General features: G+C 45.9%; 3 protein-coding genes across 3 annotated transcripts in view; 1 reads left to right on the top strand and 2 right to left on the bottom strand.

Annotated features, from left to right (window-relative positions):
• The window catches only part of LOC135827577 (uncharacterized), a 22,984-nt gene extending 4,303 nt beyond the window's left edge, over window positions 1-18,681 (bottom strand). The window contains exons 1-5 of the mRNA XM_065340047.1: window positions 18,459-18,681; window positions 14,135-14,256; window positions 10,155-10,418; window positions 8,443-8,632; window positions 864-1,100 (exon numbers count right to left, since the gene is read on the bottom strand). Of these exons, the coding sequence (XP_065196119.1) occupies window positions 864-1,100; window positions 8,443-8,632; window positions 10,155-10,418; window positions 14,135-14,225 (782 nt within the window). The 5' untranslated portion in view covers window positions 14,226-14,256; window positions 18,459-18,681. The remainder of the gene's footprint in view (window positions 1-863; window positions 1,101-8,442; window positions 8,633-10,154; window positions 10,419-14,134; window positions 14,257-18,458) is intronic.
• A 3,397-nt stretch (window positions 18,682-22,078) lies between these two features.
• LOC135827397 (uncharacterized) lies at window positions 22,079-46,496 on the bottom strand. Its single transcript, XM_065339890.1, has 7 exons — window positions 46,263-46,496; window positions 40,995-41,102; window positions 39,269-39,530; window positions 32,816-33,124; window positions 30,097-30,312; window positions 27,775-27,894; window positions 22,079-24,597 (listed from the first exon to the last, which is right to left on the bottom strand). The coding sequence occupies exons 2-7, from the start codon at window positions 41,095-41,097 to the stop codon at window positions 23,154-23,156; spliced, it is 2,454 nt and encodes an 817-aa protein (XP_065195962.1). The 5' UTR covers window positions 41,098-41,102; window positions 46,263-46,496; the 3' UTR covers window positions 22,079-23,153.
• Window positions 46,497-57,074: 10,578 nt separating this feature from the next.
• On the top strand, window positions 57,075-71,686 carry LOC135827000 (uncharacterized). The gene is made up of 6 exons (XM_065339522.1): window positions 57,075-57,177; window positions 58,254-58,871; window positions 60,803-60,989; window positions 63,506-63,655; window positions 65,301-65,528; window positions 68,859-71,686. The coding sequence occupies exons 1-6, from the start codon at window positions 57,087-57,089 to the stop codon at window positions 70,633-70,635; spliced, it is 3,051 nt and encodes a 1,016-aa protein (XP_065195594.1). The 5' UTR covers window positions 57,075-57,086; the 3' UTR covers window positions 70,636-71,686.
• Window positions 71,687-72,089: the final 403 nt, after the last annotated feature.

Here is a 72,089-nt window from a genome sequence, read left to right as displayed (position 1 = left end):
AGATATTCCTTTCGAGTACCGGAATTATTTCCGATAAAATCCCACCCCAAATCTGATTTTTTTTGTGATCGGGTCAGTTCTGTCATCTGACGGCTCATGCATTTTAACAGCTATCAGCATAGCTGTAAAGACAGCTACCGGCAGATAAGCATACAAACAAAAACAGTCAGTGTGACAAGAAACAGATTATAGACGGAAATAATGTGTACGCACTGATGGTACGACACAAGAGGAACGACTGTGTAGGGATTTTCACGTCGTTTTCGTGTGACAATCATCAGAAATCTTCGTCACACTGAGATTAGGATGAGTACAACGTAAATATTGTATGGTTCTAAAGGTGAACAATATTTCTGTAGTTTGAAACTCGGATGTTGAGCCATACATTAATGTAGAAAGGAAAAGCCGGACATATGGATACGAGTTGAGAGTAACTCTCCATCACTGTAACTGGATACTACAATTATACAGTCAGAAAGTACAATAACTAGGCACAAAACTGACAAGAGTACTGAGACATTTCAGAAACAATCGAAATTCTTTGTTCCATTGGGACTGTAGCTTTTGCTCGTTTTCGTTGCGCTTGCCTCCCCCTCTTTGGTTTTTCCATAACCTTGAACTTTCCAAGTTGGAAGGCTGTCGGTTAGCGCTACGGAGATGTGTTGAAGCTAGGTGACAGGACGTCGAATGTCTCAGTACTCTTGTCAGTTTTGTGCCTAGTTATGGCACTTTCTGACCGTATATAGTATCCAGTTACAGTGATGGAGAGTTACTCTTAACTCGTATCCATAGGTCCTTTACCTTTCTACAAATATTTCAGTAGAACAAACAAAAAACATGTTAACAATTCCAAGGTGCAGTACCTTTTGTCTTGGACGGGAACGAACGAATACTGTTCCACATCAGGGCTATCAAGCGAGGTGGGCTTCTTTTTGATATATCTTTTCTTATCTGGGATAATATTGGTGGGCTCCAAACTCGGAGCTGACTCTTTAAACATTTTGTTTGGTGATGGCGTGGCGATTTCGATTCTGGATAAGCCCATCTTGGGTGATCCATTGGTTGATACGTTATCCAGCATTGACACTCTAGTCTTTGTTCTGCAAAAAAACAATTGCGAGAATGGCAACAGCAACACGCACAGGCTGATAAGGATACCTGGGATTTATAGAAAAAATGGTCAAAGGAACTACGAGTAACGCTACGATGTCCGCTAACATCACCAGTTGCCAGACAATCAGCTCATGCAATAAAATTGCACGGCAATCACCGCGGGTACTGACCGCTGTGAAACTGCTGCTTGTTACTGTTGCCTATTGTCAATCCAAATTGTCATAGCCCAAGTGCTTTTTTTTTTTTTTTTTTTTTTTTTTTTTTTTTTTAGAACGGAGAGCGGCAGCAGCCTGCAGGTCTTATTCGATAGTGAGGAAAATGTTATCAACTCCAAAGCACGAAAAAGGCCAAAAACTAAACCAAGAACATATGCAATAACATGTTATTTATAAAGACAGGACAAGTGAATAATTAGTCAGTCCATTGTTCATGATGATCTCCGACGGTTACGTCGGCAAGCGAGCCTCCGCCACTGCCAAAGCAGCGTGGGCTCCGCAGGAGGGTGCAAATTTCAAACCAAAATTTAAACGCCTACAACCGCGAATGCACATGATACAGGATTTCAGAAGGCTGAAGGAAATCCTGCATCTAACAAATGCCATAACATGAGAGTAATGCTCACCCCTCTTCTCCGCCAACAGATGAGCAATTTGTTTGTACAGTGCTGTTGATGCTGGACCCATTCCACCACTGGCTGACATGACCGCCGGAACAAAGGAGGCTTGCTCAACCTGCCTCACCCGCTCCTCATAGTGCCTTCTCTTTTCTTTTTCATGTCGCTGATACACAAAAGTATGTGGTGCAGATCGATTTGAGCGTGAGTGAGGATTAAAAACCCGTATATCAATAAGTGTACGCTCAAAACGACTGCCCCACAAACCATTGGCAGCGACATCCAACCGGGCACGGTCTTCCACATTTGCGGTCCGGTAGCAAAGACGCTCCCCCGTCAGCGGTTGCAGCAAGGGCTCGATGGACACACTGGTGCACACCTCGTCCAGCAGCCGGGCCGTGACGTCCCGAATACCATTGTGTCTAATGGAGGGAAACCCTCCATAGGGGCACGACAGGGAATGCGCGACAGTTGCCTCTTGGCCGCAAGAGCAGTGTGACGGTACCCTGGCCGGTGTCCATCCGTAACGGAGGCAGAGTCCGTCCCAAAACTCTCCCTTTGTTAAAATAATTAAAATGATATTTCTTAAGTGGACGGCACGTCAGCCAGCTCGACGACCCTTTCTCCTTCGCGACGTCTATGACATGTCGTAGCGACTCCGACGCACTGCCCGATATCGCGTCGAATTCCAGTTTCTGATGACGTCGCGAAGATGCCTTGGCGTCTCTCTTGGCCGATCTGATTAACACTACCGAGTCACCGATGGAGTCATCCCCTGACAAGATTCTCCGAGACAAAGGGTTGGTCATCCGAACCGACGAGTCTTATTGTTGGCATAGGGACACAGGGTTAATCAAACCGAGCCCTGCCAGACGACACGGCAAAGCCATAAGCCGTCGGAGGGTGTCGCCTGGGGGTGCACGGCAAGTTAAGGCGGAAATCAGTTCAGACTTCACAATGTCCTCCAGCGGTTGGAACATGGGTTCGGGTACCTTCATGGTACGACAGTGGAACGCCCATCTACCCCTGAGGCCCGTCACATACGCAGAATACGCAGCCTGCGGCTGGGTTTGTGCAAATACTGCTAGCTTCTTCAGTTCCCCCATCCATTCGTCCACCTTTGTTTTGATATAGCTTTGAAGAAAGCTGTCCCTTCCGATTGCTGCGCCAAGATATCGTGATCCCGCGTCCGTTATCATTACACCAGTGTCTCGAAACAATTCAGTCGCCTCCTGGTAACACCTTTCCTTGACGACAAGGACCGATTTCTTTGGGTTTACGTAATATCCATATGCCGGTCCTCTCTTGTCCATTATGTCCCACCATAGACGGAGTCTGCGAAGACGAGCAGCAGCGGATGAATCGTCCGCGAACCATGACTGAACCGCACCCGCATCATCCGCCAAACGTATCAAGGGCATTATTCCCAACGCGTACATGTACATTGCAAGGGGATCACCCTGTGTTGTCCCTTCTTGCGACAGGATACTTTCACCGTCCACGTAGAGATGAGCTGGATCACGGTAGGTATTAATTAGATTGGTAGCAAGTGATGGACACAAGTGCCGAACATTTCTTAAGCAAGTCTGTCGATTTAGTCTGTTGAACGCATTACTTGCATCCGCCATCAGAATTCCTTCGGTGTCATCCAGCTCAAAGGCCTGCTGCATCGCATGTATTCCCGCCTCTATACCGCAATCCTGGCCAGCGCATAGCTGTATACACCCAACCGCCTCCTGAACGGCTTGGCCTACGACGGAGAGGATGGCCTTGCTTATAATGCGTCGAGCGACCTCACCTATTCCAATCGGCCGGACACCGGGTTGCTTGTCCAATGCTATCAATCTGCACGCAGTGAAAGCCGACAAAGATGCTGGGTGCACATTCGTGGAGGCTAAACGCCTTGCACACGATGCTAGTGCATCGCAAAGGCCCTGGGAGGCGTCAGAGAAACTAGCGCAAAAATGCCTCCAGTTCTCGGCGTCAACACCACTCGGCCCCGCAGCACCCTGCGTACCGAGCGCTGCACTCTTAATCGACTGACGTCCAAGGCTGCTGAAATAGATCGAATGAGGTGGAGCAGGTGGATCACCACCAATAACGGCGTCCTCGCTCATCGGCTCTGAGGGTGGATGTTTGTCTTTCAGGATATCCCGGACAGTGCGTCCATCAATCTCGTTGTCCAACTGATGCACGCCTCCATCATCACCGCTTGTCAAGCCACGGAGCGCCTTGCCCACTTTGCCCGCGGTGACATAATCTGCAAAACGCCTAGCAGGGTCAACCGACGGACCCACTGAATCACGTTTATGTTTGTTCTTGGACGATAGAAGAGAGGTCTGTATGGTGTCCGCTTCCCGTTGCAGCTCTGCAAAATATCCCTTCGACCACTGGTCAATGCGGCGCTCAAGTATTTTACCATATTTATTATTGTCACAGTTCGGCTTCTGCAGCATTAGCATCTGGTAGACGCATCATAGCCCAAGTGCTGGGCTGTTTAATAGGCCATTCACTCAACGCGCAAACATTGGCACGCATGTGACCAAAATAACATTCCTGAAAATGCCGGGAAATTTAGAAATTTGAATTTTATTTGGTTCAAGCACTGCATTTGCAGTACGCACTTTCAACGACCGTTACCTTTGCTGGCGTGCAAAGCATGATCGTAGGCACAAAGGCCCTGGCCAAGTTCAATAATCAGTTTTTTTGTATTTTGTATAGCTCCAAAGACAACTAATTGCACAGTAAGCATTTCATATATTTCGACATGTATGTGTAAAATGTTGCACGATTATCGCGAGGCACACAGGGAAGGGAAAGAGAGGATTCGTTCAGAACTGTTTTCTTGTTACAATCATCAGTGAATCTACGTAACAATGTAATGGGAACTACTTGAACTAATCTTATATGAACAAATAAAAGTGAAAGAAGGTGAAAAGGAGCGAAACAAAAAGGTGATAATACTACATCTATTCAGTGAGGGGGGCAAGCTCAGCAGGTAAGAACAATGGATATGTGAATCATCAGCATCAGCAAAACAAAGAAAGAACCTGAACAGACGGAAGGAAGTGTGAAAGGAGGGGTTGGGGGGGGGACAATCATACTCACCACATTCGTACCATACACTACGTTAACAGTTTGAGGGTGATAACACTTTCCTTCTGTACACACAACACTGGCGGGGGGGGGGGGGGGGGACAATCATACTCACAACACGTGATGTAAATCACTTTCCAACTGTTTAACCCACAATCTCACCTTCTCATCAATTTATCTCTTATTGGCGATGGTGCCATCGTGAGAATAAAGAATTCAAACACTCGCACCATACACTACGTAAACAATTTGAGGTGATAACACTTTCCTTCTGTACACACAACACTGGCTTGTACAAGTGAATGAAGATTGCCTCTAAAACTTTAAGCTGCATGATATGAGTATGACTCGCACGACACAACACAGTGAAAGAAGAATCCGAGTACGAATGACAACAATCAGGATGACCCAACTAATGCCTGTAAACTGCCGATTTCTTCACATCCAACTCCAGGTCACAATCACACCCGACCTCACCAGCCTCATCGCCACTCGCTTCATCCTCGGTATCAACTTCTCCAACTGACTCATCTGAACGCTCCTCCTCTTCTCCCCCATCCACCGACCTCTGTGTAAGCACCTGGTCACCTCCTCCCTGCTTCACCGATTCATCATCATGCTCCGCATCCTCCTCTTCGTCCGTTGACCTTCGTGCTCGCTTCCGGTTACCTACTCCAACCGGCCCCGTAGCCCGCGCGCCACCACCACTGAAGAAAACCGTGTAGTCCACAGCTGTACGAAGCAGTCGTAAACACATGGAGCTGGTAGACACTGGTCCCGAGGTTTTCTGTGATGAGCCGGCCGTTGGTATCAGACCATTGTATGTTAACTGTGTATCTGCCACATCCACCATGGATGTTTCCACGCCAGGTGCTCTAACAGTTTCGACTGCACCCATGTCTACATCAGCTCCTCAGCACAGTGGGTGTGACAGGCCGAGGAACGTTCCTTTGCCAGTGGTGCCTCCTACACTCGTGTTGCGATCAGAACCGTCAACTATTAGAGCACCTGGCGTGGAACCATCCATGGTGCAATCAGTTGTCTTTGTAGCTAAATTAAAACTGCTGTCTCCAAAACGTTTGTATGTTGTATTTGTATTTATGGACTCTCCACATGCCTTAGCCTAAATCGAGGGAGTCCAGTTGCACGCGTGTGTCCAAGGTTATTGTATGCGAGTAAATATCCTTGGAACCGATACAATAAACATGAGTTTGCACGTTGTACGAACATCCTTCGCAGCTGAGACTTTCCGCTCGTGCTTAACTTGGTTTCGCTCTCCTTCCCCTCCTTCTGTTATTCCTATAACTTAGAACCTTCCAAGTTGGAAGGCTGTTGGAGTACGCATCCAAGATGTGCTAGAGCTAATTGGCTGTTAATTATAGAAAGTGAGTACCGTTGGTCAGTGTCGTGTACTGTTATTGCCATGTTATTGGTGACAGTTTCCCTAGCTTCTTCGCTTTGAGGTAAAGGGGAACTGTAACATGGAAAAATATGGGCACAAGTTATGCGATCGAGCCCACAAACTAAACCAGATATTTTCACTCAGACATTCAAAACATTTTTTTCCGTAGCCCACCATCTGAGTTTGAATTTCCTCGAGTTCAGATGGAGAATTTATTGCAAACTGCAGCCGGTAGCCATTTTTCAAATCCAACATTTTACACAGAATTTGCATACTTCCTCTCCTCTTCTTTACTATGTCCCTAGAGCATATGCAAATAGGAGATCTCACCGAAAGGTGTTAGCCTTTGCATAATCCTGAACAAGAGAGCTTGAAAGCTCAGAGCCCTCGCTATGCTTTTATGTCGACGTCAGCTTGCAGGTTATTCGAACGGATGCACATATTTTCTCAATTCAATCACTGGCTACATCATTGTATTGCAAAACAGTTTCCATCAACTCGAATATCATGCATGATGATGACCTAGGCAAAGAAGCATAGCGAGGGCTCTCTCGCATCATGCTATGACACTACCTTATTTCATTTTTCTATCAATTTGTTTCAATTCATGCCCTGAGTACGAACCCGCACTATCGCCCTGCGCTGCATGCATTCCCTCGATACAACTCACAGACACACACATTCTACCAAATTGTTTCACTGTGTTATCCTGCAGGTGAAAGCCCTATTTCGTACTGAGCGCCCTAAGTAAAAATGTAATTGTGAGTTTGAATGCATGCTTTCAGAGCGTGATGAAGGCAAGTTACGTAATGAAGGCAGCGCGCCGCGCACAGGGCCATAACCACAGTTGCATACTTTTGTTTATGCACTCTTGCTGAAAGTAATAGCACAAACGTAGATACTGCAGCAAATATGGTTTCAGGTGGAACAGGAACACAGCAGGCAGCAGCCACACGCACACACCATCAAGTTCATCCACACATTTATCACATTCATTTCCTTTCTCATATCCAATAATCACAAACGGGAAATGTGTAAACTTCGCTTTTTGTAATCACTGGCTGCTGTATTCCTATTCTGACTCAAAACATGTTAGCTATATACATTTTAGTGTTTGTTGTACTTACTACATTTTGTGTGACCGCGTTCCACTGATGAAAGTCACGAGAAAACGTTATGGAACTTTAATTTTTGCTCCTTTTTGTATGTTATTGTTGACAATATTTGGGCCTCAACCAGCGAAAACAGCCCTTAGGGTGAAATTTTTCAAAATTCCTTTTTGGTTAGAAATTTGTTGAAACCCATCTACTGAAGGACCTCAGCCAAGACAAAGTTCAATATTCCGATTCAAAGCGGGTGTATACACCAATATACAAGGTGTACTCCAAATTGGTGCACTGTATGTATACGATGCATGTGTACAATAAATATTCAGCATTCTAAGGTGGGTAGGCAGCTTGAATACCTTTGAAATAGTGCAGTAAGCAGCTAGAATGACAAAGAATAGCTGAAGAGTGCGGAGACATGATCGACTTATTATTTTGCAGCTGCATCCTGCGTGGAGTCATTCCGCAATGTCTTCCATTTCTTCCTCCGCAGCTGACGACACGACGTCGCTGCTGTCACTAGCCCCAGACTCAGAATTTATTTCAGGTGATGACTCCTCATCTTACGACTCTGACGAGTCATCGACCACCTTGAGCCGCAACGCAGCAGGCGATGACGGCTGCGATTCGGCCTTGCTGTTGACATCGATGTCAGAACCAAAGAACGTCTCTTCCTCACTCTGAACTTCAGCGGCTACTTCAGCATCCACTCCCCACCAGGCTCGAGCTAGCTGTACACCATGACTGCCGCGTGTGCTCTGTGAATAGCTCTGGCGTCTGCAGGCATCGCAACAAGATCAAGGAACACTCGAGTCGCCACTCGACACCACTTCAACCGTAGTAACTAAATTCAAATAAATTCAAGCAAGGAGTTCAAGAAGAACTCGTCGCGCTGTTCGCAGCGCGATCAAAATATCGTTGAACGTCACAAATTGACCTTTTTCTTGAAAAAATTACGAAACCTCTAAGGGTCGTTTTCGCTGATTGCGGCTCATTTCATAAATGCGTTGTCAGCAACACTGGCTCACCCCCAATTACTACTGCATTTCACAAATTCACGTCAGGAAAAGATTTTTAAACATATATCGCATGGTCTGATGACACCTCCTCACCTTGATAGAGAGTCCTTCTGGAGCGCGGCGTGTTGTGCAGTGCCGTTGTTATCGCACTGGGATTTATGCTCAAACTCAATGTTAGGGAAAGGCTTGCGGCGCAGGAGTATGAAGACAATGATTGCTAGTGCTACAAAGAGTCCACCGGCACCAACCGCAATCCACATAGGAGTGCGACCCATCAATGAACCTGAAACAATCAATGGGAAAAAAGAAGTATAATGAATCCAAATGGATGTTGAACTTGCCCAAGAGCATTGCCACCAATCCTGGTTTCGCACTCCATTGGTTGTGAAGAAGAAAAATAGTGGGGTAGACAGACAGAAAGAGATAAGAGAGAGAGAGGAGGGGGGGGGGGGGGGCAGTTGTCCAGGACATCCCAATGTTACTGTATAAGAACATTTTTCGCGTGTGCGTCGAGTTGAAACATTGGACCGCCGTTTGTAGCAATGAAAATGCGTTTCTCTCTCATGATGCAACACTCAACAACGTATCTCACATGTTGCCTTGACCAAACCTCAGCCGCCGATTTCATTGGCCAGCGAGAACAGAGCAGAAGAAGTTGAAGGTATATCAGACACCGACATTTATTTGATTTCCAACCAATGATTAGGAAGGAAGGGATTCCTCCTCCACCACATGCGCTCATTCAAACCAGCAACATCACGCCACGCTGTGGATACTGACAGATACAATGCCTCATACGCAGCTCTGTTGAGTTCAATAAAGTCTCATCAGTGAAGGTTAAGAATACTAATCGAATGGGTAGATATATTTAGCAGCAGAATTTATAGAGCACAATTGTGAACACAAAAAACGCAATTCCGCGTTTTGAGGAAACAGGTGTGCTAAGTGCTAACACAAGGAGAAGAGGTGAAAGGTGACGGTACGCCACGCCATTACTGTACTGCAAACTAACAGCATGCATGAAGTACATGTGAAGTGGTAGATGTGCTAATCCTATTGTGCAAGAATACGGCTGCTTCAAACTCTGGAGCTGGTGCTTTCAAGGGATGCTGACAGTTCAGCCTAACTGAGTCGAAGGCTGAATATTCCCTTACCTAATCTGCTATGACCCACGAGTTCCCCTCCCTCACTACTCAACATGCTGATACCTGCTGCTTACCCAAAATGACTAAAATCGTGGCAAATGCAAGCTGGAATCATAACACTCTTCTCCTTATCGCGTCACAACAGATAGCTGGGAGGCCTACATACCATCAGGACCTTACACAGATGGAAAAGATGGACCACGACTAAGCTGATTGTTCCACTGTTTTGGTAGTAAGTTAGATTCCTTGTGAAGAAAACTAGTATGACCAAACGTACACCATGTCCTTGTGTTTTCTATCCTTCTGTGCGATGGGCCGTCTATCCCTCCATGTGATGGGCCGCCAATCCCTCTGTATGATAGGCCTTCTATCCCTCTGTGTGATGTGCCATCTATCGCTCTGTGTGATGTGCCTCTCACTTTTCTTTTATTGAAAAACACTAAAAAAACTAGAACCATAAGTTTACAGGTTGTCCGTTTTTTCCCAACATTAATGATTATAAGCAGGGTAATGATGAGCTTGTAAACTTATTGTCCTCTCAAATTAATTTTCTTAAAGCCTTGATTCTTCATCTTAGTCCCAGAACCGTTTGTTTGGAACCTTCAGATCGGATACAAACAACATTCCCCTTACAAAACCCGACTGGAGAACTGTACATACCTGTCTCCATCTCCTCGTATTGGCTGGTGGCACTGGCAGGAGTTGGAAATGTCGAGGTGGGTGTCCTACGTCCATTGGTGCTGTGGTTCTTCTCATCTTGCGCAGTGAATACTACTGGCAAGCGTCGCCTCTGGTACACAATTGGCGGTTGAGCTATGCTCATTTCCCCCACGATTACACTGTAAGTTGTGCTGGGCAATTCGGCAGCAGATGAATTTGACAACGCTGTCTCGTTGCTCGTTACTGCAGGTGGTGCTGGTGATGCTATTCAAGCGGGAGCAAGATGCACGCCCGCAAAAAAACACACACATACACACACAGAGCACACAGCCACAATTTACTTTGGTTACCAGCATTCACAACGCACAATGCTACTCTCGTGCAGGTTAGAAGATGAAACGGGATCAACCGCAGTAGGAGCTGTTGGGCACATGTAGAAAGTGTGCCAAACTTAAATGCTTTTACTATAGAAGTAGAAATATGCGTCTGGAGTTTAATTTCATCTTTTCGTCCAAGGGTCTTTTGGACTATATTAGGAGAGCATGTCTGAGAAAACCAGAACATATGTGCAAGTCGATCTCTCAGATTTCGCTCAAATTTTGCAAGTAGGTTAGCTTTGGGGTGTAGATCGACATTCCAAAGCCCGCGCAAAATCTTTTGAAGGGAACCATGAAATTGGCATACCTCTCAATATTGGCCCAATATTGACACGATTTATGGGTCTACAAATGAGCCACGGTACAGCGTACAAGAACAAGCTACAAACAAAACTCCAACATTGCCACACCTTAGAAGAGTTCTTGAGGCAGCAGATTTCATCATTCCTCTTGCAGTAAAATCCAAAAAACTACACGCAAAATTCAGTCACTTTTGTATCAACTGTTGCACCGAAAAATGTCGGTGGCGCAAGGAGAAGCTTGTTGTTTGGAGGGACAAGTGATCACCGTTGCTTTTCCTAGTCAGAATCTACATCACACTTTGTTCTGCAGCGTTGGGAGAGGTGTTGGAGTAGAAATTGCTGACTAGACGTCGCGGAGGGGGCGAGCTTTCCTGCGCAGGTATGAGTTTGGACGTATTTCAGAATGGTCGAGTGGAAAAATTCTAAATTGTTTATTTCAAGAAAGCCCAAAAAGGATGATGGGGACATGTCCTCAGTGCTAGAAGAGGCGTTCTACTATCTGCCGGTGTATAGTGTTTGCTAATTGAGGACATAGCTCGCTGTTTTATCAGCACTTGTAATTTGGCTATTTTCAAGACGATCATTTGTGGCGTCAAGGGATGATTGCCCTCGTCTTTTTTTTATAGTGTTTATTTGAATTCGGATAGCTCAACAGTACAGAACTACAACTACAAAAAGTACCAAATAGAAGGCACCGAGAACGGGAAACCAAAAAAAAAAAAAACCAAAAACAGCAACATCAATTAATTTACTGATTATGCACATTGCTTGAAAGCAAATCACAACAATGATTAAGAGTTAAGCTGTCTTTTAGCCAAATAGCCAATTTGACGCGGAAATCTGCGATAGTAGTGCAGGACTTCAGGTCGTCTGGTAAATAATTCCAAACAAGAGCCGATTTACTTGAAAAGGACAGAAAGCCAGACATAAATCTATAGTGATTCATACTCATGTTATGAGTTGTTGAGCCGCGAGTAGTTCGGGTAGACGTACAAGGAACAAAAATACTGATCGATATTGGAAAGAGGAAACATTGAGGTGGTGAAGAAGTGGCGTGATATTAGCTTGGGGTGATGCGCCACAAGCAACTCGTACAGCGCGCCGATGGAGTGAGGCTACCTTGTTTCTATTTTTAGCGGATATAAACAAAAGGTATACAGGGAGAGCATATTCTAGATCAGGCTGGATAACACCGACAATGAAAGTACGGCGGGCAAACATGTTCATCTGGCAGAAAGATCGGCGCAGTACACCAATCTTCCGTGAGGCTTTCGGGACGACATTGTAAATGTGTTGGTCAAAGGACAGCTTATTGTCAACAACGACTCCTAGGCATCTCGTGCTTTCCACTTCCCCTAGCGTAACATTTGACAAGGTGATTTGCAGTTGTTGCCTTTGTTGTTGTTGCTGACTCCCTGTGGCACGCTTGGGATGGATTTGCATGACAACGGTTTTGTCGGTATTTATCTGCATGCCAAGGGCCAAGGTGGCTGTTTAGTGTATCCAGTGCCGATGACAACTTAGCTTCGGAACGCGCCTTCGACGGATCACTAGAGTAGACTGTCTTCTGGGATGCTGGCGTGGCTAAGTGGTGCTGCCCCAACAACTTTCCTAAGGTGAGGTAATGTTGGCTTGATGGAGTTTTGTTCGTAGCTTGTTCTTGCACGCTGTGCCGTGGCTCGTTTGTAGACCCATGAATCATGCCAATATTGGGCCAATATTGAGCGGTATGCCAATTTCATGGTCCCGTTGTTACTCCACCACTATGCTCTCTATCTCTTCCAGCTAGCACTCCAGCACACTCGCACATGCACTGAGCCACAACTATCAACCAGGAATCAAGAGAGTTGGAATATTGAAATAGTGGTAAAGTTGGGAGAAAAGAAAACTGTTCTTTTTCCACGAGATCCAAGATCCATCAAGAAAAGGACATGCACAAAATGGCGACCATGTCGTCCATTGACGCGTAATCATGGTAATCACAAACTAGTGCAGCGACCAAAGAAAAGACACAAGTGAAGAAGAAGAAGAAACAGCGCTGCAGCAAGAAGATCGGATCGCTGCAGTCGCTTAAATGCACTAGCCTACTGACTGTAGTTCCACGTGAGCATGCAGTCACGTTGTCATAAACAGAGTGCGTACACACTCACGTCATACCTATACGTCATACATGACAAAAAAAGAAAAGAAAGGAAAGTCACGCGCGAGTCAAACAAATCAAAGAGCGCGAGACTACGTACTGCAAATACTACGAAGAATTAGTTTGAGAACAAATGCACAAGAATAGATATCTCTTCGAAACTAGAATGGAGTCCGTGATGAGAATTCCAACGAGCCTGGACGCAGCTACAAAGTAAGAATACAATCAAATAACTAATATCGTCAGAACTATTGTAACAATACAAGCAGTCGATTTACCACAGTGTTATCTCTATATTTACACCTTCAAAAGATTTTGCGCGGGCTTTGGAATGTCGATCTACACCCCAAAGCAAACCTACCTGCAAAATTTGAGCGAAATCTGAGAGACTTACTTGCACATATGTTCTTGTTTTCTCAGACATGCTCTCCCTTTCACTACCCATTATTATCGCAATTGCATAGCCAGCAATCGCATGAGTAGATGAGTAGATGAGTACATGTATGAGTACATGCAGAAAATAGTCAATTTCAGCGTTTCTGCTCCAAACAGCAACTAGCTTCGACTAGAAACAAAGATTACACCAAAGGATCAAACAACAACCATTTTCTGCAGTTTTTTTGCAGATGGCTTCCTTGTGCTTGGCCCAGCACGCCAAAAATCTCACCTCGGAGGAGTACAAAAATTACAACTCTCAGATGTCCTCGATTGCTGGCCATGAGTCAATTCACAGTCTACAAAAATACTTCGTTGTGCGCCAAATATGCACCAAGGAGTGAAAGCGATAGTTGCAGTCGATAGTCAAGGTCTTTCTGAAGACGTAGAGCCCTCATTTGTAATAATCCGAAAATATTTGAGCGTGAGATGAAATATTTAGTGATTGCCTATTGCATCGATCCACGTGGATTGGTATTTGAATGGCTGGTAGTCAGAGGGTTAAATGCTGGACGAATGTCGATTTTCCAGCTATTCAATGCACTCTTATGGTCCATGGACTAAATTTAAAATCGGACGAACCCACTTTCTCTATACATGTAGTTGGATGAAATTGTTGACCGACCAACATTTTCTGACTGTAGAGTGCATGAAGCGCAGGTCAGTAGCACCAATGTCTGAAGTCATCTTAAGCACAATCAGGCAATCTGTATCTCATTGAAGTACCTGCTTGTGTTGGAGGAGTACCTCTCGCTGCCACAGCTAGAATGTGAAGAGCTTGCAAAAGCACTCCCACTGTCACCCTGATAGTCCTCATATTGCATGCGCCTGCGAGGTCTTTTGAAGCTCTGCACAGAAACAAAAAACCGCCAAGGCCATTAAGCAGTTGAGAACAGCGCCTTAAGGCATGATCTGATGACATTTGAGGAGGGAGGGGGGGGGGGGGGGCTCAACACACGCAAATAACAATTTTCGCAATTTTTCTTTACATGCCAGGAAACTATACGTAGCCAAGTAGCATTCGCTCTCGGCAAGCAGCGTGCTGGACGACGTATATCTTGTGATGGCCGGAATTGCACGCTTCACTGCAGCCAATTTGCCATCTCCTACTAAACCGCTTTCCCCACCACCACCACGTCAGCTGCTCCACCTTAATGAAACCCAAAGCAAACATTAATTTTGATAGAGATGTATTGAGTTTCTGCGTACGAACGCAGTGGCAATGATGATATTGATCTTTAATAGTTAATAAAGACACCATTGATTTGATTGGCGAGTGTGTGGGAATGAACGATGCGATGCAGGATATAATTATGAAAATGCAGGTGATTTGATTTGTCAAATGGGTTGAAAAACAGGTGCCATGAAAGGCCATGTGATACTAACCCGGGTAGGGTGAAGCCATCTATTTGATACTTGATTCTAACAAATGGGTTAGCACCCGGTGCATAGCAACCGACTCGGCCACACCATGTTTCCATGGTTACCTATAGCCACTACTATACCTATCGTATTTTCCCGATTACTGTATAAGTCGCACTCGGTTATAAGTCGCACCCCCATTTTCAGGTTTGAGCAATATTGAGTTGATACATTGACTTCAGTATCGAGTCATGCTCGATTGTAAGTCACACCCCCTTTTTTAATCGGGTACTCAGCAAGTATTAAATGTACAAAAGAGAAGAAAACACATGAGAACTGGTATTGTCAGCGTCCTGTAACAGTCGGGATTCTTTGTTGCCGTGGGTCTTAGCTTGTGCACATTTTCGCTGCACTCGCCTTCCCCCTTCGGTCTTAGCATGTGCACATTTTCGCTGCACTCGCCTTCCCCCCTTCGGTCCTACGTAACCATGAACCTTCCATGTTGGAAGACTGTTGGTGTGCGCACTAGACATGTGTTAGAGCTAGATCTCAGGTCACTAAATGTCTCAGTGCGCCTGTCGGTTTTGTGACCTGTTATTGCATGTTCTGACACTTTGTCATCTTGTTACAGTCATGGATAGTTGCTGCATAACTCGTTCTCATGTGTTTTCTTCTCTTTTTCTTCCCCTTTTATCCTTGAATTTTTGTGTAAAACGGTGCGACTTACATTCGGGGAAATATGATACTATAAATATACTGCTAGTAGAGAGGTTGCGCACAACGAAAATTCGTAACGCCGTAACGAATATTTTTAATGAAAAAAAAGCGAACGAATAATCGTAATAATAGCTATGAAAAGTATGAATGCCGCAGACATCACCACGCAACATGACAATTTGTTCAAGGTTTTAGATTGAATTGATTTTCAAGCTCCAATCATCGGTGGAAATAGTGGAAACTTGTTTTTCCCTTGAACACTTTAGGTCCGTATTTCCACTGATGATCGGAGCTTGAAAATCGATTCTGGAAACACACAATCTAAAACCTTGAACAAATTGTCATGTTGCGTGGTGATGTCTGCGGCATTCATACTTTTCATAGCTATCATTAAACTTTTATCTCCACGTAGATTATTTGAATAATCGTAAATCGTGGTTTTGCGCACAACGTGCAAACTTTTTCGTAGTACGTCGAAGCGGCGAGCGATCGGGAGGGGAGAGTCAAGACAGGGAGTGGTAAAATATCAGTATTTTAGTACTCCACGTTACGAAAAGTATTTTCGTATATCTGCTCTGTTTCGGTCGTGTTTGGACGGATCTTCGTAGCAGCTTTCGTTACTTGAACCCGGACGGTCGAAATCTTACGAATTTTCGGTGTGCGCAACCTCTCTAGTATGCCGCCTTGGAATCTTCACCTGCATAATCATAGTACTTGGATGATCGTTCAATCCACAGAATCAATAACGAGGCAAAATCAAAATCAAGTTTGAGGGAGTTCAACAGAACTGAAAATGTATATAGCTCAGCTATATCATTGCGGATCTTTACAAATTATGGTTCTCTGGAAAAGATATCCATGCCAGACAGACAACTGCGACGAGAAAATGCAGCCAAAAATTAATGGTCTATTTCTTCTTTTTGATTGGAAGCCACGAAACTTCAGACATGTGAATATATACATATACAATGCAATCTTATCTTCTTTGTTTTTTGAAACTCGGATGTTAGTTGTGTGCCTAGTTATTCTTTCTGACTGTATATAGTATCCAGTTACAGTGATGGAGAGTTACTCTTAACTCGTATCCTTATTGTCCTTTTCCTTTCTTTGTTTTTTGTTTTTTTAATATTTATTTGAATTCTGAAAATTGTAGTAGGGATCTCAGTGCATGCAGTGCGCAGGGTGTTTGCGCATACGTTGCGTCATCGAGTTTTGAGTGCAGCTCGCGGCCACAGCAGAAAAATGGCGACGGTCGATATTCGACACTAGGGGACGCGGTGGACACTAGCGGAATCGTCATCTTCATCGTTGTCCGAACATACTTTGTAATTCCCGCCGAAGGACAGCGTGGCCAAGGCGATATTGCCCCGGTCGATTTTCCTATAATTTTCCATGTGGCAAGAACCCACTTCAGAGAGGATTCAATCAAAAATTCAGACGTTTTCTCCGGTTAGATTGTCCTAACTTCGATTTTCAGTGCATCAGCCATCGCGAACATCGCCGCCATTATCACTCGGAGAGAAGACATCGCGCTCAGTAGAAGAGGTGTTCACGCTGCGTCCAAGAGTGAAAGATTGTGCTCTTTGACCCTCCATAGTTCCTCCGAGAGAGTGTCTGGGAGATAGGTAGCTTGGAGATGGCCGTAGAACGTGCTTTCCTGGACGCAATATTCAGCCATTTCTACTGTCTTCTTCAACTTGATTTATTTCGAAAAAAATGTTCTTTTCCACGATTTCTGCACTGGACGCGTTTGGGATCGAAAATCTCACCTGCGCAGACTGGCTGCGCAGTTCACGCGCTGAGATCCCTAATTGTAGTCAAGTTGCTGTCTGATGATCGGTTAAAACCGTGAAACTCAGAGTTACAGAAGAAACGCTTTTCGTCCCTCTCAAGTGTGTGTACTAGGCTCTGCACCTTGGTGTATTGAGCACTCTCACGAGCAACCACAACTCCCTCCGAGTTTAAAATGCACATGCGTCTGTATAAAGAAGGCAGCACAGAAACGCCAGTGGTGGTGAAGCCTGGGAAGTTCGTCCAACCGTGGGTCTCCGAGTCAACACCGGGCAGACACACCGAGAGGGAGGGGTGTTGTGTGTGTGTGCCGGGGGGGGGGGGGGGGTGATAGCTGAGGAGACAAGGGATGGAGCCAGCACGATCATAGTAACCAATGCATATGCAAACGTAATACCCTACTGGTGCGATTATTGCCCCCGGGGCATTATCTTTTTCAATGTCCATCACAGATGGGGCACTATTAAAGGGAGGGTACATTTGCATCATCCATCATAAAACAAAGCAAAACAGAGAGTTGCTCCCAGCACATCGGCACGTCGCCCCTACATCCCCTATGCTTTGTTCCTTTCCTTGTTTCCCTTTCTACTCTACTTGCTGTCCAGTATTGGTCTGTGTTAATAGTACATGGTGCGATAGGTGAATAGCCAAAGACTTGAACACATAGGCGGTGTTTACATGAAGCATTTCAACCCGGGTTGAGTTCGCCCCGGGTCAGATTTCAACCCGCCATGTACATAAAATGAATGGCGCGTTTACATGACGCATTGCGCTTGACCCAGGTTGAAATCAACCCGGGCCAAAAAAATCGTACAAATGCGCTTCTGTGCGTACCTCGCACCAGGTTTGAATGGCACTGCAGATGCAAATTTCGCGCGAACGGATTCACGTGACCATACAGGACTGTAGAAGCGGACTTTTGGCGGCATATCAGTATTTGACCCGGGTCAACTGTCTTCATGTAAACGCTCACCTCTTTTGTTTATCGTACAGACTTTCAACCCGGGCTGAACTCGACCCGGGTTGAAATTTCTCATGTAAACACAGCCGTAGAGTGGTCGTTTGTAACTCTGCTGTGTGTAGCAGTGGATTGTCGTTTTTGTTTGTACACACATACTCATTCTGGGCTCCCTACGTCGCCCGCAGCCGACATGCTAGTCGTTCATAACAGTGTGCTTACCTGAGATGCCCCTAGGCAGGTGTGGTTACATGCGATCCAAGAAAGGTTAAAGACAGCACCTCAACATGCTATCCGCAAGAGCAGCAGCAAGCCAGCTATCAGCTACCCTCCCATTCGAAAACTAGACTCTCTCTTTCTCTCGGTCTCTCTCTCTCTCTCTCTCTCTCTCTCTCTCTCTCTCTCTCTCTCTCTTGCTCTCCTCAAAGGACCTCTTATAGGCACGTGTACATATCCTGAAGGCAGTTCGCGAAATTTCAACTTTCTGCCTTTGCCTTTGGCCTACTGAATGAAGCTTCAACATCAACGGATCATACCTCTCTTGAAAATGTACCACCATGCATGTACGATGCATTAAAATGTCCCTATTATGGGTAATACGAATGTGTACCGCCGGGCACGTAACGTCGTTATTATTGAGTACCCGAAGCTACGAGGATCGGACTCGGCATACACCATGCATGAATAAATTATATGCACGTATTACGTACCACGCATAATCCTGCAGCTAGCTTGCAGCCAATCTGTTTTGACCAAATATGGAGCGAGAAGCCCACGAAGCACGCAAGCTGTCATCACGCATGTTTATCGTGGTCTTTTTACTATACACTACATACAGTGCAAGTGTGCAGTGTATATGTACTGTAGCTACCCTTTACCTGAGGCTTTGGTGACCGCTCTGCGTGAAACTTCGTGCAGCATATGTGCAGACCGGCTATGCGGCAGCACTTTCTGCGCGGTCTGACCGCTTTCGGCATTTTCCTGGTGTGTACGGCACACATCCAGGCAGCCCTAGACCCTGTATGTCGCCACGATACTGTTTTTGGCGGCAGAGATCAAACTCGGGAGTCGAAAGCAGCGCTGGGATCCCGTTTCAAGTATAGAGTTAGTTCAGTACACGGTCCATAATCCATCCGAGGGACGCAGGGACCGTATAATCCGTCCCGCTGCTCTTGCAGCTAGCACAAATCGCGTTCAGAGGATGAACTTCGGTCTTGGCGACCAATCTGAGTCGTCTCTCTGGTTCATTTATCTTGACGGTCAGTCTTCACCATCACAGGTCGATGATCGCAAGAAACAGCAAAGAAAGTGAAACGTGTGGGTAAAATTTTGGCAAAAGTGGATGCTCCTAAAAGGCTACTTCGAAGTAACTTTCCAACGGGCGCTGCGTATCCACTGATTAATGCTAGGACGGGCTGTCACGCCGCTCTGCTCCGGCTTTGAATCAAATTATTTCTTATTTAAACAAACGGCGAGGAGACAATAATTAGCCGCAATCAATAAGACAAGCTGAATCGATATTTGTGTCCACTTTATTCATGCAATGTATAATGGTGGAGAAAATGTGCAATAAAACGATGAAAATGTGAAGAAATAGTGTAGAGAAAAATAAGGATTCAAACAAGTTTTCGTACAACACTCAGCTTGTCTTATTGATTGCGGTTATTTCTAATTTTCGTTTTATATGGGAGACCATTGACCATTACTTTTGTGTGGGCTGCAATCGGAATGTCCTGCTTTGGAATGGTGGCAGAGTTGAACAGACTGCTAGGAATAGTCATCATAGCCTTATTCAGCAAGCCAGTGGGCAGTGGTTGTTGTTCATCCACCTGGGACGCTCACAAAAATGCACAATCCCCTGATCTCTACACAATGCTCCCCTTATTAGTTTAATCAAGAGTACATAAATAAGTTTATGTACTCTTGGTATGATTATTACGTTGAGTTTGGAAAGGCCGTTAAATCTGTGCTCCGAACCAGTGATCCATAATCATGTAGTGCTATCACCCCCCCCCCCCCTCTCTCTCATAAGCATGATTATGGAACATACGTGGCTCTCCTTGGGCAACTATGTAATGAAACCATTGATCGTGTAGCTGTGTTTCCGTAGGAATCACCCACCAGGACCACCAATGATTATGAGTTTAGCTTGCCTAGCGAACCTTGAAAGTTGCTAGAGCTACGTATTCGGTACCATCACCAAAACCGCCCCGATTCTATTTGGCTGTGAATTACTCTGAAGTCCTCCCAAGTAGGGCCCGGCGTTATACGCCCGAAACTTTGCCGAAAATGGGAAATAATCGTAAACCTTGCCGAAAATGCTCCCAAACCTTGCCGAAAATGCTCGGAAAATGCTCAATTATTTTCTTTCGGTAATCCTCAGCACACTTTTTGGCACAACTTATGTGCATGTGTAGACAATAGGGAGGTTTCGCTCTACGTAATTACGTATGAAAATCCGTATGTCGTACGCGCCGGGGAGCGAGGGCAACTTTCATACGTAAATCTCTCTACGGATTTCCGTAGGAAAGCACTTTCCTACGTTGGGTCCTCCGTAGGACTTTTTGAAATATTTTTCGCATTTTCCGCATTTGTCCATGGCAACATTCAAGCCGCGCGAAACACAAGGTACACACACCGTACACCACGTGCAAAATAAAATGGAAAATGCGGTTTCGGTTCATGGTGCATGCGGTGGGCGCATGCAGCCAACGCGTCTCAAAAGCAACAACGCATGTTTAGCAGTCGTGGAGAAATCACGTAGAGCGAAACCGAACAGCTCTGATTTTTACGTATGAAAATTCCGTGCAGTTCCTACGTTATTTTCATACGTAATTCCGTAGAGCGAAACCTCCCTAATGTTGGTTGTTGCCTGGCCAAAGCAAACCTCCTGCAGTGTTTTTTTGTGTCTCAACACAGTTGGCTCGTTATGTTAAGTTTCCGGTACAAGATGTTTTAAGACAGATGAATTTAACGAATTTAACGAATTTAAAGAAGTGTTAGCAGAGTTTGAACGTGTAAACTCTGCTAACACTTCTTTAAATTCGTCTCTCCTAAAGCCTCTTGTACGGGACATTTAACATAGGAGAGCCATAGCACAATGTTCACTATTGAAATGCAAAATATAAATCGTCCGTGCAATCTAGCATTCATCATCGGATCATCAGCATCCAAACATCACCAGCATATTAACACTATCACATAAGTATGGCTTGGAATGGGAAACGTCACCAGCATAATTATTATTTTCTTGCCGTATTTGGTTATTTGGTGCATCAACTCCCCCCCCCCCCCGGCGGCCCCACCCACAAGCCAACTTTTGGGATGTTATGTGCATGTACATGTAAATAACGTTGCAAGTCAGAGAGGTGATGACATCACCTCTCTGACTTGAGATGTGATTTACGTGATGTCGCTGGATGGCTGTTGACAGCACTCCTTGTCAGCTGCTTTCCAGGGCCAGTCGTACTTTCTATTGGTTGTGCAGTGTCTGGACTCGTCAATACTTCGTCTGTTATTCGTTAAACCTAACCTTTCGCCCACCTTTCGCCATACCTCTCTTCCCAGTCCCTATGTAGCACAGCCATACAATATACCCCAACAAACTACTGGAAGTTCTTATTCAATTGGAAAGATGGTTGCTCCCCACACAGGAGCTAGCGCTTTTCCGGCGAGTTGACTCGACACTTGACGCTAGCTCCGATGTGGGGATGAAAACCCTTTCCCGTTAAATCTTCGCCGAAGTCGCCAACACTATCTAGTTTTATTCAAGATCATCGTTTGTCACGAGCAAAATATTGCGCTCAGATTGAATCGTGCGTAAACACAACCGATGTTGGGTGTAACAGAAAGGACAAGCTATCAGTATTAATTTTACAAACAGTTCCAGAATGAGTCTAGCAAGGAAGCGTAGAAAGGTGATACGTGACTGCTTGGCACAGACTATAATACGGACCAAAGATGTGTTCTCCAAATGAAAATGGAAGTTGAGAGTAGGTTGATATGTGCACATGGATAAGCAAATGCCAGTGGGTATGTGCATAGTAGGTGAGGATGTGCGGTTTGTGTGTTTGCACATGTGGATATGTACACGTGCGTGTGTTTCTTCGTGCATCTTTGTATGGCTGTGTTTGTGTGTGTGTGTGTGTGGGTGTATGTGTGTGTGTGTGTGTGTGTGTGTGTGTGTGTGTGTGTGTGTGTGTGTGTGTGTGTGTGTGTGTGTGTGTGCGTGCGTGTGTGTGTGTGTGTGTGTGTGTGCGTGGGTGTGTGCGACCTCATGTACATACCAAGGCGGCGTTCCCTGCGCAGACTATAGCTATAAATCGCAGTGTATTGGTAAACTCAGCAACATAAATTTGAATAATCTAAATCCCAAAATATATTATTTGGGATAAATACATAACTAAAAAGGGCATGTGATTATATTATGACAAAACTCAGCCCTTTACTGATTCCTAAGCAACATGACTTTTTAAATCCAAACTTGTTCACCGGTGTACGATGCGATTTATCATCCGCTGCCGCTGGTTCTGCTGCTTGTAATCCTACTGCTGCTGTTGTCGCTGGTAATACCACTGCTGCTGGTGCTGGTGCTTGTGCATCTGTTTGTGCTCTTGCTGAAGTTGGTGCTGCTGCCATTGTTGCTTCCACTAGTCCCGTGTGGGTGATCTTCTTTAGACCGTCTCTCCATCGCTGAGAATGTTAGACGTCCCTTGGGCAAACAAACTTCCGATCTACAAGCCTCGTTTAGATAAGCCAATGTTTGTCGGCCCATGCTCCGCTGCCGGGGGCAAAGCCACTCTGAAACAGCACAAATACAGTGACATCTGGGAACAACGAGAGTCATGTGTTCACCGAATCTGTGCTTGTGATGGTGATTAAGTCCTTCACTCTTGGTTGAATTTTGGATTCAGATGACTAAACCATGTCCGCAGTAGGACAGGGAATGCATTCATTCCCACCATCCTTGTTCCCTGCAAAGACAACACCCCGCTGAGCGGCCATGTTAGAGAGATCAACATAAGCTGTTCCTCGTGAGACGGCGCCTGCCCCCGTATCTCTCCACGCCTCGAGTGTTACTCCAGGTTTGATTTCCGCCCAAACATCTCCAACTGCTGAGTACGAGTACTGGTGATGCTCGCTGGCATCAGCTACCAGGTTCTTGTTGGAATCGCAGAGAGTCACATAGCTTACTTGTGTACTACAGACGGCATGCTCAGCTGGGCAGGTAGCTTTATCCGGAGCCGTGTCTCCGCTTCTTAAGTCTAGCACATACCGGTCTTCATTAGCTTGTGCTATGTGTGTAGAGAAGGAGTCGTCAGACAAAGCAGACACGAAATGTCCTGGAACTGTTGTTGCAGTGTGGATCGAGGCTGATCCCGTCATGACAACGCTGCGATCTTTAGTCAGTTTGCTCAGATCCCACGCGCTTCCAACATTGCTGTGAGCGGAGTTGCTGTAAGACGGCGGAGAAGTGGAACTCCGGGTGCGTGACAGCCACCTTGGTAAAGCCTTTTGCACCATGCTGCTCAATGAGAAACTGCGGGCTACAGCTGAGACGCCACCGATCAAGGCACCCTCAGTTGATGTGATATGACCCTGCCCACTAGCAGCGCTCATGGCACTAGGAAGGCATGCGTCGATGTCACGAGCTGACCCTTTCGTGCCTACGCTTCCCGAAGTCATGCCAGTCAACATCACATGCGGTTGTTGGTCTGGGTCATCCTTGACAGTGTCCGAAACCTTTTCCTTAGACTCTGTGCTATTCCCGCGGCAGACAAGATTGGAACATTTATCAAATGTCTTGGCAGGGAAGTTGTAGGTATTCTCAGAATCAAGAACACTCTCAGATTTGGACTTTCTCACGATATCTTGCCAATTGCGGCCTTCGGCTTCAGTGAAATTCTGCTTGTGATCATCATAATTAGGAGAATCATCGGTGGCGACGGAGCAGTTTCCATTGCCTTCCAAGGTTCGCTCGCTCACAGTGGATAGCTTCTTACGATGCGGCACGGTTGCATAGCCATGCGAGGGTTCAAGATGCATTGCTGAGTAAAGTCTGGACCGCTCGGCCCTCCTTGTATTCCGGTACCTAACATAACCAGGGTCCTTATTGGTGACGGCTGGATTTGAAGAATGGTTGTAGCCGAGGTCTTCTTCAGCACCAGGCTGGGCGGGGTTCAGACCATGACTGCCTGAACTGACTTTCCCAGCATGCCAATCGTCAGATAAACCATTGGCGAAACCATTCCTCCATTCATCATGTTTAGCCAATTGACTGCTAGAACATGAGAACATTGCTAGGTGGGACTGACACGGACCTGCACCGGAGGTTCCCATGCTTGATGAATGCCGCCTAACTCTAAACAAATAACAGAGAACAACACGAACTTATGTTAAACAAACCAAGAAAAGCATCCAAAGTAGTGGAGTTGCTGGACTACAGTGCACCCTTTATGTTTGCCATATCAGACCCCACAACCCAGATGCACCCATGAAAAGGCAAACAAAGCTGGTGCCATCATGGAACGGGTGCGAAGTTTGCGACCTCTGACCCAGTGCAGATTATAATGCATGTACTAGCTACTTGTAATGTCAGCTACCAGATACAGGGCTAAGACAAGATGGTTGTCAGACACCAGCGGTATCGCATGCATTATACAAATGTACACAAAGATAGTGCTAAATATGTTGCGACATCGGCGGTGATTGGCGAGGAACGTGTACGCTCCGAACGTCGGAGCTCGCGTTTCCTGCCCACTGATTTGAAACTTGACCCACTCACGACTGGGTCTGGAGCACATGAGAATATCGTCCAACCTTCTACTCGGCAAACCTGCGCGAAAGCACCACTCCCTGCTCAATACACAGTGTTTTGGGGAATTCCCCCCCCCCCACCCATCAGTTGAGCTTGAGCAGGTTAATTACATTTCTGCTCCAGGAGTACTGCATTATGCAGTGCTCTCCGAGCCAAAACCTTCACTAGAGATACGAACTTACACTGTTGATTTCTTTCAGGTTTGCCGAGCGGAAGATTCGGTGGGCTTTCGTGTGCTCCAGATGCAGTCGTGAGTCAGTCAAGTGTCAAGCTAGTCGGCAGTAAGCGTGAGCTCCGACGTTCGATGCAGACACGTTCTTCGCGAAGATAAAGTTATGATAATTTTGTCGATGGTCGAACTACAATACTTTTGAAATCGATAATTATCTCAAACCTAGGCTGCGCATCATGCAATGTATATACCTTCACAGAAACACTCAGAAGTTGCAATGGACTCGCCCACTTGAAAATAATTAAAACTATCCACATTTCGACACTCTCCACACTCCATTCTCTCTCTATGGTGGGGTGAATGTGGGACAAGAGTAGGAGTGAAAGTTGGCACTGACATCCCGAGTTCGAGTACTCTGATATTCTTCATTTGAATAATTATATGAGGCATCGGCAGCAAGAACCGGGGTCCTGGCGATTTTTCAAAATGCCAATATTTGCGAAAAACCGAACCGATGCCGTTTTTTAGTCACCGTGATCAAAGCGGAAAGACTTCTTGCGATATCGCTTTGAAAATGCTCTCCTCTTGGTGGCTTCGCTATAATTTGTTGTCATCGCCGTTGTAGTTTATCCACCAAGCACTTGGGATGTCCAGGTAGGCGTTTTCAGCCACCATGGAGGCGTTTGCGCTCTGGGTAGCGTCTGCAGATCATGCGCTCAAAAGAGAGCGGAACAAATAATTTCTTGGCGGAACGATCCCGTCACAAATTCTTGATGGAGAACGAGCGACTAGAATATTTGGCAGCTGGACCTCCAGAGATACTCCGCTGCCTGTGATAGTCCCCCCCCCCCCCCCCAAGAAGAATCAGGTGAAAGTGAAGAGGTTTCGCTCAGATGACAAGCCATCAGCGGAGGCAGCGCAGACGATGAGTTTGAGAGCTCCGTGACACGAAGTGGCGACGCGGACAGCAGCGCTGAGAGTGACGACCGAGATTCAATACTCCGTGGCGACTATTCGCAGCTAGATAAGTTACTTAACTTGGTGAGATACGGAGACAGCCCCGAATGAACTAAACCTTACTTGATACAAGATATTTTGTGAATAAAATTGTTGCAAGTATACATGCACGATTGCGGTGCGCATGAAATTTGTCACAGTATAATGCATGTATCTACGAGCTGCTGTGCGTAGGAGAGCAAGACATGCTTGGTGGATGTATCTGGCTTGGCCCAGCATCCATATTCTAGTCTTGCACTAAGTTGCAGATTCTTCCCAGCAATGTAAATCGTCAGTTGCTTGGCTTCTTTCTGTCTGACAAGTCTGCATACAACACCAGACCTGCACATGACAGGGATTGAGTTTTCAAGTAACATTGCAGCAAGTGCAGGCAACAATGTTACTATAAATTAGTACAATATCAACTAGAGTACTCTGTGCTTCCCTGAAGACCTATAAATATGCTAAATTATTCTCAGTCACTCCATTAGAGCTAGCTGTAACTGCGTCCCATTTTGCCTTTTTTGCTTACCATTTTTGTTGACCGTGACCCATCATTTCGGGCGTTCTTTTTACCATCTTGGAAGGTGACCAGAGCTCCAAATTTGGCCCATAGATCACTCATTTACTGGACAGTTCAAAGCCAACAAAAACTCATTTTCGCCAAATATCACCTAACCCTGGTTTTTGCTGCCCATGCCTCATATTATAGTATTTGAGTATTCTTTATCTCCTAAAAATCGCACACCAAGTGCCTTAAAGATTTACGGTACAATCCCTCATTGATTTGTTTCCGTCTTCTCTTTGTGCCTTGTTCATGATTGTATTTTCCTCTTCCTCCTTTTCTTATATCACCACCATCATCTTTTTGAGAGAACTGTGGCAATACTCCCATTGAAAAGGCAGATTTTGCCTGTGCTTCTGGTGAAGTGAAATATAGCAAAACAAACGAACAAACAAAACCCCGATTGAGTCGATTGGCAATCCTTTAAGTATTTTAAATTATTGGTTGGTAGGTCATTTGGACTCTCTCTACTCATGTACAAACGTTCACCACACAGCCTGCACACCAATATCTTCTATTGCTGCTCTGAAAGCACAGATGTCTGTGGTAAATGCAGGTACCATGCTTGAAGGAGTACTCTGATGTATTTTGAGTATGAGTATCCTTGAAAATCGAGCGAGTACTCGAATAATCGGTATAATTGCTTCACCCTTAGCCAACAGTGCAGTGCGAGAGGATGCACATTGAAATCAGATTTCAGTGGAAAAGTTTATTCAGGACCACTCTTTGCCTATTGCCAGTCAACATGTGGCTTGGCAAACTGCAAAATTTCTTCATTAAGTATCGTGTTTCCGGAGATCATTGGGTGCACTTTAACCACGAATTGTTCACTCCCAGAAAGTTGGTATGGCATACACTGCGATCAGCAAATTAACGGTGATAATTGGATTGGATATCTGTATTTCGTTGCCAACAATTGCGGTGAGCTCGTCTCCTGTGAAAACGGGCCATTTTCGTAAAACATCTTTTCGATAGTCGGGCAACCCACCTTGCACGGCGATTGGGGCTTCGCGTGCGGTGCTGAGGTTTATCCCAGGTGTTGTGAAGATCATGATGGGAGGCGTATGTTTTTTCGTAAGGAGAATGTCCGGAGTCCCTGCGTTCATGTCTGATCAACAACAAAGAAGACAGAACATCGGCCAATGACAGTAAAATTAAGCAAATATTTGATGAAGAAAGATAATGAACGCCGGGAGTCAATCGCCAGAACCAACCGTGAGAATCGAGAGGAATACACACTAAACACTAACTGGTCAATCACGGTCGGGTACTTGGTCCGCGTCAGCGATATTGTCGCTTATCTTTCAGCTTTGTGTATATTATGTCGCCAAAGCCAACTCGGCAGCCCATTTCATCAAAATTTTGGTTAGTAAGTTAATTTACTAGTACCTGAAAGGTCTAGCTACAGTTCGAGTGGATTTCAAGAGCGACGGGTGGGTGATTCTGATTGATACAGCGCGGCATCAAAATAGATTATCTTATTATGCTGTGCAGGCAAGAGCAGCGCAATCCACAAGAAAGTACATGTAATCGGCTACTCGGACTCAGCTCCATTTTGCTGAACGGCCAAGATCAATCACCTCAGGGATTGCTCGTCAAGCTGAGAATCACTGAGATCGCAGCTCCCTTACCTCCAGCTCAACGCTCGGAGTATCCAGTGCGTCGTGGAGATTTGCAAGTACTGTATGCGTCGTCGTCGTCGTCGTTCAAAATAAAATCTTGCAAAGAACGGTGTCTGATTTGAACCACACAGGCTGTCGTACTGCTCACGCGAAGTCCTATAGAGAAGGCGACCGTCACAATCGATTTCTATTTAGAAAATGGCCAGGCAGCGGAGAGGAAGAGAGATGAGCTTGCAAAAGCAAGAGAGTCAATCCCCAGCAAAAATAGTTGTCACCAGCGCCGAGAGCGGCGATGAGGAGGACCGAAAAAAGTATGAACCCTTCCTTGGACAATAAATTCCTCATAGGTAGTTGTCATTCTCTACCGTACCGTCCATCGTACCAAATTTTATCACTTCAAGTGCACGCGTTGATGTCCAAAGTCTAAGTTCAAATTGTCGAAAGATAAGCGACAATATTGCTGACGCGGACGAAGTACATGTAACTAAGACACTTCACTTTAGCATTTCGATTCCATCGTTTTTCATAGTTATATTTGCACGTAAAGCAAGGACCAGCATCTCCCCAATACTTGGTCCGCGTCAGCAATATTGTCGCTTATCTTTCGACAATTTGAACTTAGACTTTGGTCATGAACGCGTGCAATTGAAGTGATAAAACTGGGTACGATGGACGGTACGGTATAGGAGTACAACTAGCTGCGAGGAATTTATTGTCCAAGGAAGGGTTCCTACTTTTTTCGGTCCTCCTCGTCGCTGCTCTAGGCGCTGGCGACAAGTATTTTTGCTCAGGATCGACTCTTGCTTTTGCAAGCTCATCTCTCTTCCTCTCCGCTGCCTGGCTATTTTCTAAAGAGAAGTCGATCGTGACGGTCGCCTTCTCTATAGGACTTCGCGTGGGCAGCACGACAGCCTGTGTGGTTCAAATCAGACGCCGTTCTTTGCAAAATTTTATTTTCAACGACGACGACGCGTACAGAACGAGTTGTACTTGCAAATCTCCACGACGCGCTGAATACTCCGAGCGTTGATCTGGAGGTAAGGGAGCTGCGATCTCAGCTTGATGAGCGATCTCGGCCGTTCAGCAAAATGGAGCTGATTCCGAGTAGCCGATTACTTTCTTGTGGCTTGCGCTGCTCTTGCCTGCACAGCATAACAAGATAATCTATTTTGATGCCGGGCTCTATCAATCAGAATCACCTACCTGTCGCTCTCGAAATCCACTCGAACTCTAGCTAGACCTTTCAGGTACTAGCAAACTAACTTGCTAACCAAAATTGGTATGAAATGGGCTGCCAAGTAAGCATTGGCGACATATAAACAAAGCTGAAAGATAAGCGACAATATCGCTGACGCGGACCAAGTACAACTTTTGGGTCCTCCATGGAGACAAGTGTGCACTGATTGTAACTTGACGCATTGCAGGAGAGAATTTTTTCATGCCTAATACCTGTATGTCAAATTAATCTACGTGGAAAGCAATACGGCTCAGCTGCAATCACAGGACAAGTTCCAATTTCGACGACAAAATGGAATAAATTCGGAACGACGCTTCACAGAGCTTCATTATAGCAACTTGTATTGTGGCAACACTGGCCAACACTCCACTGTGTGAAGAAGCAGTGCATCTGGGTGTTGGCCAGTGTTGCCACAATACAAGTTGCTAAAATCCAAGAAATCAATGCATACCTTCCGGGAAGTGATACACTGGAACTAAGGTTGCGTTTACGGCAGTTCACTGCGGCGTACTGGTCATTCGTGGTTTTGCTGGGCTGAGCATTCCGGCTCCCTAAGGAGCCGTATCGCTCTACACGGTTGCCAACGGACGAGTAGACACAATCCAGGTCGAGGCTCTGCAAAGACCACATTGACTGCACTGTCTGAGAATCACTCGACGTCCGGCCTCTGCAACATTGAACAGCAAAAGAGTCAAACAGTATAGTCTGGCATCGCACAGCCGCACACATCCGTTTTCCACAAATTATCCAGAGAGGCGAGGGAACCGGATAATCAAACACATAATGCTGTATGTATCCATGACACATGTTGTAAATCGGTAACTGACAGTTTTCTTCCGGATTGTGAGGGATCCGGCTGAAAGACGGCCGGATACGCGAGGTCCGACTGTAACGTAAAAAAAATTGTAACATGGAATAATGTGGGCACAAGCTGACTTTCATGCCTTGGAATGTCTCATTACTCTTTGTGGTAGAATGCGCATGTCTGACTGTTCATAATCTGATTTGGTTGGTGGACTCGATCGCATGACTTGTGCCCACATTTTTCCATGTTACAGTCGTTTTTCCTTGGCTCACCATCTGAGTTAGAAATGTAAAAAATAAAGAAAAGGTAAGTTCTGTTGACCGCTAAATATCAGCAGCAAGGAGCTGAGCTTGAGACCTGGTGTACATGAGGCATTTAGAGCTGTTCTTTACACGCCTCCCATTTTACATTTTTTTTTTTTACTAGAGCCACGTAAACCCGTCATATGCGAGCCATGAATAAGGGGAGTGGTGGCGTGGTCTCGGTGACTTTACAAATGTCACACTTGACATTGTACACATAGCACTTCCAGGTTTCTCATAACTAAAAAAAAAAATAATCCAGGACCTCGAGTCCTGGTGGTGACAGTCAATTTTTTCTTCAGACTTTTCCCGTTTGTCTCTTTCCCTCGAACCAGTTAATATTTTATGACTTGGGGCTCCCCGCGTGCTAGTTTGCACGTGAAGTGTGTGGGTTACAGTGAGGGCTGCGTCCCACCCGCCTGTGTGAATTCACAGGAAGTGTGAGGTACGGAGTCTGAAGAAAATGTTGAACGGCCTCTGCTGGGATGACGACTACACCATAGCTCAGTGGGTAGAGCATCGCTGGCTACAAGCGAGGGTCCCTGGTTCGAGTCCTGGTGGTGACAGTCAATTTTTCTTCAGACTTTTCCCGTTTGTCTCTTTCCCTCAAACCAGTTAATAGGATATCTAATATTGTTCTTAATCTTTTCTCCCTTTCCATCGTCATCATAACAATGGGCATGATTGCCCGTTTGACTTGCGATGTAAAATAAAAGCAATACAAAAATACTATAAATGCCTACTCAATCCCGGTATCAAGATTACATAACCACCCGCAGCGCCTGATCCAGATCTGCATAGGGTCTTGGTCAATCGTAATCGGATCTTTGCGTCATAATACCGAACACATCTGAGGGGAACACGGGGAGTCGGTGGGACTCTCCGATCAAAAATAATGGCGCTCTGCCTCGAGGCGGGGCCTTGCGCTGGTGTGGAGTGTGCGGATGACATGAGAAGACCCAACTACGCTCGACCAAAAACCCGGAGCAGAGCGGGATCAGGCGTTGCACACTCTGGGGAGTTATGTTCTCTTGGTACTCTGGGGAGTTATGTTCTCTTGGTACTCTGGGGAGGTATGTTCATGCTTTTAACTGCTGACATTATGCATAGCACATTACACCTCCATTGTTTGCACGACTCATGGCACCGAGCACCTCCATGAGCAGAGTAACTGGATCCCAACACCACAGCAGTCAAATATCCAACACCACGGCACCTCGAACAGCCCACAGAGCTGGATATACCAGCAAATTTCCTCGACCGTCTCAGCATAAACACTATCACTCGCCTAACTGACCTGAAGACTGATGCTCTTGGTCGTTCGGTTGCCTAAACAGTAAAATCCCGCCAGAGCACCGCATCTCTCACATGCGCTCCTCCCTGACTTCTTTGCAGGGAAGCACGAATCCTGGAATGACTCTGTGTGATACCATACGGTACTGCATAGCCTTGTTGGAAATGCATGCAACACGTCACACCCTCTTGACTAGTGATCGCACAAATCCTGGGTTTTGATTGGTCTCCATGACTCCCTGCTCTTGATCTTTGGTCGATGTACGAGACGCACACACAGTTTTTTGCATGATCAGTGCTTTTTATATTTAGTACAGAAAGCGGCAAGCAGGATTCACCCATCCGCCCCTGCCCACCTGGACCAACTCGATGGGTCGCGTAGTTAGGGGGGGGGGCACTAGCGGGATTTTACTGTACATACAGCGCACAATAACACATCAACCGTGGGACGTACGATGCTCCATCCTCAAGCGGGGAAAGTAGAAAATGAATTATTTCACACCACGAGAAAAGTATTAACATTTAAAGGTGAGCACCAAGAACTCAGATGGTGAGCGAAGGAAAAAAAATGTAATATGGAAATTGTGGGCTGGATTGTGCTAGATTGTGCCCGTCTGACTGTTCAAAATCTGGTTTAATTGGTGGACGCGATCGCATAGCGTGTGCCCACAATTTCCATATTACAATTTAAAAGTGACCAAGGCAAACTTAATGACTTTTGCAAGATTTCCGTATCTAATCTTGTGAATGAAAACAGCCAAATCACTTACTTTCCAGTTTTGTCATTTGTGTTGACTTGGTTCAAAGACCTGTATGCTTCATTCTGCGTTAGAGTGTTGTCACAGTTGTCTCTGGACTGTACCCATGGAACAACACACTCTTCGGCATCGCAGTAAGTGATAAAGTCATTATCCACGGCGAAAACACTATTCTGCATCGCAGTGCAGAACTTGCTGTTGTCATTGTCCTCAACGTAAACGTTCTGGGGCCTTGCAGCGCAGAACGACGAGATGTTGCTATGAATCATGTCGCTGTGCACGGTTAACATGGATGGCAGACTTGACGTTTTGCTCACCAATCTAGTGGAGCAACACCAGAAACAATAACAGCAACCACAACCACAACCGTAGCAGCAGTATTAGAAGCGGCAGCAGAAAATTTAGCTCTTGAATACTGGGGTCCGCTATACGGGATGATAGTTAATTCAACTCCAACTCAATGCTACATTTACCATTGTGGTAAGTTGTATTCATTTCTACAAAATTAAATTTATACAGGAATTTGTTACAAACAAGGCCAGTCTAGGAAGCTCGAGGTAGAGCGCTCAATGCCCGAATGTACAGAGCAGTATACACACGCAACAGAGGCGAAAGGCTGTGTTAGCTGTAACTTCAAGTTTCACGCATCTCAGAGATCATTTACCACTACCTGAATCCTATAATTATAATCAGACAAAATTAATATTCATTTAGGGAGCATCTCATAAGTTTGAATTTTATTCGTAAACGTAACGTATATCGAAGCATGTGTAGGGTGTAGCGCCCTTTTCGAGTACTTCAGAATTAGAAAAATGGCAGTTCACACTTTTCTGAATGTGTAAATACTTCGCAGTAAATATGCTAGATTGCTTCGGCAAATGGGCGTGCTTGGATCGACCTGTGTTTGTAGATGAGCCAACCCATGGGTGCTGGCTACTCAGAGGTGTCGAAAATCACACCAACCTGATGAAGCTGTTTATGGGGTATTCACATGACAGGCACTTGCACATTTTACAGGGAGTGACATACGAGAAAAGTGACTGTGTGGATTCACACAGCTGCACTCGACGGCAGGCTCGTTTGTATTTTTGAATGCTTCGCCGACCAGTAGCCATGGGTATTTCAAATTTTCAAATAAGCATACAAAATAAGTATCATGTTCTAAAGAGCTGCGTAAAAAAATCAAGTCTTGTTTCACGCTTTTTGGTGTAAATGTACTCGTGCACGCCACGATTATCGTGAAAGTGGGCCCCCAGCTCGCTTGCACTTTTCAGCCACTTGCAGCAACTTCTCTCGTTCACAGGTAAAATATCATAGCAACTTCTCGGTGCACGTGGATTTGCCTGTCGTGTGAATACCCCATTACCCGCTACTTGGCCACCTTTTGACTCTTAGGAGTAACATACCACGACCGGCGTACCAACCAATCTATCCTGGAAGAAATCAATGACATCATCGGAGCAAGGATGCGGCTAGCGAACAAAGTCAAGAAATTTAAGTTGATGTGGTTTGGCCATGTTATGAGACATGGCGTTTTCTCCAAGCCCTTCCTGCAAGGATCAACTCCTGGATCTCGACCGAGAGGAAGGCCCGCGACATCATGGATGTCTAACATTAAAAGTTGGACGGGTCTTCCCTTGCACACTCTCTCTCTCATGCAGCACACGATAGAGTTGGATTCAGAGACATCATTCACAATTCTCTCGCTGATTAATGCCTCTACGATCACCTTGTGATTATGAGTTATACATACATACATACATGTATATAATATAACCTAACCAGTTGATTATATGGGAAATATAAACCTGTATACAAACCGAGGCGAAGCCGAGGTTTGTATATTGGTTTATATTTCCCATATAATCAACTGAGTAGGTTATATTATGCTTATACTGAGCTGATATACAAACTCCCCTCTCCCCCACAAGGGTAGAGATTGGAATTCCAACCCACAACCATGGCTCGACGAGTCTTCCTTTCACCAACCTGTGCGGATCAAGCACAAGACTACCACTGACTCTGTGCAGTGCATGCAGTGCCAGTGCAGTACCATCACACACTCTTTGTGACTTCAGTTTAGTACTGAAGTACTAGTTACATCGGAAGTAACAGCTATGCGCCAAGTAAGTTAGTTTGAACCTCACAGTGCTAGTGACCGTTACCGCGCGCAGATCTCACCGCGGGCTCTGTAAAAGAACCGTTTGCTCATTAGACTTTAGAGACATAGAGTTCGTCTCCTTTCCAAAGTAAGAGTAAAATGAATCAGCACGAGCCTGTTGAATCGTCTCCCAAACGTTTCTTCTGAGGACGACCACGAATCACGATGCCATTATTCAAGCAGCAGTTTCTAAGAACACTGGCAGTGCCACGGATTATGGCTGCGCATGTTCCGTCCGCTCTGCGAGGGACGCGGAAAGGAGAACATCGATTGGAAAACCATCAGTAGTGAAGTTCCGTCGCCCCTGCTATCTGCATTCTATGTCCATGCAAAAACGCAGGAGGAGCGGCACGCGGGGCTCTTCAGCCGCACATGTCGAGTGCTGCGCTTGACAGACGGAGTGCTGAAACAGCGAAAGAAGGACAGCCTCGAACGCCAGGTGCAGCACAAGGCACATGTTACAAAGGACGACGTTGTACTCTTCATCGTTGACGGGAAAGAGATCCTGAAGTTGGGACCGTCGTGCATGTCGAAAAACCATCAAGGCGGACTGCAGGTCACTAGTGTAATCCTAAAAAAAAAGGAGTTTATATACCAGTTTATACACCAGTTTATATACCAGTTTATATACCAGTTTATATTCTCGTCATCGAAGTACCTGTTATATGCAAAATACAAGTCTGGAGTGTTGTGTGGGGAGAGATGGGAGTTTGTATACAAGCTCAGTATAAACATACATACATACATACATACAAACATGGTGTAGAAACTTTGTTTAGGTATGTGCACTTGTCCTTGATTGCCTGTGGAGTGTGGACTGACTCCTCATGCCATTCACCTGCATACTAACACAATACTCATGTGCATGTAAATAGGCATGGTCAAGTACATATTATACAGTGAGTAGTAAAAGGTTTACTCTGTACATGGGTATGGTATTTTTGTTATGCTACTCCTTGCCAATGCCATGTGATCTGTTATGTGGTCCAGATTATTCGCAAGAAAATGCGTACAAGATACTGTTCTCAAGCGTCAAGATTCAAATCCAAAAAATGATGCTCATGTAAATGATAGTAGAAGATAGCTACTTCCTCCGTTAACAAAAACTTCGTGATGGAATTTTGAGGGGCTGATTTGGGCACAAACTGCCGTGAAATGAGTCGCAATCACTTTCTTGGCCTTCCCTGGCATGCCATGACAAAGGTACGATGCAAGGAAAGCGTCCTTTCACAAGCCAACCGGAATCGATGGTTGCGCTGTGGAAACATAGGTGATGGCAGTCATGGCGAGCGAAACTGAAATACCACTTCTCCGAGGGGATATTGCGCTGCTTGGCCTCTCTACCACTTTAGCACTAAGCACGTTGAACAGTGATAGAGAGCGATAAAACGGAGCAGCGAACCCACACAATGAGCGAGTGAACAAGGAGCTGCTCCGATCGCACGGCTCAATGAAAATGAACTCAAGTTCTTGTTCAACTTGCGCAAAGCCCAGATTCGAATGCTGATGACCATGCATTCTTTCAGAAGTCTGCAATCCGATGCGAGTCTCGTGGCTAAAGAAAGTCGACTGGACTTGCTAGCCGCTGCCGTTCAGCGCTGGTATCCATTAGAGAAAATGGAATCAGTTTGGCTGTGCCTTCACTCCTCGTTTCGCGGAGTTCTGGAGAGCGAAGATGAAACCAGGGAGTCGTGAAATATTTTTCACGACTCCCTTGTGGAAACGAGTAATCGCCACCGCGGCGGATCACGCAGCTTGAAAGCAAACTTACTTGAACGACGGCGACATCAAGCGGAGTGTGATCAAAGAAGCTGAGGCAAGGCTGAAACGAGCTGAACAACGAATTCGAGAGAGATGACTACTCGCGTACAGCAGATGACGACTCGCGTGCAGCAGATGACGACAGCGAGGCAGGTCAAAAATGAATCAAGCGAAAGCGATGCAAACTGAACTCTCTGCTCATTCCGCCAGCAGTTTCTCTCGTCAAGAGGCTGTACATTGGCTGAATCACCTTCGTCCAGTGATTTGCAGTCGATACAAAATGTTCTTGACCTGTTCTAAGCGTGTTCATATCCATCAAAATCCATCACGAAGTTTTTGTTAACGGACGAAGTAGATTTAAACAGAATATGTGCGATAAGACTTTCGAATAGAGAGGGGAGGTAGGGGTAAACTCTATTCAAAATGCATTACGTTAACAAAACAAGGTACGAACTCATCAGAAGCACCCTTAGACTTCTTCATAACATAAATTTCACGCTCCCCCTCTCTTCAGTGGTTATCCCTGATTTAATTGTGCAAGGATTGATGGCAAGGCTATCGGCTGGCTCTCATCGTATCTCTCTAACCGACATCAGCTTGTACGCCTCTCAACTGTATTATCGGAGCCTTTACCCGTTACTTCTGGAGTCCCCCAGGGTTCAATCCTTGAGCCACTGCTATTTCTCCTGTATATTAATGACCTCCCCGATATTGCCCCTGGTGTCAGCCTTTTCGCTGACGACACAGCTCTGCTTTGCTCCAATGCTTGCCCTATATGACTGCACGAAGCCATGCAAGATAGCATTGGGAAAGTTATAACCTGGATGCATGATTGGAAGTTGCAGCCAAACGTTGATAAAACGGCAGCTATGTATATTTCCCCTTCTCCCCCTTCCCTGCCACTTTGTTTTCCTTCTTCAAGTGTTGCTATTCGTATTGTTGAAGAGCATAAGCATCTTGGCATTATTATTGACTCTAAATTGTCGTGGTCTTCCCATGTGCAGTATGTCTGCAAGCGCACAAGCTCCATCCTTGGGGCTCTTCAAGCCCACTGTAGACATCTTCCTCTTTCTTGCAAACGCTTGTTTTATCGTTGCTATATAATGCCCTTACTTGACTAGAGCACGCGGACTAGAGCACGCGGACGGCCAGTGTCATTGTGGAGTCGCGACTTGCAGCTGTTCGGCTTGTTGGTCACCCGGAGCTCCGTCAACGCGGGCATGGAGCTAATGCGAGCGCGTGGCCGAGGTTGCGCTGACTAGTTGGCGGCGGCTAGCCGAGCTCGACGACTTGTATACGGCCTCAGTAACGGAGCTGCCACCCAACACCTGAAACGCAACGGCTGCAGAATCTTGGAATGTTCGAGTCTGCCTTGTTCGTTCTGCCAATGTGTCATGCAAGTAATGTCTTCTCCCTGAATGTTCGGAACGTTTTTGCAAATTGTCTGTACATGTGAAAATGGGTTGGCCATCTTTTGTAGCTTTCCACTACGTGGTTCGCGGCTGTAGTTTTTATGGTGGGAGATCTGCGCCAAGCCAATACTGGATTGTTCAATAGTAGATGCTCTGCAGAGCCTGGGAGCCATTGCCCATGACAGACCAGCATGGCGAGATCTATGCATGAGGGTCTGTGCATTGTGATATTCCGACAGATCCTGAAACAGTCAAACTCAGGAAATAGCACTATCATTATCACTCAGGCTGCAATATTCATATTATGGACATATTCATAAATGACATATCTTCAATACCCATGAGCTACATTGTATATATATATATGATATAAGTATCATAATTATTATTATCATCGTTCTAGCTCATTTTTTCCCCTGTCATAGTCCTGTTTATCATGTTCAGCATAAGCGAATTTGTGGATCATGCTTGCATGGTTGACTCCAACGCGTACATGCAAGTAATAATAATAAGACTTGACTACTGTGATACTGCTTGGTCTGGCATAACTACTACTGTATCGAACAAGCTAGAAACTCATAACCGCATGCTCCTTAAAATCTTATTTAGCAAAGATCGTCGCTTTCCCTCCGCTAGTCTTTACGAAATTGCCAAGATCAGTCTCCTTTCCACTCGACATAACTACCACCTCTGTGTTCTCATACATAAAATATTACTAAATAAAATACCCTTGCATATGCAGGCTTATAATTGGTTCTCCGAAACACGGACTACCCGGAACTCATTCAGTCTCCCACGCGCTGCCTCCACCCTATTCACTAGATCCCCGATCTTTGTTGGCTATGTGTTTTGGGCAACATTACCAACGCAGGCCAAGACCAGCACGTCGATGGATAATTTTGTTGCTAAAATCTCTCCTCAATTATAGGTTTCATGTATATCCTGCTGGTTTGTCTCCCCCTTTGCCTTCTTTGCCTCTTATTTGTATTTTTATCTGTTTTACTGCTGTGGTTGGCTTTCACCCGTGTCTCAGTTTTACTGGCCGTCATCATCATGTGCCATGAGATAATAATGATAATAAATACCAAAAAAACTAGATTCACTCAATGTTTTGATGTGGACATTTCTTACCTCTGTTTTTTCTTGCACTTGCAATCAGACCCACTCTTGGCTGCCGCACGGCTTTCCTCGCCGTTGTATACGGCGTCATAGCCATTGATGTTACTGGCGCTTTTCACACGGCTGATGTTCGCACGTATTTCGCCGGGTCTGATTCGACGCGAGGATCGTCGTTGGTGATTGAAGACGAGAAAGGATACGATGGCGAGAAAAATTAATCCACCGACACCCGCCATCAAGCATACCATTAGCATGTCACCATTTGAAATCTCACCTAAAAGCAACAAACAGAGACAGAACTTGGTAGTAAGACAACGTGAAAGGCATACCAGGGTCACTTCCATCTCCTCTCCAAGTCCCCCTACCGTGCCTGAAGATAACAAGAGGACTGCCTCTCATGTTTTCTTTCGTCTTCTTGCTCACAGTGAATGGATTTTCACGATTCAAACTGTGTTGGAAAGCTGAGATTCAGGCCCGTTTGTAGAAGCTTACTGCGCATGCACCGTCTCTAGGGGGAAATCCCCTAGCCCGCGCAAAATCACGACCAAAAAAAATGAATCGATCGCCAAAAAGTGAAATTTGCGCATTCTGGCCATTCATTTCGTCGCCACTCAGTCATATCTTGTTGTATCGTGATAAACTTTATATCCCTGGAAAGCTCAGCTCAATTCCGTTCCAGCAGTGTCTCAACCTTAGGGTGTCATCGATTGGCGAATCTGGATTGAGTGCGAGCAGGCGGTGTGGTCCTAGCAACGCTGGCCCAATCGAACAAAACAAGGCTGTAGTGGGGAAAATGTACGCATATCGTGCAAAGATTCTGTGACTGCTGTCCAAACACGGCAAAGTCCATTTCCACTCCAGCCACTCCCGGTGTGGGGGCCAGTGTGGTTGGATTCCACTCCAGCCACTCCCGGTGTGGGGGCCAGTGTGGTTGGATTCCACTCCAGCCACTCCCGGTGTGGGGGCCAGTGTGGTTGGATTCCACTCCAGCCACTCCCGGTGTGGGGGCCAGTGTGGTTGGATTCCACTCCAAGTACTGTAATGAAATTGCATGATTTGCAGTTCATTATAAAGTAATCAATCTTCTCCTTCGATCTTGTTCAAATAATTCTCTAAATGTACTGGTGTTTTGACAGCATAGTTTTTCGAAAGATTTAAATAATTTAGTTATCATAATATGTTGACTCGCTTTGAATCGCTGAGCAGAGCATGATCATGTGATCTGATCATGCTGTGCGCCATTTTTGCTATGGTTCTTTGATGCGCGTGAGGGCATGAACCTCGCGGCATCAGGCTGGCTTTTGTGGATCTTTTTACTCTCCTTTTAGACTAATTCCTGTAAAGAAGCCGTAGTTGGAGGCTTGAGTGTGTGGTCGTGAGGGATCGAGGGAGCCTACAGACGCAATGGTAGTGCTCTAGGGTCCGAACTACAGTAGAAAGGAATTCGATTACAGTACACCTACTCCGGATTCGATCGGATTCGACCTAACGATCACCCTCACTAGGAGCACACTTGCTCGGGATTCGCCCAATCGATCATGCCACTAGAAATCTGATATATTTGGACGGAGTTATGGCAGTCTGTACACTCGTCTATAGCGCGCGATACACATGTACGGTGCTGTGTACATTGTACAGTGTAGGCAGAACGTGTGAACGCGTCCATGGCCAATCTGCTCATGCTAAAAAAATGCACGTATACGCGTCCATGGCATGGAAAGGGTTAACAACTTCTTACCATTTGCCGAGCTCTCAACTCTAGTAATGTTACTTGTTCCTGGCTGTGGCATGGGTTTCAATGCTGTTCCGGTGAAACTGGAATGTTCGCTGATGGTATTCATTTCAGCTGAGGGGACAAGCAAAGCCATTGAAACAAAATACATGTAAATAAAAAACGGATCTACGTGTATTCATGACATAAGCAGCACTACTCTCCATCAAAAATACCTCCGTTTGACTAGGGGCTTGCCGCCTGTTACTTTTAACAACAGAAGTTACAAACTCGAAAACATTGCACAAGATGGTAGTCTGACGTCTCCAGTTTCGTGGACCTAGTCGACACCCCCCTTGTAGGAATTGGTAAAACATTGTCAACACTCGCTAACAAGGTGACAGTATTACCAGACAGAGTGACCAAGATTAACTAGAGCAGTGTGTGCTACACGGGTACTCATGCTGTAACGTTGCGTGCTCTTCCGTAGCACAAACCACGCGTCTGCTCTGGCATGCCGTTCAGTCTAGGTGGCACAGATACTCTAAACCCACACGCACGTGCATGCTGCAGTGGTGTACGTGCAGGGTGACAGCAGGACACAGACATCGCTTTTGTCAGGAGATGTTAAATCTACCGTAAAGTACTGTTGATCTGCCCCCTCTCTCTAATTGCCGCCCCCTGACGATTTCCCGGCCGTGACGCGACTTCGGCATACACAACGAAACACGATGTTGAAGCGACGCATGCACTGCTGTATACAAAATGTGCGCAATCCAGCACATTGGGTCTGAACTTCCATGCCATTGTGCATCGTACTGCACTTGACAGCCTTGATTTAATTCCCTCCCCCCACCGAAAACCCAGCTGGGCTAGGGACATGGCGTGGGGCGCCAGAGCACCCCACCATCTCGTCCTTTTGTGATCGTATTGTGGAGGTAGTCTGCAGTCTGTAGGTCATACGACACGAACCTTGTACACATATTTCACGTTATGCGGCCCATCCGTACTCCATTCTGACCTTCAAGCGGACAGAAGCTCCACACAAAACCTTTGTATACAAAGGTTCCCACGCCGTACAAACTTTCTTTGCACTCTACCATACGATGTTCCTTTCCCGGGCTGTAAGATCAAGCGAGATGGGGCACTCTGGCGGTACTTTGCTGTAGTAGTACTGTAGTAGTAGTAGTAGTAGTAGTAGTAGTGGTAGTAGTAGTAGTAGTAGTAGTAGTAGTAGTAGTAGTAGTAGTAGTAGTAGTAGTAGTAGTAGTAGTAGTAGTAGTAGTAGTAGTAGTAGTAGTAGTAGTAGTAGTAGTAGTAGTAGTAGTAGTAGTAGTTGTGGCAGCCAGCACAAGATTCCACAGTACTGCCACTATCGAAAAATCTCGCCAGAGTGCCCGTCTCTCCGATGCGCCCATCCCTGACTTCTTGTCAGGGAAGTGAGAATGATTGCATCCTCGTATGACTCTGTGAGTGTGTGAGGCCATACTGTACTGCAGACGCAGTCTCGACCTCCCCCTTTCTCTGTCTCTCTCTCTCTCCCTATACTTTTATCATAAAACACAAGTAGCATCTTCACCATCCACAGTCCTTCAATATGGAATCCACTTACTGCTCTCTCCATATTTTTAGTACAGAATAATATAGCTGACAAAGTGCCATTTTTTTTTGCTTCACATTATCATATTCATCAATCAGTAGGAGCTGTGGTTGGCTCTGGCCATCCCGGCAAGAAGGCAGATATGCCTGTTCGATTGGTGAATTCAAATAAAAATGACCATACCATACCATACCTGGGTGGAAATGTACACAACAGTTCCAACCCTCTTGTCCAGGGATCGTACAAACCCTGGGTTTTGACGGGTTTGTACGACTCCTAGCTTCGATACCTTCGGTCGGTGTACGAGTAGGACTCGCCTATCCACCCCTCCCCAAATAGATATTCTTTCTTCTTTTCTTTTTACTAGAGCCACGTAAACCCGTCATATGTGAGCCATGAATAACCTACGCGAATGGTTGTGAAGGTATGGGCGCTCTGGCGGGATTTTACCGTATTGAAAGTCACTGATGGACAGTTGTGGCAAGTGAAATCCGACAATTGGCATCAGGGACTACACCATGCAGTGTGCAGCCCCTGCAGCCCAGGATACGTAGTACAGTCATGTATACTGGTTATATACTTCCTCCGCGTCATCGAAATTGTCGCAGTTTGACTAGTGACTTCTCACTTGTTACTGACAACTCCATAAGCTAAACCATTCAAAATTTATACCACAGTATGATAGTCTGAAGACTAGAGTAACGTTCCAGGACAGTTGGACTGAGAGTTTTCACGCAGAGATGAAGTCCTCGTCGTCGCTGATGTCAATGGACGCAAAAATATTGTTCCGAAATATTTCAAGGAAGGTTGAAAGTTGGTCGCGCCTCATCTCAAACGCTTTGACTTTCTCCACAGGACAAGAGCTGCTATGCTTGTCGTCTGCTAGCTCTGGATGATTTCTACTTCACCACCAACGAAGTATGAATACACGATCGTTGCGAGGTCGGTTGATTACCGTCGGCGGAATCACCTCGATCTTGAAATGAACTTTTTTTAGCCGTGGCATGCCCATTTATTTTAGCTGTGTGGTCACCATTGGTCACAGCTCGTGCAGGTAAGTGTACTATCACGTCCAGCGCGACCTCTTTTTCAACATCACTGATACAGCACCTAGTACCTGCGCATGCATCACTTGCACTACGTGTAGAGTCTACACGCCTCTTGCAGGTACAATCATGCACTGAGTGTCTCAGCCAGAGCGACAAATTTTATCGTTGTTGCATGCATTTAGTTTGCTGACCCCTCGATGTTTCTCCCTGAAGTGCTGCCACTTGTTCCACGAAGTCATTCTCGCCCCAGCTAAGGTAAAAAAACAGTGATGAGGCTTGAGTGAATGGCCATAAGCACGAGAAATGTGCAGGCTGCAACGCCTGACTGATCTCAGCGAGTCGAAATTACCATCGCAGCAACATCAGCGAAGAAATTGCGTCTAGTTCAAAAATGTCAGCTTCCAATAACAGAAAATAGAACTTTGCCGTCACCCTATACTGATGACTATCGCCTATGTCCGATTCCTTGCCTGTATCACGAGTGCTGGTGAGCAAATACCCCGTTTTATGTCAAAAGTCAAACTGCGACAATTTCGATGACGCGGAGGAAGTACAACTTTTATCTGTGTTATGACAGAACTCTTAGGCTGTGTTTACATGAGAAATTTCAACCCAGGTCAAGTTCAGCCCGGGTTGAAAGTCTGTACGATAGACAAAAGAGGTGAGCGTTTACATGAAGACAGTTGACCCGGGTCAAATACTGATATGCCGCCAAAAGTCCACTTCTACAGTCCTGTATGGTCACGTGAATCCGTTCGCGCAAAATTTGCATCTGCAGTGCCGTTCAAACCTGGCGCGAGATACGCACAGAAGTACGTTTGTACGATTTTCTTGACCCGGGTTGATTTCAACCCGGGGCAAAATTTCAACCCGGGTCAAGCACAATGCATCATGTAAACGCAACATTCATTTTATGCACATGGCGGGTTGAAATCTGACCCGGGTCGAACTCAACCCGGGTTGAAACGCCTCATGTAAACACCGCCATACTCATTACCCCCAAGGTTCACAGTCAAGATTCAAAGGTACGAGGTGGTTTGGCTTTTTTTAACATGGTTGTAAAATGACGTTTTTTTCAGTCACTTCTAGACAAGCTATGTCCAAATAAATTATTGCAAATGGAAGTGCTATCCGTCATGCCCATTGTGTCCAAAAATGGGAATGATCCCACTTTGGAAAGTGTCTTGAATCATGTCCTACTTTCATAGTATTCTCAGGATTCAAATAATTGGTGTGTCATTTTTTAACAAATTTGTAAAATGGCATCACAAACTGGGATAATCGGTCATCAATGTTCTTAAGTTGATAGATATCACTTCAAGGATTGCTAGTGGATGATAATTAATCTGTCAACAGAGGAGTGAACTGCATTGTATGCTGCGAAAGCCGTGTTTTTGTATTTGTAACTAGTGGCTGTGTTATACGGTGGAATTGGATAGATAGCATAGCATCGCAGCCATGTTTTCGTTGTCACAGAGTGTATTCCGTGACCTACTGTTTTTCATTACTGTCTCTACGGATGGCAAGACGGCCTGACGTCGTCCAAAGGCCCTGCGGAAGCAAATCACTGCCCTCCTCGTCCATTCAGGGGCTCATTTTACACATTTTACACAAAATGGCAAAGCACCCACCACTAGTTATACCGACGTGGCAGGGAGAATTAAATTATATGCGCCAAATTTTCTGGTCAATGTTGATCTACGATAAACTGGCTCTCATTTTCCACCACCCATGTTTCGATACAGCCATCCGGAGCAGAGAAACAGCCAGGAGAAAAGCCAATTTTACACATTTGTTAAAAATGCCAAATGTTAAAAAAAGCCAAATCACCTCGTACTGGCCAAAATGAATGTGGATTGGATACCAATACCGTAAAGTACCGTTGATCCGCCCCCTCTCTAATTCCCGCCCCCTGTCGATTTTCTCCTTGTGAAGCGACTTCGGCGTATACAACGAAATACGATGTTGAACCGACGCATACACTGCTGTACACAATACTTGCCAATCCAGGATCAAAATGTGCACAATCCAGCACATTGAGACTGATCCTCTACGTTGTTGTACATCATACTGCACTTGACAGCCTTGATCTAATTCCCGCCCCCTGCCGAAAACCCAGCTGGGAAGCGACATGGCGTGGGGGGCGGATCAACGGTACTTTACGGTACTCCTTATGTGTACCATGTCGGTGAACTGTGTGTGTGTCCACGCTGTGAACTTTCGACTTGTTTGGGATACTAGTACATAGATGTACGGCTGTATTGTACAAATTAGGTTCAGTGCATTGCATCACTGTCCAGTTGTGGCACTGTCCCCAATGGCTATGGCTATTGTCGGATTTCGCTTGCCACGACCGTAGCTGTTGCAGGATACAATGTCTCAAGCATTTTTCATCAAATTAACTTTCCGAAACATTTTCCCCTTCCCCAATAATAATCGCCATGGCCTAGTGATCACGTACAACATTCATCAGCAACTCTTAGTAAGGCAAGGTGTTTGCACTCGCCTACCTAATACAAACAGCCTACACTTCGGGGTTTAGCAACGAGGCGTGTGTATAAACAGACTTCTCTGTGTAAACCTGTCGAGGGCAACCTGTTAACTACTATCTACACCATTGAAAATCTTCAAACAAATTGTTCTTACCGGTACTTGATGGGCTCTACGAAAATCTCCGCGTGGACATCGCCTCCAGGAAAGGAGCAAGGAAGTCTACATTTGACGCAGGACACGGATCACTCCTCTCGCTCTACAACCAGTGTCTACCGAGCTATAATTATCTACGCTGGCCTCTATCGACCAACAAGATAGTAAAAGTCGCTCTCTTGTCAATGCTTTTTCGATGTAGATTCGAAAGGAACAATAGTAGATCACACCTCAAGCGAGATACCTGCTAGATGGGCATGAAACAACACTTCAATAGCCGGTATCAACAGAATATAGAATAGTCACATCTGCCCATAGCCACGTGTTGAGTTTGTCACCAGTCGAAAACCGTACACAACATTCCCCGTGATACGGCCGTATACGGGCACAGAACAAGCCATAACGTACTACATGTATGGACCTAATACCCAAAATTGTACACAAGCTGTACATGGGCCCAAGGTCATGACCCCTTGTTCTTGCCGATACGATGGTATTTGTTCATGCGCAGCGGCATTCGGTTCGAGACAGAATCCCACCTGAAGTTGCAACGGAAGTTGACTGAGCCTGAAGGCTGAAGCTACATGTGACTAAGAACACTGGAACCGCGTGCCTGGTCATTCGTGTGTCGCACCCTGTTTCAGAACTTTCTCTCCCTGCCTCATGCCCCTCGCCAGCGCTTTCTTTGACTAGCTGCGAAAACGCGAACACAATACGAGGGTGAGGCTGAGAAGTTCGTTTCAGCTCCCGCATGCAGTGGAGACTGTTCGCTGTCTGTCGGGAAGGCGAGCGAGCAAGAGCCAACACCAAAGCGACCCCGACCCCCTGTCGTGCACTGCCGCGCACCGATTTGTAAGGGCAGCTAGTACTACTTGTAGTAGTACAGTACGTGATTTGAAATCTCCGAACACAGATTGCGCATGCAGTGTACGCCAGATTTTCTGTAGATCGACTACGTTTTTTTAATAGCGTAGATATACGATATGCGGAACCTGTCTAGTAACAGAATACATTTAGTACGACTTCCAGGGCTCTACAAAACACTTGACTGTCACTTTAATCTTTGTCCTGCCCCATTGGTGCCTACCCCTCCATGGGTCCATGTACTCTTGATGGAGGGGTAGGCACCAATGGGGCAGGGTAAAGCGTGTGAAGGTGTGAAGGTAGCGCCGCATATGCGCGCATGCACAGTCCAGACCGTATCCAACCATAGCGCAAAAACAATTCCGCGAGGCAGAACGGTTAACCTGAAAGAGACGTTTCTAGACATCCGAGTCTTCAACCCTCATGCACGTTCCAACCGCCAGCAGTCACTTCCAGCTACATACCGAAAACACGACGCTGAGAAGAGGCGCTCCTATGAGGCCCGAATCCGTAGAATTGAGCACACGTCATTTGTGCTGGTAGTCTTGAGTGCATCTGGAGGATTCGGGAAAGCGGCTTCTGCGCTCTACAACAGAGTTGCCTGTATGCTTTCGGACAAGGGAAAAGAGCCCTATTCCGCCGTACTGGCCTGGATCAGGTCAAGGGTCTCTTTCTCTCTTGTCCGCTCATGAGGACGCGTTCAGACTACCGTGAACCCCGTCAAACCGTGAATGCCGATAAACCGTGAAGGACATTCACACTACCGATAACAAACTAACGTTACCGTGAAGTTTTCAGCTCTCACCGCGGTACTGACAAGGGATTTTCCCTTTTTTCCCAGCGCGCATGCAGCCTGAGCACTTTTTTACTGCCGGTAAAAGTTTACTGCCGCGGCAGCCGCGGCAGTAAAACTTTCCCACCGGTAACGTGCCAGTAACGTCACGTGATCAAATCACCTTGGCGACTTTCCAATCGGTCACATTTTATCGGTAGTCTGAACGCGCCCTCATCAGCAGGCTAGCCTCCGTGAACATCGAGCCACTCAACCGAAATCTAACCGAGCTTTGGCTGACATTCCCGCTGTGCTGGCCGCAGCAGAATGCCACTTCTGATCCTCTGTTCAATGATCATTTGCCATGGCGACCCCGGTAAGTCCACGTAACTGGCAGGGCGCAGGGCTAGGGCTAGGGCAGGGTTGGGCCTTTTTCCTTTTGTACGAGTCTCGTTATGTTCTGTTGCCCGTACAAGAGCCGATTATTATACAAAAAAAGCCTTAGGGCATGTTCGATTGGTAGGATCGGGATCCCGATCCACCGGATCCACTGGATTCGCACCCTTTCGATTGGTCGGATCCGGTTCCTTCGGATTTGGATCCGGTCAACCCTCCTCGGGGAGCAGGGTTGACCGGATCCAACGTAGGCCTTATGCTCGAAACGGTGTCAGATTCTGCTTTTTTTGCACCGAAATTGCCAGAACCATACAAACCTTGGCGGGAAATTCCTCGAATTCTGCTCCATTTCTTTATCCACATACAAAACATGCATATTACCAGAAAATGTACTTAAGGGCATGTTCGATTGGTAGGATCGGGATCCCGATCCACCGGATCCACTGGATTCGCACCCTTTCTATTGGTCGAATCCGGATCCGGATCCTTCGGATTTGGATCCGGTCAACCCACGTCGGGGAGCTAAAAAAAAAAAAAAAAAAAAAAAAAACCTCGGGGAGCAGGGTCGACCGGATCCAACGGATCCAAATGTGACCTTTGTGCGTATATGGCGGGTAAAAATCTTTTTTGTACACATTGTGGTACGCACACGTGGATGGAGATAGAGCTTGTTGACTTTTTGTACGACGCACGCGATGAGTACGACGTTCAACCTTTTGGGTGCCTTGTGAGCGCCATTTTCAACATGGCAACAGTCAAGGTCCAAGATAAAGTGTTCAGTTGAATCTGAAGGATCCGAGGGATCTGAGATCTGGATCCCGATCCCGATCCTTACCAATCGAACATGCCCTGCCAATTTTTCTGCCGGCATTATCCGCCAAGCCCGGAAAATGGCGCTCACAAGCAGGGAGTAGTACATATTGTACTACTCCCTGCTCACAAGGCATCCAAAAGGGTGAACGTCGTACTCATCCCGTGCGTCGTACAAAAAGTAAACAAGCTCTATACGATCTATCTCCATCCACGTGTGCGTACCACAATGTGTACAGAAATGATTTTTACCCGCCATATACGCACAAAGGTCACATTTGGATCCGTTGGATTATAATAATACGAAGTAGTGGTTGCGACTTCGGCGATGATTTGTAAGAAAAGGTTTGCTCCCCACACCGGAGCTCGCGCTATTCCGCCGACTTTTCTTGACACTTGACTGACTCACGACTGCCATCCAGAGCACACGAGAAGTCCATCGAACCTTCGACTCAATAATAATAATAATAATATTAACTGGTTTGAGGGAAAGAGACAAACGGGAAAAGTCTGAAGAAAAAATTGACTGTCACCACCAGGACTCGAACCAGGGACCCTCGCTTGTAGCCAGCGATGCTCTTACCACTGAGCTATGGTGTAGTCACACCTCCTGTGAATCCACACAGGCGGGCGGGACGCAGCCCTCACTGTACCCACACACTTCACGTACACATTAATAAAAAACAGTTAATAATAATAATAATAAATTTAAACAATCGACGAGGAGACAATAGTCGTAAAATGGCAATAAATAAGATAAATTGTGCACTCATAACAACAGCAAAAATGAAGAAAGTCAAGTTACTTCCATAACGTTTTCTTGTGACTGTCATCAGTGGAACGCCGTCACATAAAAATGTAATAACTAAAACACACACTTATATACATGTAGCTAATATAGTTTCAGGTAGAAATACAGCAGCTAACAGGTACAAAAAGGGAAGTTTGCACCTTTGCAATGTGTGAATATAGTAGATGGGATGGACGGCGGCATTGGAATGGAGGTGGAGGATGAGAGTAGTGATGAGGAGGAGTTTGATGTTGACAAGAGGAAGTCTGCAGTGTACAAGCATTTGGTGTCCAGTCCAGAATGTCGTAAGGTGTTTGACGATTCCTGGTTTAGTGTTATTCGTTGCGCACGTTTCTTCAAGCAATTGCAGGTGTTGGAAGCTGTGTATATTCGTACTCGTGACCCTGTGCTATGTAAACAGAAAGAAAACGTTGTATCACTCACACTCTTCAAGTAATACACACGCACCATTACATTCATTCACACAGTATCACATTCATCTGCCACTACCTTTCTCACATACACTATATTCACACATTGCAAAGGTGCAAACTTCCCTTTTTGTACCTGTTAGCTGCTGTATTTCTACCTGAAACCATATTAGCTACATGTACATGTATATAAGTGTGTGTTTTAGTTATTACATTTTTATGTGACGGCGTTCCACTGATGACAGTCACAAGAAAACCTTATGGAACTTGACTTTCTTCATTTTTGCTGTTGTTATGAGTGCACAATTTATCTTATTTATTGCCATTTTAATAATAAATTTATTAGGATGACCCAAAGGCTGACAGATGTATCTCTCTGATCTCAAATGTGTGGGGCTTTTGTCGGAAAATGCGGTGACAGGTGATGCCTAGGTTGCTTGTAACTTTAGTTTCCTTTGTCCGATTTAGAAAAATTAAAGACCAAACTCCTCAGGACGCTCTAACCTATCCACAAAAAAAAACATAAGCCACAGAAAACCGATTTGAAAAAATGGTCTGAAGAGCCTACCATAAGTGGCGTGCAATCGACGCTACAAGCGAATATGGTAAGTAGGGAGATACAATTTGCGTCCGCCGGATCGCCCAGGCCTCGACAATGGAGATCGCCAAATTTCCAAGTTCACATCAACAGGGGAATTCCCACCTCCATGGAAGTTTGCGCCACTTCCATTCTGAGAGATCGATTTTTCAGTACTCATGCGTGCTTTTCAAGATACATGCACCAAAAACACACACACACACACAAGTAAATAAACAGACAGGATGTGTCACAGACGCCTGCCTTCATCACCGAACACAAAACTGCCTCTAGACTTTTTCAATATCTCTCGAACTTTTCTCTCCTCAGGTCTGCGAAACGCAAACCTCCCTGCTCCAGCCAATGCACCGGATTAGGGGAAAGTCGCCATTCACACGCCCACCTTTGTGTTACAGCAGAATATTATAGTTAATGGTGCACCGTGGACTGCACTGAAGAGAACATTGTACAATGACACCCCTCTGTTCATCGACAGACGCGTCAGAGTCAGTCTAAAGCATGAGACGATCTCTGTACTACACTTATCATATGGCAGCAAGACCAAGACTCCAGGGACGCCCGGCCAATCCTATCGCTGTTTTTCCGTAAGTCGGGTGTCCCTCTACATGCAGCCAGAAGCCCTCGCTGTAATCGTGAGCAACAGTGCGAGCTTTCAAAACATTAGTTTGCTTTTGTAGCGCTGGAAATGGAGATAAACACACCACCATTACCCAAATGGGTTTCATATGCGCGTAGTTTATGGACGAAGCGCAGTTTTTGTGCGGCCCTTCCAGGCCCTTCTGAGTTTATCCACCTCTACGCTTGCAAGACTTTTCATTACACTGGTATGCAGTATTACCTTCCACATTGTCATTAGTCTAGCATGGCGTCATATAATAATCTCAATTCAGTGTTTTCCGAAGAATAAAGAGAATGTTTGGAGTTGAGCGGCCTGAAATGATTTCCCCGTCTTGGAAAGCAAACAAAGCACCAGAAACGGCTTGTTATTTGTTACATGCATGTACAACAGTGACACTACGAGCGCCTCTCGTACTATGCGGCCATTGTGGGTCCGTTTCTAGATTGTGGAAAGCTAAAAACTCGCCATGCCGGAAGTCTCGTAGTCCGTGGGACATATTTGGCAGCGGAAACCACGGCTCGATTTTCCTTTAACCTGCCATATCGGCTCCTGCGAGGCTCGATGGCGAAGGATGAATCATACTGGTGTGTATATTAGGCGGACCACCTCTACTTTGGCGGCCCGTTACGTCCGCACTTTAACGCAGACACTGAGAAACTACATCATTTTTCTCGCGAATGACAACAGAATGAGCATTACGAATGTAGCTTGGACAACTCGCTCTGTTTTCAGTGCCTAGATTTGCCCCATGCTGACATCAAGCGGAGGAAAGTGTCAAATTTGACGACTGTAGCCGCGACCGGACAGTGCCTCTGCTCTCTTTCCAACTCGTTCATGGTCTTGCATTACAGCTCAGTCGACTTTTGGTTCGTCGGCGTCGATTGTGAGACGTCAGAGGGAAGTGAAAATCGAGAAGCTTGATTTAATTTGACGAACAAGGCAGGACCGTAGTAGGCGCAGCTCGAGAACCACAAGTTATAGACGCCGGGCGAATAGACAGTGCTGCCGGCGCCGCTCGAGAGCTGGCTTTCCCCACGCTATGTAAAACCAAGGTGGAAAGCGCAGTCACAGTTAGATCATGCCCGTGCGTAGTTCGTGGTGTTACGATCGCCTTACAACACATCAGGTGAGGACACACTGTGTGACACTGTCTAAGTCTATAAACAAAGGCAGTGGGCTTAGGTTCTGCGAAAGTGCTCAACGCCTGATTCAGGCCGAGCAGCGTACACAAGGGCGCACAATGAAAACCTTGGGCAAAGTCCGTTGTGACTCAGAGTTTCATGGCAGAAAGCAATCGATCTGAACGAATCAATCGTTGTCTGATGTTTGGTTCAGCCATGAAACTCTGAGTCACAACGGAATTTGCCCAAGGTTTTCAGTGTGTGCCTTTTGTCTGAGTCTATCGTTATTGACGAGAACTCGTAATCGTTCAAATGGGTAAAGCATGGCGGATTCAACCATGCAAACATGTACACACTGTACCACCATCGACATCAGATGCAATCAAGAGTACATAACCCCCAAGAGTGTGCAACTGCCTGCACAGCCTCTATGTAGTGCTGCGACGGCAGAACTTCACATCACGTGACATGGTTCAAAAGGTTACACTGGCAAACAGAGCAAAGTGACCACAAGAGAGTTGTACCCAAAGCTGGGCTGCATACAACCCTCTATCAATAGATGATAGCAAGAGTACATAACCCAAGAGTGTGCAACTCCAGATGGGGTCTGCGACGGCAGAACTTCACATCACGTGATGAACCCGTACACATTATTTGCACTCTGCGCATGATAGATACAGGGTTGTACGCAGCCCAGCTTTGGGTACAACTCTCTTGTGGTCACTTTGCATGTTTGCCAGCATAACCTTTTGAACCATGTCACGTGATGTGAAGTTCTGCCGTCGCAGCACAGCATAGAGGTTGTGCAGGCAGTTGCACACTCTTGGGGTTATGTACTCTTGATGATAGTAGAGAGGTTCCGCACTACGTAAAGTTGAGCAACTTTACGTTAGCGGGCGGGAAAAACCCGTGAATTCGCGAGTTTGCACTCTACTTACGGAAAGTTGTCTACGTAGAGTACGTAGATAGGGCTCTGATAACGTAGCTGGTCCGTAAGTGGATTGGGGTACAAATTGATGACTCTTTCCCCAGGTCGATCTGGTCGTACACTGCGGCGTTCGGAGTTGCCAAGGGCAGCTACGTGATTTGAAAACTCCGTATGGCGGAACCCAGATCCGCATACAGTTTATGTAAGACTTTCCGTAGATCGACTACGTTTTTTACTAACGTAATTACGTTATGCGGAACCTCTCTATTATGCCAAATAACGTGCAACTAGACTTGAGAGGGCATCACACACAAGTTGCATACACATTATACTACAATGTGTACATGGCAGGCGCTGAGCTCTGCAGGATTGCAAGTCACAGGTACCCGTACAACTTTGAACTTTGTATGCAACTACTCTGCAATGCCCTCCCAAGTCTAGTTGCACGTTATTTGGCATATCATGCACAGAGTGCAAATAATGTGTACGGGTTCATCATGTGATGTGAAGTTCTGCCGTCGCAAAGCCCATAGCTGGAGTTGGACACTCTTGGGGGTTGTGGACTCTTGATGCAATCATTGCCGCAGTATATGTATATTATAAATAGGCCCAAACTGGCTAGCCGCAGCTACAGCTTGAGCATACCGCGCACAGGAATCTACGTTGTATGGCGAGTGCGCACGGCGTAGCGTGAGTTGTGTCGAGGTTTACGTGGTGTAGGAGTAGAATGGACTAAACTGGCTAGCTACAGCTACAGTTTGATCGTACCGCGCACGTCAACGCACGTTGTATCGAGAGTGCGCATGCCGGGGACCGCCCCGTAGCGTGCATCATGTCTAGGTTTACGTTATGTGGGATTACGTCGTGTAGAACAAATTTCGTATGGTGGTGATGCTGTTTCGGTGCGGGATTTGATTTTTAGGGATCAGCGAGTTTTACGTGCAGGTGAGAGTTGTTGTATCGAGATCAGACCTAGAGTGACAATGAAGATTTTGTAAATAGGTGCACGCAGCTGCTTCGTGCCACCACTCAAACTATGCTGCTATGATTGCTAGCGCTGTTACTGCATGCTCATTCTTTGCAGCTTGCTACGGTCACGTGCATAGCGCATCACAGTAACCATGTCGAAAGAAACAAGATGGTGGATGCACATTCCCTCAATGTGACCGGCCCCTTATGCCAAAGCATAGTTTTTAGACAAAATTCCAGAAATTTCACCATCATAATTCGTCAAGTCTAGATCGCTGGACATCGCCAACTGGGAACTGAACCCGGGACCTCTCGTACATGAGGCATGGACACTACCACTCGGCTAACAGACCTGAAGACTCAAGGTACAGGCCATTAGGCTGCTTACAAACACACTAGTTTGTCATTCATGGGGCAATGAGTGCATCCTATGACGTACTAGTATGGAGTCCCCTTTCAAACACTTTTCTCTTTCTCTCTCTCTCTCTCTCTCTCTGAGAAGAAGTTTGGAGGCTTCCTGCAGGTCCATAGTAGACACAATTGGGTGAACTCACCCATTCCACAATACTCTGCAAATTTCCGAACCATTCCATTATATACAACGTTTCAGCCAATGGCCTCCTTCAGGTAGTCAATGATGTCCCTAAGGCTGCAAACGGGCGGTTTAAGTATGTGCCTGTTCCGCCCGAAGCTCGCGATCTATTCTGCTAACGGGGAGGCGGGAACCCCCCCCCCCAAAAAAAAACAGGTGTAAAGCTGGCCTGCATTCATGATGTTGCGTTGGATGGTAGCAAAGTACGAGTCAAGCGCAAGGCAGGGCTCTATCTCTATCCCTCTTAGTTTCCTCTGTCTCTGCCTCTGTTTCTCTCTATCTCTATTTCTTCCTCCCCCTCTCTCTCTGTCACTCTCTGCCTCTCTGTCTCTCTCTGTCTCTCTCTGTCTCTCTCTGTCTCTCTCTGTCTCTGTCTCTGTCTGTCTCTGTCTCTGTCTCTGTCTCTGTCTCTGTCTCTCTCTGTCTCTCTCTGTCTCTCTCTGTCTCTCTCTGTCTCTCTCTGTCTCTCTCTGTCTCTCTCTATCTCTCTCTCTCTCTTTCTCTGTCTCTCTCTCTCACTCTCTCACTCTCTCTCTCTCTCTCTCTCTCTCTCTCTCTCTCTCTCTCTCTCTCTCTCTCTCTCTCTCTCTCTCTCTCTCTCTCTCTCTCTCTCTCTCTCTCTCTCTCTCTCTCTCTCTCTCTCTCTCTCTCTCTCTCTCTCTCTCTCTCTCTCTCTCTCTCTCTCTCTGTCTCTCTCTCTCTCTGGTCTCTCTCTCTCTCTCTCTCTCTCTCTCTCTCTCTCTCTCTCTCTCTCTCTCTCTCTCTCTCTCTCTCTCTCTCTCTCTCTCTCTCTCTCGCTCTCTCTCTCTCTCTCTCTCTCTCTCTCTCTCTCTCCTTTCTGTGTCTCTCTCTGTCTCTCTCTGTCTCTCTCTGTCTCGCTCTGCCTCTCTCTGTCTCTCTCTGTCTCTCTCTGTCTCTCTATGTCTCTCTCTGTCTCTCTCTCTTTCTCTCTGTCTCTGTCTCTGTCTGTCTCTCTCTCTCTCTCTCTCTCTCTCTCTCTCTCTCTCTCTCTCTCTCTCTCTCTCTCTCTCTCTCTCTCTCTCTCTCTCTCTCTCTCTCATCAGTTGCTGTGAACACCTTGAGTGGAGAGCGCTTGCTCGAGCGTTGAACCGGGTTCTTAATCCACCATACCCAGTTCGCAAGGCTGGGCGGGGTTGTGAGCAGGCTTTCATTTCATCTTATCTTATTATTCCTTATTATTTCTGCTTTTCATCTCATTACAAAAATTCTGCGCTTTTTCTCCATCTGCGCATAAAATCTAGACTGACAACCTGCTTGTTAAATCATGCACCTGCTTTCAGGCGTAAAAACCCTGTTGTAGAGGTCTCAGTCCTCATTTGTTAGACTTACCTGTCTTTATAAATGTAACTTACTCTCTCTCTCTCTCCATCTCTCTCTATTGAGGTGCGTTTATTCTCTTTATCTTATTATTTCTTTTCTATCATTTCCCCTTGATTATGAGTTCCTATCAGTTGCTGTAAGCACCTTGAGTAGAGAGCGCTTGCTCGAGCGTTGAACCCTGGTTCTCAATCCCACCATTCCCGGGTTGTGAGCAGGCTTTCATGTCATCTTTTCACATTATTTCTTAGTTATTTCCGCTTTTCATCTCATTACAAAAATTCTGCGCTTTTTCTCCATTCGCGCATAAAATCTAGACTGACAACCTGCTTGTTGAATCATGCACCTGCTTTCAGGCGTAAAAACCCTGTTGTAGAGGTCTCAGTGGTCATATGTTAGACTTACCTGTCTTTATAAATGTAACTTACTCTCTCTCTCTCTCTCTCTCTCTCTCTCTCTCTCTCTCTCTCTCTCTCTCTCTCTCTCTCTCTCTCTCTCTCTCTCTCTCTCTCTCTATCTCTCTCTCTCTCACGCTTTCTTTCACTAGACTGCATTTCTGACCAGTGATTCTGGACAATCGCCGTGGAAAACCGGCCATGAGTGCCAAGGCTAGAGTAGCGGCAATGCTCCTGCCCACGTTTAACATCCTTGTTATTGTGGCTGGCAGCATCCATCTCGGTCAAACAGGTAAGCAAGTTTGCTCAAGTATCAACTGCAAACAAAATATTTAAAAAAACACAGTTGAACAAAATACATTAGTTATTGAATCAGAGCAATGCATAATATTATGCCGGACACGGACATAGCCGCTTTACTGAGCACATCACACTTGCACTTCCATCCCACTTTTCGAATATTACAAAAGCTACAAGACTTTCTGTCTGCCTGAACAGATCTGGTTTGATTAATGAAGTAAATGCGAATGGCGTCTGAAACTTGTCTGGCTTATATTTTGTATTGTAGGCTGTATGCATGGACGATGGATTCTCCGCAGCGCTTAGGCTATATCAATTCAGTATTAATATCACTATATTCCGCTCTCTTCTAGGGGTGTGCATGGGTAGTCGGGTACCCGCGCTACCCGTGAGGACCTCGGGTACACGGATACAGAAGAATAGAACCCGAAAACCCGAAGTCGAAGATCACATCACGCACGGTGCACGTGTACAAATTCACGTAAATACTCCGCAGGTCTACCCAGTGTGTAAGGGAAGGGGTGCACTGTGGTGTTACCGTGGGAACATTATCCGGTAGGAAAAGAAGTCGAAGATCACATCACGCACGGTGCACGTGTACAAATTCACGTAAATACTCCGCATGTCTACCCAGTGTGTAAGGGAAGGGGTGCACTGTGGTGTTACCGTGGGAACATTATCCGGTAGGGTACCCGTGCTACCCGTGTAACAATACCCGGACCCGATAATGTTACCTGACACTGCATTACTTTATTCATTATTGAGCTAACAGTTGCACATTCTGAATCACAAATATCTAGCAATACGTCCCGGTATTTGGTTCCACAACAGATGAATATCGGCATGTATGTGTGTGTGTGTGTGTGTGTGTGTGTGTGTGTGTGTGTGTGTGTATGTTTGTGTTTTGTGTGTGTGTGTGCGTGTGTGTGTGTGCGTGTGTGTGCGTGTGTGTGTGTGTGTGTGTGTGTGTGTGTGTGTGTGTGTGTGTGTGTGTGTGTGTGTGTGTGTGCATGTGTGCATGTGCGTTCATGCGTGCTTGTGTGCGTGTGGTATCTCTTCACCTCATAGCTGTTATAACTACGCGCCCATTGTCTACCACACCAACATCCACGCCAAGTCCAAATGACAAACCAGCCACTCTTCGCAACGTGTCTACCACTTCGGGATCACCAGAACCTATTGCCAGGACAGCTAATCTATCCGAGTCCAACCAAACAAGACTTCAGAGCGAAGGGATGTCGCGGAGCAAGAGTGCAGTGGAGATTATCTCTGCAACGTCAAGTTCAGCGGAACCTGCAGGCCTCGGAGCTAGAGAAGAAAATCTGCATTTTCAGATCGTAGCACATGACCATGGCAGTCCAGACAGCGGCAACAAACCTGCAGTATATCCAGGAGAAAATGTTGAGAAAACTGACGCTAGCGTTGGTCCAGCACAATCTGCAAATGAATCACGTGCTGTGCCGCTGGCCAAAGTTGCCAACCACCCCACCGTAAATCAAAGTACTAGCTATGAAAATCAGTCCAGCGTCAGCACTGCAGAGAAGGAGTCCACGTTGCTAACCAGAGTCGAAAACCGTGAGACGGACGTTATGCCGGTATCGCCACCTAGCTCTACCAAGACCAAGACAGACGGGAACAGCACCGCTAATATTAATAGTATACGGAATCACACCAGCAGCAGTACTGGTGAGTGTAGAAGTAGTGTTCGTGTCCTGCCATTATAGGGCTTGAAAATGCTAAGTCACAGCATAGCAGCAATTTTAAAGATTCAAAAACTGAATCCGCGTGGATTCAGCTTTCATCTGAATCCTAGCACATTTCAAGCGGTCTTACTCACAGCAAGGTGATATAGCCGATGAAATTGACAGCAAGGTGATACAGCCGGTGAAATTGACTGCTTTGGCTAATATCAAGAGTACATAACTCCCCAGAGTGTGCATCTCCGACCCAGCTCTGCATAGGGTCTTGGTCGAGCGGAGTCGGATCTTCTGATGTCATGCGTACACTCCACACCAGCGCAAGGCCGGTCTCGAGGCAGGGTACCATTGTTTTTGATCCAAGAGTACCCGCGACTCTCCGGGTTCCCCTCAGATGTGTACAATATTATGACACAAAGATCCGATTACGCTCGGCCAAGACCCTTTGCAGAGCTGGATCAGGCGTAGCACACTCTGGGGGGGGGGTTATGTACTCTTGCTAATATGGGCGGGGTGACAACTGGTGGCGAAGTAAAAGTCACACCTGCATAAGACAGTGGTGGGTTGGTATGCACCCACATGCAGAGTCAATAGCAAAGTCAAGCCTTAGTGGATCCACAAATTGGAAATCGGATGCGAAGTTACTACTCCCTGGCCGCTTTAACGTCATCTCTTCTATCCCTAATACAGCCCTAGCAGAAGTGAGACGACGGGGGGGGGGGGGGGGGGGGATAATCGGAACCAAAAAGTTGTTCTTTTTACTGTCGTTTTGTGCCACCACTTTATGCTGTTCTACTAAATGGTACTCAGGTGCATTTGAAAATTATGGACCTCTCGTTTCCTCGCCTACCTCACCATGCCGCAGTTTAACTGCACTCTCCAACCAACCTCGGCACATCCGTGCTGTTGCTCGCCACCCTATGCACGGGCGTCGGAAGGCATTTTAGTGTGGTACGGTCAGCCATCTGAAGCACAATTTACTCGTGGGGGAGGGATGGCTGAGCCGAACACTTTAGAGCCAAAATCAGAGCAGTTTATTGATTTACAGGGTACTTTAGGCAAATAGTTGTACGGTCAATACCGTATTGACCGTACCGTGTGCGACGCCCCTGCTATGTACCAGCGCTCTTGCATATCTTCTTGTTGCTTTTGACCCTCGTAGGTGACATCGAAAGAATCATTGCATATTGGTCTCAGCTCTGGTCGGTGCTAATTCAAACTAGATTTGAACAAAATTTCATACTGTAAAACCGGATATTGTAACGTTTTTTAAAGTTAACGAAATCCGGATTGTTGTGGGCCAGCGAGGTGAAAAATTCTAACGAATTCTGGGTCAAAACCGGCAAATTACGGTACATGTACATATCGTTTTGTTCGTAAGGGCTTGAAATGTAAAAGTTTTTTTTTAAATTCGTTTAATCTAGGGGTGAAACGAGTATATCGAGTACTCGAGCACTCGGTCGACAATTTGAAAAGAGCGAGTACTCGTTTCGCGAAAAATACTCGAAGCATACCATGCACTATTGTATGCACGTACATCAAGTACTAGTACTAGCATTGCTCTGACCAGTACTTACAGCCCAGGCAAGGGCGCCTACTGCGTCCTATACTAGCACCTCTAGATCTGAGTCTTGTGAAGGTCCAGTGCTTTTTGATAGTAACAAGTTGTGAGAAGTGCTTGGCAAGACTTCATGTATCGGGTGTACTACGTTAGTGGTGCGAGAATGTGTGCAGTGCATTGCTTATGTTGTCAGTAAAATACTCATACTCGCTCGAATACTCGCTCGTTTTTTCAACGAGTACTCAAGTCCTTGATTTCGGAACTCGTTTCACTTTAATCGTCAGAATTATAATTATGTTGGTTACCATTCCTGGTCTTACAGTAATAATTACCTTGTCTCTACAATGTGATTGCCGTAGGATCGAAGGAGAAGAACCGGCGTAACCTTTGGTGGTTGGCAGGCGGCGGCGCGGCGTGTTGTGTAGTTGCTCTGGCCCTGCTTGTCAGGGTGCGTACAAGGCGCAGATCAAAGCATAAATTCCAGCGTTGCGGGTCGAAAATGAGTCGGGCCGACACTCCCTTTGCCCTCATCAATATTATAGACAGGTAAGCGGTGTGACACTGTGTAATGGTTGAATAGACCCATTTGCGCAGTGCCAAATATGGAATGTATGAGTAATGCTTGTGAGCATGCTGGGATCAGGAACGCACTGTTCAACACCCCAGACGACCATGCCCATGTGGCTGTGAGCCGTGTTTATGGTACAAATGACGTCATTGCGGAATGGGTCCATTAGCAGGGCCAAGGGTACTGACATGTTTGTCCCTCTGAATCAACTCTCTTAGAACCAAATGTTGTAAAGTTGGTCGACAAGCCGTTGATTATCCACTCTCATTGTGATATCAAAAAAGTATTCTTTCTAGACCAAAGAGTTGTGTATTTGATAAATAAATAAATAAATATTTATGATACTTCTCCACACGTTTCGTTGTTCTGAACAACATCGTCATTCTTTGGTCTAGAAAGAATACATTTTTCATTCTAAATGTTGTGATGAATTTCGAATGTCAAACAACGGAAAACATCGAAGATGCTCTCCTATTTTCCTGGGGCAGTAGGAATCTGGCGGTATTTTCAGTTTTAGTCGACCTGTGAATCTCCTAAAGTACTCGACTCCAAATGCTTTCAGCCATGCATCTGCCCTCAATCCCTGTTTTTTTACAGCAGGTTTGATAGCAATAAGACGTCTTCACCATTGTGTTTGATAGCAATAAGACGTCTTCACCATTGTCTCTGATGCAGACTATGATAATTTGCTTGCAACGTACACCTTAACTTATGTGCAACTAGATCGACAGATAGGAAAATGACAATATGCACTAAACATGCTTTATCACTCCCTTAGTATTGACTCACATAGATTTTTGCCATACCTAAGCAGTCAAATATTCCTGCATATTTCACTCCTTAGGGCTATATTGACTGCTTATATTTGACTGCTTAGGGGTTGCGCAGTTGAACAGTGCCTAGTGCAGCATTGTCACTGCATGAGTAGGTGGTGGTGCAACGGTTGTGCAATCATAAAACCGGGATTCTTGAGGTTATCGTTCTGGAATTTGAAATACGGACTGTTTGTCGTGATAAATCTAATATTGACTTCGTACTTGGTCAGTACAGTCGACCTACCCTTATAACGATATTTGCGTCAGACCAAGAAATATTGTTATAAGGGTAATATTGTTATAGGGGTAACTGGTTCATTTCATACACATATTATGTCATAATGCATGGATTTTGTTCATTTTTTACACTCTTCATAGCATAAAAACTGACATACATGCACATTATGTACACAGCAAGGTGCCCACTGGTGCCCCCATTGCATTTCGTCATGTCCCAGCGACTTATCAAGTGAAGCTTGCCCTACCTGTATAGTGGGCTCTACATCTTCCCTGCTAGATAGTGTTACAAAATGGAAAATGTTGATTGATCAGGCCATTTTATATCGTTATAGGGGTAATATCGTTATAGCGATATTGTTATAAGGGTAGGGCATTGTATACAAAAGTCAATGGAGTGATTTGGTTTGGCAGAAAAATATCGTTATAAGGGTAATATCGTTATAGAGGTTATCGTTATAAGGGTAGGTCGACTGTATAGGAAATAAAAACCTCGTAAAAGACCTCGGCTTCGCCTCGGTCTTTTACTCGGCTTCGCCTCGGTCTTTTACTCGGCTTTTATTTCCGATATTGACCTCGTACTCAGTCAATATTAGATACTTATTGTTAGCATGTTCACACACACGCACGCACGCACGCACGCACGCACGCACACACACACACATACACACACACACGCATACATACGCACACATGCACACACATGCACACACACAAACACACACACACAAACATACACATTCACACATGCACACATGCACACATGTACACAGGCGTGACTTGGCAGTTCGGTCGGCAACCAGCTTTCTCCCAACTTTGTACCTCAGCTCGACAGCTGCGTCTGGCCATAATAGAACACCAATGGTTAACCACCGCCAAGAAGTACAAATTGAACAGGACAGGGGCCAGTATGCAGTCCTGCCACTGTTGTTGACGTCGATGTTGGACGTGAGGTTGCCATCCACGCGCACGTTCACCTGCATGGTCACACAAACACACACACACACACACACACACACACACACACACACACACACACATACACATACACACATGTCCACACACACACACACACACAAGCACACACAAACACACACACAAACGCACACACGCACACACACACACACACAGTACCCGTGAAGCACGGGAAAGTCGACTTTAAACTATCTGAGTATGGGGCCATCTAACTTTGGACATTGTAGATCATATGTAGCCAACTTGCTAGACAGTTGGTCACAATGGCAACCCCTTTGCCCGTATATCACTGTATCCTGCAATGCACATCCTCCAGCATTGAGATCTAGAACAGTTTGGGAGATTGGAAACAACCGTAGGGATTTCAAACTTCTAGAAAAATGATGTCATTTTCATGTTGTTGTCTCGAGCGCGCCTCTTATCGACACCATTGATGTGTGGTTCATTCGCTCCACTCTCTGCGACAGGCCTCAAGAACAGTGCCCGCCTTCTAGGTCGGGCAGTCCAATCTGTGGAAGAGCGGATGACACACCAGGCAGCCCAGCTGCTGTTGGCACACCTGGAAGAGTACGCCGCAGAGGGTCCGTAGAGCAACGGAGAGGAAGCAAACTAGAACGGTATGTTGCCTAGGTAATGTAAAAGTTGTAATTTTAGCACTGGAGTGGAAAGCCAAGAATTAAAATGGAGAAAAGAGAAAGACCAAAGTTGTAAAGTTATATGTTGTGTGTGTGTCCAAAACTGATAAATATAAGCAAGATATACTCAATGATGCAGACAGCCAGACTGTTTTGGCCAATGATGCCTCATCAGTGCAACTCCGAGCTTAAAATAGGATTGAACTGTCAGCCATGGCTACGAGAATCACAGACATTAGGACAGCTCGATGTACTAGCGCTGAGAGTGCTAAAACTGCTAGAAGCAGCGGGCAAAGCATAAAGCTAACCAGCGCAAGTGCGTCCTATTGAGAGTGCTCTACAAGATCGAAATCGAGCAGCGAAATACTCAATGATGCAGACAGCCAGACTGTTTCGGCCAGTGAGGCCTCATCACTGCAACTCCGACAGCCATGGCTACGAGAAGCAAGATATCGATATAATTATTATACTTGAACAATAGGACACACTTCAGGCTCCTGAACGTTTTGAAAGTTCTCACTAGTACACTGTCATGCCGCATCATCAGGTGAAATACAGGCAAAATCAAATGAACAAAGACATCAATTAAAGTGCAGCAGAGAGGCGATAGAAACTGTGCAACGAGAAGAATACGAGGAACCCGAATTGTGCGACTTCTGACATGTTCTGCTCGTCTGTCTGCCACAGTAAAATTCCGGGATTACATCATACCTGGTTCAGATCAGTGGCGAGAAGTGGCGCAGGGCATATAACTGAGCTGCAGTTCTGCAGAAAGAAACCTGCTTGAATCCTGGCTTAATGCACTACAGTACTGTCTGGCGCAGAAGTACGGAGCGCCGAAGAATTTCATCAAGCACAACATACCAATGTATACACGGTGACTCAACTGTGCATAGACTGTGGTACATAGAAAAAGGAACGGTCTAGGCTAGGAGGCTGACTCCCTAGTTCTTCGGCGATCGACAGTACTGTACATCACAAAAGTTACGTAATCGTGGAATTTCGCTGTCACGGCAACCCATCATAGCTGCACACACTGAGTGCGATCAGATACACACTTGAATCGATTCAAGTGCATTCAAGTCGTTCGACTTTCATGTAATGAGCCCTGGAATCGGTTCGAATCCATTCACCCTATTCACACGGGGTGATGTGAATAGCGCGAAGAGATTTGTGAATGGATTCATGAATTGATTCTCGGGCATAATCGATCGCACTCACTGGGTTAAATGTATTATAACATCTAAGCATCACAGCCTGACATAATAGTGGGGGGAGGAGGATTGGGAGGCAGGAGGGGATCAAAATTGAACATGTTCTACGAAGTTGGGATCAAAATTGAGCATGTTCTACGAAGTTTGGGATCCTATTGTAGCAATTTCACTGAATGCTCCGAATATTTTGAACCACTGTGGCCCAAACCTTGAATTTTGAAATGTGGGGGTTCAACCTGTTATCAAAATTAATGTGACTTTAGTTCTGATAGGCGAAATACAGTTGTATGTTTGGATGTTAATTGGCTATCTAAACTTTCGTGAAAGGGTTTTCTGCCCACGCTGGAGCTTGTGCTACCGCCATTTCACATTCTTAAACTGTTACTTTTGTTGCATGACTATGTCTTCCTTAGGTCTTTGAGCAGCATATCTAGTGTTGCGCTGTCACCTGACATGATGTCAAGCTGTCTTCCCCGTGTCTCACCCTACCATGGGGGTGGGCTATCCAAGACACTCTCACTGGATGAGTGCAACATGAAGCGATTCCGGAGCAACTTGTACGCGTCCAATACGTGGAGCAACCGTAGCCACAAGCATGCAAATCCACACCAGCGATTGCACGGCATGAAAAACCTGGGAAGGTAGGGTACAGTTGCAACTTTGTTGTTTTCTCTCTTTCCCTCTCTTTCACTCACTATATCTCTCTCTCTCACTCTCACTCGCTCTCTCTCTCTCTCTCTCTCTCTCTCTCAATCTCACTCTCTCTATCTCTCTCCCTCTCTCTCTATCTCTCTCTCTCTCTCTCTCTCTCTCTCTCTCTCTCTCTCTCCTTCTCTCTCACTCACTCTCTCTGTCGCTTTCTATTTTCAATCTCATCATTTGATTATTCAGCATGATGTTGCAGGGCCCCATACCTCAAGTAATACTAATAAATTGGAAATAATGGAGAGGAAATAATGCTGCAATGTTGTTGGTCGTATTATGTGACAATACTTAAAGTGTTGGAGTTCTGTTTCTGGTCGCTGAATGTCACGGATGTCACTGTAATGTAAAACTCCCCTGGTCGGGGCGGGTTGAGACCGAGCCCTGCCTGTAACGTTGAACTGCCTTGAGCTTTGAACATGCATGCATGTACTGCATGCGAGTAAGCATTTTTCTATGACAGTCTATAGTTTTGTGTAGCCTTGGTTTCAATGAAAGGCCATTTCGTGATTTCAGAAAGGTTCAGAAAGGTGTCCGGTAAATGGACGTGCCCAAATTGTTTTATCTCTCTATTTTTTACAAAGAACACAAACCCGGCTCGAGACAAAAATCAATAACAAGAAAGATAACAAAGTTTCATGCAGGGAGAACGAAGGAACGACTAGAACACAGAAGTTGAGGGTTGACAGAACAAACAACTACTAGTCAGGGCTGACTACGAGTATCCACTAGGGCAGCTGTGTAGATGTGGCATTAGGGTCGTCCTGATCTGCGGAGTTTTGATATGTTTTTTTTTTATTGTACACGTTTGGCACACAGTGATGGGATTTTGCTTTTTATTGGTTTCTTTTGCCCCCCCCCCCCCCCCACTCTTCCCTCCTTTCAGCACTGCACAGGTTGGCTTGTTAATTTTGTTACGTTTCCGGCACTTCACTTCCCTGACTGCTTTGTGTTATATTGCCAAAAACATGTCGCTCAACACGTGACGGATTTAGTTGGGGTCATATGGTCACGTATACCCCCCCCCCCCCACCCCTCGTCGGGATTATTTTGTTGGTTCACTTTTTAAGACCGTCACGTGCATATGCATGGTGTCGGCAAATGTCCCTTGCCGAGTGCTTGACAGTTTTTGAATGCGTAGTACACCCAATGCTGCAGACAGCAAGCTATTTCGGCAATAAAGGCCTCGTCAGTACAGTCTGAGCAAGAAATAATGCTTCTGCTGGCTCTGTCATTTGCAATCCTTAAACTGGTCTTACCTCTCCACGCAATTTCAAATTTGGACTTCACGGAGAATTTCAAAGTACTTGGTCTGGCTCATCGCAATTGTCGCTTATCTCCCACGCACTTTTTGACAGGTAAAACCCAGTCCAATCACGATATCTAACTTACTTTTGCTTGGGAGGTTGTGATGGCAAGATCAAATGAGGCACCAAAGAAAAAATGATCGCGACTAGCGCTTTGAATCGCGATGTGTTCGACTTTTTTGGGAAGTGGAAATCTGGCTATACACTGTCTGTGTTGCCAAAGGCCAAATGCAGCGACCCGAAGACCGGAACTGTAGCAGGGGCAACTGACATCCTGGAGAGCGTGACAGGCACGCGTGCACGGCAGAGGAGTATGAGCGTCATGCTGAAGAAGAAAGGTGTTTTGATGCGATGCGCGCATGCAAGGGACGTTTTGGTTGTTCCTTTTGTTCCTTCGTGGACCTGGCAGCAGCATTACAAGAGTCGTCGTCAGCGTATCCAGTGGAGGGTATGACAGCTGTCTGGAGAGGCCTGTACGCCTCATTCCAAGGCTCTGTTGAAACACACTGTGGTGACATACAGGTCACACTGCCCACGGTTCCTTCAAGCACCGGAGTGACAGACACAACTGTTTCTTTCCCATTGCTGCCATACGACAGGCTGACAAAACAAGAGATACTCTGCCAGTCGCTAGCAGCTAGACACCAGCAATTTAATGTCAGCTCATGTAACGGCGGCAGCTCGAGTGATGGAGAGTTGAATGAACTCTGGACCTGTAAGAGTGTGAATGCAAGAACGCGCTCCTTCGCTGATTTATTTCGTGCATTTTGCTTACTTTGCTTCCCGTCTATGACTCGCTTCACCTGATTCCATGGCTGAATTTTTTTTCTTCTGGCGGAGAGTATTCATGTATCATGCTTCCTCACTATGCCTATTGAAAATTTCACAGAGCGGCCACAAAACGCCTGTTCTTAGTGGCGATAGATAAGCGACAATTGCGACGAGCCTGACCAAGTATTAGGAAATTATAGGCCACATGCCACGTACTGCTCTTTGCTCTCCGAAACTCAACACTTGCACCATTGGTAAGAGCTTGGCTTGCGAATAGCAAAGTCCTGGGTTCGAGTCCCTTTGGTGTGATTGATGATCTTTTTTTCTTTTTTTCATATCTGGCTTGCATGTGTTGAGTTTCGGACAGAAATGAGCAGTACGTGGCATGTGACCTCTAGCCTCCTATTACCTCTCCACTGTTCAAATATCCCTTTCTTTTTCGCTTTTATCATCGACAGAACATTCGACCTAAGTAGTGCTTGAAATGATTGTGTTTTTGTCTTCATTTGGTGAAACAATCAATCTCGCATCTAGTAGAGGAGGAACCATTTAAGTGCGACTCCCTCTGAAACCTGTGAACGTAGTTTAGGCAAAGGGAGCCAGAGTTGGTACGTAATCACAGCCATTCCGTTCCCCGGGACGCAGGACACAAAGGACAAGACTAGTTAGTTTTACATTATATTGTTGACAAGACGGAAATTAAGACTACAATGAACGGGACGAACAAGAAGACTGACAAAAGGACTCTCGACTACAAAATCGCGCATGCTCACATCACACATGCATGCGACTAGGCGAGACAGTTTGGGAAATGCCATCACACAGAAAAACAACACATCATTTTACAACAGAGTGTAGTAGTGCAGCCAGCAAGACCGTCTTCAAATGACCCGGATGCACTCTTCCCTGAGATACTAGTCTCCGCACCATTGTCTGTCCTTATTCTTTTCGAGCTGGTTATGTGATCATAGTTTAAAAAAAATTAAAAAATAGATATACCACTAGTCATGGTTGAATGCCAAGTACCTTATTTATTTATTTATTTTATTTATTTATTTAATTATTTATTTATTTATTTATTTATTTCACCTTCCCGTGACCTTAACCATGATAACTCTTGATGGGTCTTCTGTTTTTTACAATGCACTTATTCTTCTGTTGATTGTTGCGTTTTTTTGATTGCTGATGCAGATTGCTGAACCAATCTGCTAGCATGGATACTATTGACAGCGAATGCAGTGATTCACAGTACTCCATTCCCTGCTCGGACTTGATTAAGAAGTCGGCTAGTGCTCACCGCAGTCAGACGAACCATGATGCGGCCAGTGGGTTTGACGCATGTTCAACACCTCCGACATCTGCCAATGGCAAAGGCAGCGCATTAGCGAGAGAAAGCACGTTGAAATGGAATTCGTTCAGTTCCTCAGCCGATGCTGACATTGTAACCGAAAACAGTCAGCTAGCTTCGTGGCGCACACAATTCAGCAGGGACTCAACAATGGAACTCGATGCCAGCTGCACCGAACATGATTCCCAACTTGAACGCTCGGTGGATACTCGCCTCAGACCGGTGCTCAGCGAGAGCGAAGGAAGCTGCGAGGCCACGGAAATTTACTCCGTGCCACTTGACGGCAAGCAGTTTAGCATGGGAATGAGGTCAATGATGGCAGGCTATGACTGGGCCCAAGAAAGCGAATGCGTGGGCCAATCGGCCTCCCCGGCTCACACCGACTGGCCCCTCTCTGAATCCTATTGTTACGTGGGAATACCAGATGAACTGGAGCTCTCAGCTTCGAACTCAGTGGAAGACGATGTGAGTGTTGAACTAGACAAGCTCTGCACTGACGTCGGATGGGACGTCTTGGCACCTGGTCAGGATAACAATGTCCTTGGTTCGAATTCTCAAACTGCTTGGGAAGTCTTGGCCCCTGGTCAGGATAAAGGTGTCCTTGGTTCGAACTCTCAAACTGCTCGTAGTGCAAGCAATTCACCCATCCACAACTCACCGCTACCGGATCATGTCGCTATCCAGAACAAAGCACAATGTCGAAGTTTGTTGCGACAAAACAAGGCTGATAGAATGACCATCCACAGTGCAATTCAATCTTGGAAGCGAAGTTTACGGTTAGCCAAAACCAGTCAGCTTGACAAGGGTGTGACTGGATCTGCTCCAGCTGTGCTGGATTCGTCCCTAGAGGCAGCATCGGAGACAATGGCAACAGCACCCACTTCACCGGAAACATGCAACCAGAGCGGCAAAACAAAATCCACCACTGATGGTGCTGTCAAGCAGCCTAGCATCATCTGCGAAGATCTGGAACCAGACCATCTCGCATCCGGCCAGCTTGCAGAGAACGAGATTGATACGACCGGACAGCAGCAGGGACACAATATGTCGATCCAGCGCCAATCAGTGTCAAATGTCCCGACGGCATCGCCTCTAAGGCCCAAAGATCTGAAACTACAGGGCAACAGAAAACGTGTAGGTTCCAATAACTCCTACATGCTTCCCATAGGGGACGGGTTCACATCACCTGGGCTTAGTTATTTGTCGGTGGACTCTGATATATATGCGTCCGTGCCTCCCGAGGGTACGCGGCGGTGGAAACGGCATTCTTCTCAGATGGACAGTATTTATTCCATACTCCCTGGAGTGTTTCCGAGCAACGAGAATAGTGAAACCGATCACTACTATCTGACGCCGTGTATTTTGAGTATCACGGAAAACGGGAAGACTGTGTGTCCACCGCGATCCCCTACTTCATCCCGCGTCAGTCCTCTTACTTCATCCTCTGTCAGTCCTCCTGCTTCACTCTTTGTCAGTCCTCCTGCTTCACTTGCTGTCAGTGCGCCTGCTCAACTCTCTGTCAGTCCTCCTGTTGCTGATGATGATGATGACGTCATCGATACAGCAGCAGTCACAGTGCATATTTATCCCGTTCCGCAGACCAGTGACGACACGGGGTAGGTTACGACTGACGATTGTGTCATAGCCGTCGACAGGTGTTGGCACGTCAGCCAGCAGCGTATCCACACAACTCAGGATATCACTCACCCACCGGCATGTGAAAAGAAACTATGCATCGTAACGGACCCTCCATCTGCACCCAAATACAAAAGTCCACATGCAGACATCAGGATCACAGTTGTTCTGCGCCTACCGCCAAGACAAACCATCTTGAAGACAGCCGGCAGATGTATGTCAGCGAACGATGAACCACACAAGGCAATACTCCTGGTGCTAAAAGATCCTTTTGCGATGTTATTCCATCCGTATAGCTGAAACACGTGGATGGAAATAAAATGGCACAGTACCACTTACACTCGAAACGCCGTATGCTATAGTTCTGTACTAATGCACAGTGCATATGCAAACACACACATTTTTTACATTTTTTTACGAGAAACAACGAACCTCGAGAACATACCCTCCCCATTCCTTGCATATCATACAGATACATTATAGCGCGTCATCCACTTTGGAAATACATGCCATCAGATGACTCTCACTGCAACATGCATTTCTTTCTTTCACTATCGGTATTTTATTCCAAACCCACAGGCTGCAAACAGAAACTATTCTCACGACTTTGCGCAGCATTTCCGTTCAGAATTTATGCAAAAACTGCCAAACGCTCTTCTATCTTTTCCACTCAACGTCTTTTATGATCTCTTCCCGGGCGACCGACAAAACATTCTCCTTACTGTGACTATCTTCATTGATTATTGTTATTTCTGTTATTTTACACGTCGTGCACGCACCCCTCATCGTCCAATAGTTGTTAAATCAGGTACGCAGGCTGATTCATCTCAGGAGATGACTATAATATTATTATTTTTTTCATTCCACATGCGGATGTGGATTTACGATTTGCAGCGGCAGACAAGCCACCGATTCACTATTGTTCTCTCTTATTTTACACATCGTGCCACCATCCTTCATCGTCCAAGAGTTGTCAAATCAGCTACCCAGGCTGATCCATCTTATGAGATGACTATACTGCTTTAGTTTTCCTTCCACATGCAATTATGGATTTGTGATTTACATCAGCAGACAAACCAGAAATTCTCTCCCAGGCCAGGCCGATTTGTCTGCGCCGCAGTTCCGTCGAGGGTGGTTTGTGATTGTTGGGTGAGTGGAACTGGAGTTACAACCTGAAGAACGTGAAAATATGCAGATTTTTGAAATTTTCCCTGCGGCTGGTAAAGGGTTAAATGTTTACAGCTGGGTGGGGATATGAACGTATTCAGCAGCTCAAAGGGTTTCCCAGAACGTGGAATGGCCCGAGTAACTGACATCGTCCCTGCAATTTCAAATCAGTTTGTTTATGTGTAATTGCCCGGAGTGAAACTTTTATTGTAGCCTCATATCACTTCAGAGCCGCAGGCAGCAGATGTCAACAGGTCCACGGCACAGTTAAT

The sequence above is a fragment of the Sycon ciliatum genome, chromosome 11, assembly GCF_964019385.1.
Source record: "Sycon ciliatum chromosome 11, ocSycCili1.1, whole genome shotgun sequence".
In the NCBI taxonomy this organism is placed as follows: Eukaryota; Metazoa; Porifera; class Calcarea; order Leucosolenida; family Sycettidae; genus Sycon; species Sycon ciliatum.
Note: the sequence above shows the minus strand (reverse complement) of the source record. Positions and strands in the feature narration are given on the sequence as shown.

Excerpts from the sequence above, each read along its gene's own strand:
- LOC135827000 (XM_065339522.1), top strand. The coding sequence starts at position 57,087 with ATGAGTGCCAAGGCTAGAGTAGCGGCAATGCTCCTGCCCACGTTTAAC. Across the intron at positions 57,178-58,253 it reads CATCCATCTCGGTCAAACAG|CTGTTATAACTACGCGCCCA; the intron begins GTAAGCAAGTTT and ends TTCACCTCATAG. Across the intron at positions 58,872-60,802 it reads TCACACCAGCAGCAGTACTG|GATCGAAGGAGAAGAACCGG; the intron begins GTGAGTGTAGAA and ends TGATTGCCGTAG.
- LOC135827397 (XM_065339890.1), bottom strand. The coding sequence starts at position 41,097 with ATGAATACCATCAGCGAACATTCCAGTTTCACCGGAACAGCATTGAAA. Across the intron at positions 39,531-40,994 it reads AGTTGAGAGCTCGGCAAATG|GTGAGATTTCAAATGGTGAC; the intron begins GTAAGAAGTTGT and ends TGTTGCTTTTAG. Across the intron at positions 33,125-39,268 it reads AAGTGCAAGAAAAAACAGAG|ATTGGTGAGCAAAACGTCAA; the intron begins GTAAGAAATGTC and ends TTGCTCCACTAG.